Raw genomic sequence first — 72,089 nt, 5'->3', positions numbered from 1 at the left:
TCGACGGGCCTCGGGCGAAAGGGTAAATGATGACTCATGGGTAAAGATGTACAACCTCTGCAGAGTGTTAAAAACTAGTATACTAGCCGAGCCCACGGTCAGGAGCGGCCTTGGGGATTCTTGCATTAAGGGTGATGATTCTTGTTGTGTTAAAATACTCATTATTTATTGTTTAATGCTCTACATTATTTATGTCACATTGATCATGAGATTGTGGGAGCTATACAATTTAGTTGCTATACTTGTGGAGTTCGACATGGACTCACTCTTGCTATTTCCCCCAAACCTCAGGAAAAGTTTAGGCTTGTGATCAACCAGTCAGTTTGGATCCTGTAGAGTGAAGTTAATACCAAAGTTGGAGTTATCTTCCGTTGTTTGCTGCTTAAGGTTATCTCTAATTTATTATGTACGTTATATAAGTTATGCATTGTCTTTTGATATTACCCCTTATTTGTAGCTATATGTGAGATTTGGCTTTTAAAACTCACATATGGTGTATATCTGGTTTTGTCCCTAAAATCAGGTATTACAAAGTGGTATCAAATCAATGCTGACTGTAGGACGCAAGCCTAGTTAGAAATTGGACATCTTAAGGTTTTGGAAATTGTTATAACACCCTTGCTCTATAAACCTTGGTATTTTCCTCTATACTATATCTCTACCCTTGCTATTCCTCTCTACCTTGTTACTTATTTTAAAAGTTTTTGTTCTCATCTTCACTCCTTGATTTGGTATGCTTTTAGAACCTTCTCTTACCTCTTCTTATGTCTTCGAAACAGAAGTTTTAGGATCTCAACCCTTAAGATGAAGAGAACGATAATATCGCAAGTGGACTTGTTTGACGTATGAAACTTTAATGCTTAGTTGGTATGTCATTATAATTATGTTTGATTTGAATCTTTGTAATGAGTGTAATGATCTTATGAGTTTTCTTCACAATTTCATTTAGTTCATAGGCCTAAGGTATAAGGATTAATGACATAAATAGTTAGGTTTTGGTTCTTCTTTTGTTATCTTATTCTGTCTTTCCGGAGTATCCTCTGTTTATCAGTCCATGTCTCTGTTCTCGGATAACCAAAAATCATGAGAAAATTTTGAATGAAAGTGGACTTCAAGATCTTTCTCCGATCGCAAGAATCACCCTCATAGCTATTATGGTTTGGATGTTACAAAAATCACAAGATGATACAACTGTGCTGTCAAGAACCTGTACCAGTTTTGGTTGCTTACTGTTTGAGACAAATATAGCTATAGAATTTGGAAATGTGTTCTATAGAAAAGTTGTAGATAATTTTCTAAGATTTCCAACAGTATAAGCTGGAACTCATTTGGATAAGTAGAACCTGAGATATGACATTTACACTTGGATGTTTCTGTTCTGTTTCAAAATCTGGACAGATCGGGCATTTCCTATTTTCAGCCAAGTTAAAGACAGAATCTGGGAAAACGTGGTATACTAAAGTTGTAGAGGATTTCCTAAGCTTTTCAAAAATGTAAGGATCATCTCCAGATGAGTTAAGTAGCTTGAGATATAATTTCTGGAAGTTACTGCACCTTTGCTAAGACATTATCAGGAAGGATATTATGTTTGGTTGTTTTACCTAATCTTAAAGACAGAATCTAAGGAGGTCTTCTACAGGAAAGTTGTGGTGAATTTCATAAGCTTTGTAACGGTATTAGCTATAACTCTATGGGATTAACTGAGTAAGAGTTATATCTGCTTTACTACGCTAATGTTTTCATATCGCGAGGAAATTTCAGGATACGTGTTTGCTCTCTCGCACATAAGCTCTTGGGATGTCAGAAGTTCTCAATGATAGTTAACTTGTCATGGAAACATGCAAGCTACCTTTCTTGTGCCCCTAGTTGACTTTTCATAAGGGGGGTAGCCTAGTTGAAGAAGTTATATGGAGAATGATTGGTAAAAGTTAAATCACATAAAAGAACAACAAGTGCTTGGTGGATTTGGTTTGTTTAAGATATCATCCCATTTAGAGAATATTAATGGATATATATGTCATTGCTGATACTCATGGATTGAGAGTTATGTTATGAGGATCAGATGACACCAAAGTCTACAAAGCTATATGTACAATGTGAGAGTGAAGCAACTCAATGGTGATAAAGGTACCAATAAATGGGACTTAGTGATGAAACCAACCTTGGATTAAGAGACTTGGTACAATGAATTTAAAAGACTATGATGTGTAGCGTCCAAAAAGGATAGGAGAGCTAGTCCCTAGTGTCCCCAATCAATCTCATTTTAAAGGGGGTAGTACCTTAATATCACTGGATGATGCATATTTAATCTATCTTGAAGTGATAATTGTCTTCTGAGATATCTTATGGTTATGATCATCTATCCTTGCTCGTGTTACTGACGTTGGGCACTTATTGACAGGGAGTGTAGTGTCCCATGGATCAGGTTTGCTCGAATATCAATTTGGTCATAAGCAAAGAAAACTTTACCGTAAACCTCATTGTGCTAGAGTCACTCAACATTCCTTTGGTTCTTGGTAATGGATGGTTATGTGCACACAAAGGAGTGATCTATGCTACCCAGTGGAAAATTTTCTTAACCGCACCGTCAGGGAAAAGAATTGAGTATCAAGGTGGTTTACTCCAACCTGAGGAGGCATATCCATGCTAAGTTATCATGTCTTTGAGTTGTATAAGTCAAAAAGTTGGTAGTCAAAATGGACCTTGATCAATTACGAATAATAGACATTTTATGGAAGTTTTGTTCGCAAGTTGTGATCCTCAGACATAAGTGTTAAAATTGGGTATGCAAGTTGAAAGAGTTGTTGAGATCTTTTTCCTGTTTCTCTTTTGGAATCCGTGCCTCTTTTGAATGTCGAGGACGAGATTCATTTTAAGCGGGGTAGATTTGTAACACCCTAAAAATTGTTCTTTGGAAATAGAGCTAAAATGATTTAATTATGAATTTTTGCGCTCATGAAATATAGGAAAATAATATTTTTCTTAAATTAAAATTTATCATAAGGTTTAGTAACATTGTTGTGCACACATGCTGGTGCATTCGATTTGATATAATGTTTGCTTGTTGCTCCTTTGTGTGTTGAGAGTGAGCAAAATTTTTAAATTGCGTTTAGTAGAACGGTCTTCCTTGATTGGTACGTCTTTATCTTTATCTACAACAAAAATTTTCTTGTTTCTCAGCCCAAGTTTTTATTTGAAGCTTCCTAAAATCTTTTCTTTGTCACCCAAAATTACTTCTTTCAATTTTTTTCATCCTTCAATCAATCTTTACGATGTTCTCGGAAATTTTTCTGGCCTTTTCTAGAACTTGTTCCCACTTGACTGTGAGCATAATCTAATTTTTGATGCTCTAAACAATCTTATCACGAGCTCCAAAAACTTTATTCGGGTTCCCCATGTTGTATAATATCTTTGAGAATTTTTTCCGAATTTTCAGAGCTTTCGGAGTATTTTTCGTAACTTAACTACTAATTCTAAACTTTTATAGAATTATTTTATCCATGAAATTAAATAATTTCGAAAATAGTAAATCTATTATTATTTTTCCAACGTCAAAGGCTATAATAAATCCCAAACTATGTATTTATTTACTAATGGGCTTTAATAATTAATTAGGCCTATTAGTAAAGATGAAGGTTGCAAATTAATTAGTACCATATCGCTAGTTGACGTGGAGGTGGGGAGTTTTTCTCCCTATATATATACCAACCCCTTAGGCAAAGCACATCAAACACTATCATATGGGAAGCCTCTAATTTGAGAATTCCTAAGGTAGTAAAATAAAATTATATTTTCTTCTCTACAACATGATCGCCATCGTCTCGCCTATACACGACATCTACGAGCGGTCGGCTGCTCCGGCGTTGCTGTAGCTCCAAGAAAGCGTCGCTGCCGGTGAACCTGTTCCCTGTCCACCAACGTAAGCCCCATTCACTTTATCTTTTAGTTTGAAAAACGCAAACAGCTTGGTTTTAGATTAAAAATACTTTTTCACTATTTACAGAATTGCTACTGACTTTCTTTTGGCCATAAAATATTCATCTTAACTCCGTTTTGACCCATTCAAATTGCGTTGGATTCGTATTAACGAGCTCTATATGTTAGTAACACTGTTTTCTTAGATTGAAGCTTTTTAGTTTTGTGACACTAATTAATTAATTATTTTTCTAAAAGAAATCTTAGAAAATTTATAACTTCTCCGTTTCAACTCTGATTTTCGTGATCTTTACGTCTGTGAGATCGTAGCGATGCGTAGAATTATTTTATAAACTTTTCATACTATTTTTATATGATTGGTATACTGTTATAATTGTAGCCTTGTTTGCTTCATGTATGTTGTCTTTGATTGTTTGTGTGATTGATGATCGGATTTTAGATGGTGAGCAATTCGTGGTGATCAAGAGTGCTTCAGTGATCAAGATCGGAGCCTTGGACAACTTGCAATATTATCAAGAGCATTTAGATCAAGGCAAGTATAGCATTTGGGTTTTATTTCTGTGACCATGATCTTGTGACTTTATTAATGTTTAAGCAATAAATAATAAAAATGACTTTTTAGCAACTTGATGATTTATCTGTAAGTGATAACCGGGACAACAGTGCAACCATGAGGGCTATAATGGCTCTGGCTTTAGCTCAGTATGAAGACCTTTTCTAGCTTGTTAGAGGTTACTCGAAAGGGCGCTAGAGGGGCCTAACCGTTTTGGGTATAGTGTGACATCTGTCTTAATGTGTATAGGCTACGAGTCATTGTGCCATTGGAAGGAGGGCTCTATATCTGCGCGCCCAGGAAACCTTGCGGCCCTAACATGTTAGACGAACTTTTGAAAGGCTTCATAGTGATCCCTGCCGACCTTCCTTGGTAGTGGGTTAAGAGGTCGACGGGCCTCGGGCGAAAGGGTAAATGATGACTTATGGGTAAAGATGTACAACCTCTGCAGAGTGTTAAAAACTAGTATACTAGCCGAGCTCACGGTCAGGAGCGGCCTTGGGGATTCTTGCATTAAGGGTGATGATTCTTGTTGTGTTAAAATACTCATTATTTATTGTTTAATGCTCTACATTATTTATGTCACATTGATCATGAGATTGTGGGAGCTATACAATCTAGTTGCTATACTTGTGGAGTTCGACATGGACTCACTCTTGTTGTTTCCCCCAAACCTCAGGAGAAGTTTAGGCTTGTGATCAACCAGTCAGTTTGGATCCGGTAGAGTGAAGTTAATACCGAAGTTGGAGTTATCTTCCGTTGTTTGCTGCTTAAGGTTATCTCTAATTTATTATTTACGTTATATAAGTTATGCATTGTCTTTTGATATTACCCCTTATTTGTAGCTATATGTGAGATTTGACTTTTAAAACTCACATATGGTGTATATCTGGTTTTGTCCTTAAAATCGGGTATTACATCCCCACCTGCAAATGTATACAAGGGCGTGGAACCATTACCAAAAAAGCTAATTGATCTAGTTGGGGCCCATCCACCTGTGCTAAAGCTTTCTGTAGGTCACTAGTGTAAGTGAGTTGGTGTATGAGAAAACCAAAGAGTTATGCATATCTGCGGTTGCTTGATTGCTTGATGTAAAGTCATAATACAACATGTCTATTGCAGAATATGACGACAGCTTAGATATAATACATGAACTCCTTCGTCTAGATTCTAAACTGCATAATGACTTCCTCCAATCAAGGAAACTATTAGAGGGTCTTTGTATGCCATATGTGAAAATTGACATTTGCTACAATGATTGCATGCTTTTCTACAAAGATAATCTATACCTAATAATAAAGAGGTAAAATTTCCGTTGTTTTTTTGGTCTGGAGTTTTTCTGGTCTGGCTATTTATAAACATGGCGAGGTCTTTTTGTCCAGCCTAATCCTCAATTGGCTCAGTCTTACCATCATTATTTATTTATCACTAGGTTAATGTCCGTACGTTGTTATGGGTTTTAAAATCTATGTACTCTATGTTTCTTCATTGTTATTTTATTTTTTTCTGTCTATATTCTTCCTTTTTCATTTCTTTTCAGTTTTTATTTTTCAATTTTATTTTATTTTCTATCCTTTCCTTATTCTTTTCTTGTTTTAATTTTACCTTTTATTTTATTTTTCTTTTGGTTTTAGTTTTATTGTTCTTCCTTGCTTCTATTTGTTTTTTTTCAGGTTTTCTATGTTTCTTTATTCTTATTTTATATTTTAATTCCTTTTAATCTTCTTTTTATCCTTATTTAAATTATCTATTTATTTTATTTGCTCTATGCACTTTTTATCATTTGTTAATCATGTTTGTTTTTATATTTTTCTTTTTAGTAATTTTATTTTTTATTTTTATTTTCTATATATATATGCTATGTTTATGTAGTATATATTTAGTGTTCTATGTTGTGTTATGTCATGTTTGCGTAGTATACATGTGATGTTCTATGATGTTTCTTATGGTGTTCACTTAGTATACATGTAATCTATAATAGATGTGATGTTCTATAATATATTTAATGATGTTCTATGATGTATTTAGTGATGTTAATGTTCTATAAATATATTTACGATATTTGAAAAGTAACCCTTTGACATTATTTGAAATTTTTCTCCATTTTGTGTTTTTATTTTTTTTCTTATGCTTTTTACTCTAGATTTTATTATTATTTTTATCTATGACATGTATTTATGTATTTTTATATATATTGTAGTATCAGTTTCATAAACCTAAAACCAAAATACTATTCTTCTAAATCGATAATATTTTTTTACAAAGACAAAATATTGTCTGTTGAACCTAGAATATTGTCTCTACTTAATAAAAGAAAATATTTTATCTTTGTAAGATAAATATTCATTAATAAAATTATATCTAAATATATCCATATGTGATGTTTTGAAGGATTTGTTATAAGAAATTTAATGGTGCAATCAGAATTTAATCTATATCTTTGGTTTATGAGTTATGACTTTTTTATTTTGCTAAAACAATTTTGCATGCATAGGTGATTGGGGCCTAGGGTGATGGGATAGCGTGTCATCGCGCAGTAAAAAAGACCACCAAAGGGATGGAAGTTGTGGACAGGTTCTCTCCATAATTCTTAGTTGTAGAGTGTAGCACCCGGTTTTAAGAACAAAACAAGATACACACCATATGTGAGCCTAGGAAGTCAAATCTCACATATAGCCACAAATAAGGGTAATATCAATAGTCAATGCTTATATATAACCAACTTAGTATAAAAGATATAACCTTAGATAGCAAACAGCGGAAAGACACTCCGTTCTTCAGGCGAAAGCTCCAAATCCACAGGGACAACTGACTGGTTGAGCACAAGCCTAAACTCTTTTTCAAGCTTGCAATCTGGTACCCATCCAGGATTTTTGTCCAAATAAAATGTAAAGGCAAGCGTAAGTACATCTCGTACTCAGCAAGAATAACATAGGGTTCATGAGGCTCAAAGGCTAGACACTGGTTTAACTGCATGTAGCTTTTAGTTGTCACAATTTTAGCAAATGAGTAGCATCAAGTTGTCGAGACCCAAAATAAACTCATGATCAGATAAAGTGAATAAAGAATAGCATAAACAACATATTAACAATAATATCATTAATGAATTGCCATTAGTGTTCATTTATTCTGTATTGGTCCAAGGCCGCTCGTGACCGTGAGCACGGCTGATATATCAGTTTTACACTCTGCAGAGGTTGTACACTTTAACTGTGAGTCGTGATTTACCCTTTCGCCCGAGGTGATCAGCCCCTTAGCCCACTCCCAAGGAAGACCGGCAGGGTTCACTATGAAACCTTTCAAAGGTTCGTCTAACAAGTTAGGGCCGCTAGGTTTTGTTAGTCAGTCCGTGTGACTCACCCGCAGAAATCCACGGTCTGCTATCCCCCACTTGCGCCACAAGGGTAACCACTAACAAGCTAGAAAAGGTCCTCATACTGAGCTAAAGCCAGAGCCATGTAGCCCTCACAGTTGTACTGTATGTCCCGGATTGTCAGATACAGATAAGTCCTTATGGAGAGAAACTAGAGCACCATAAGATAGACCAATGCTCCAGCCCTCTTTACCAGAGTTGCTAAAAAGTCATCTTTTAATGTTTATTGCATAATCCTTTAATCAAATTACAAGATCATGGTTTAGTGGAGCACTAGCATAAGCTACCTAATGCAAAACCATAGGTGACAGGGTATAAGATCAAAACTAGGAAATCCTTAGCAAGGAGACACATGCAATATGAATGGTGTGATTAAAGTTATTAGAAAACAAGGATGATCCCATGCTATACTTGCCTTGAAACTCAGATCCTTCTTTTAGTTCCAAACCTTCCACAAACTGCTTCCTGATCACCACGTAAAAGCTCACCGACTAAACTCAGTCATCACATCAACATCAATCATCCAGAGGCAATCATACAAAGCAAACAAACCTATAATTAGAACAATACACCAACAGTAGCAAATAAAGATGACAAGTTTATAAAATAAATCTACATCGCTCTACGATCACACAGACGTAAAGATCACGAAAATCGGAGCTATAACGAAGAAGTTATGATTTAAATAAGATTTCTTTTAATAAAATAATAGATTTAATCTAAGTTCAGATTTAAAAAGTTGGAAGTATGTATAACAGAGCTACTAATCTATAGATTACGCAAAACGAATCTAACAAAATTTGAACGGATCAAAACGGAGTTGAAACGAAGAATATATGAATTTTCTAAGATTTTCTTTAGAAAAACAATTAATTAATTTGGGTCACAGAATTAAAAATTTTCAAAATTACTAACATGTAGATCTTTTGAATACAAAACCAACGCAATTTGAATGGGTCAAATTGGAGTTAAAACGAATATTTTATGAGCAAAAGAAAGTCAGTGGTAATTGTGTAAATACTGAAAACATATTTTGAATTCAACCGCTCAGAAATACGTAATCGAATTGAGAAAACGTATTTTGAGAAAGGCGCTTGGACTGCGGGTTAAGACTTTAAGGTTCTTTTGCAAAAAGTGCAGCCGAAAGGGTATCTTTTGATTTGAGCCGTTGGATTTCAAACGGACGGTTGAGATTAGATCGTGGGGAGGGAGAGGGAGCTGGCCGGCCGGAGCTGAGGCTAACCCTGGTGGCGCCATGGCCGGAGTTGGCCGGCGCTTACGGTTTGAGCGATTTAGGGCACGAGAGACTAAACCGAAAGCACCAGAACGCGGAGGAGCTCGGTGCGAACTCACCTGGGGCCAAGGTTGGAACCGACAGAGTCCGACTCGGGCTTGCGACAGCAAGGGGCGGACGGTGGCTCTGCAAGAAGTTCGGCGGGGGTTAGGAAAGAACAGAGAGCATGAGAACGGAAACGAGGGGTCTCGGCGAGTCGCTCACGGTGACAAACACGCGAAGCAGCGGCGGATTGGCTTCGACCCGGATCTCGTCGGCGGTTTTCGGCGAGCACAAGGCGACGGTCGGCTCTGGGATTTGGTAGGGGGCTAGGCGAGGGTCGGGGTGAGTATTTAAAGGGGCAAACGTGCGGAGCAAGGAGTTCGAGAGGGAGATTACACGTGGCCGGTGCAATCTCTCGGCGGAGTCCGGCTCCGTCACAAGGTAGGAGGAAGATCTGACCGGTGGGCCCCACCTGTCGGTGACGCTGGAACGCGGGCCCGCCCTGTCATCCGCTGCGGCGAAGGGGAGGGGCGTGCGACGCTGGCTGGGCCGTGCTGGCGCTGGGCCGCGGCGAGAAAGAAAGGGAAAGGGGGAGATAGGCAGGCCGCGGGGGGGGGGGGGGGAAAAAAAGGGTTGGGCCCAGCCCCAAACAGGGAGGGAGAAAGGAAATCCTTTTCCATTTTTTTTTTCCAGCTTTTACTCAAATCTTTTGAAAAAAATTTGCCAAACCCATTTAAATAGAAAGAACTCCACTCAACAAAATATATGCAGCAGCATGAATGCACATACATGTGTCTAGACCTTATAGTGGATTTTATTTCAACAAAAATTATTTTCTTACTATTTCTCAGTGCTCCCATCAAATAATTAAATCAATTCATCTATTTGGAAAAAGTGAAATTTTTAGGGTGTTACATAGAGATAAAAATTCATTAATAAAATTTTATCTAAATATATCCATGTGTGATCTTGTTTTAAAGGATTTGTTATAAGAAATTTAATGGTGTAATCAAAATTTAATTTATATCTTCGGTTAAAGAGTTATGACTTTTTAAATTCGCTAAAACAATTTCACATGCATGGGTGAGTGGGGCCTGGGTTGATGGAATAGCCTATCATGGCATAGTAAAAGGGGAATTGTGGCTTCACCATAGATATGGTAGAGGTCCTCTCCATAATTTTTAGTTGTACAGATTTTTTTGCTAGAGATGCTTGCCTATGCTTTTTAGTGTAAAGTTGAAATTGTAGTTATCTTACTCTAATTATTATAAAAATTTTATGGTAGCTTATTTAATGTGATGCTTGATTTTTGGTAAACGTTTTAGCACAATTCCTGCATATCTCACTGATTTACTAATTTACCAAAATTTATGCTTGCTAAATAGTTTACAATCAATTTAAGTATGTAAAAATAAAAAAACATGCTTCCACTACCTTTGCACGATGTGTTGTTATGTCATATGAACACTTCATAAGCTCATGTGTTCATAAGCTATATAAATTTAACTGATATATCATATTTCATAGGAATCCTAATCTAAATAAAAAAATAAAGCTAGCAACAAACTTCTCATGTTTTAATATAATACTAAGGTATATTAAGAGGTAATATTAGAGTAAGATAAGGTTTATCTAATTCTATTTTTATTATTAAATAAATGTCTCCAAGCTATATATTATTGTAAATATTAACTATCTAATACCATCGATGTCATGGTTATCAATAAAATAAATTATCGACTTTAAATTTGTTGACACCGTTTTTGGGCACGTATCTTTTGATACGCATCTGGAGTTAATGAGATGTAGATCGGCAGATGGAGCAGTTGACCAGTCTGCAGGGAAGTTGTCGACGAAGGAGGTTGCCGATGGGAAGACAACCGAATATGACCAAGTCTAGAAGTGATAGTATATTCGTGCCGATGACCAGTGCCAGTATTTGCCGATGGCCGTAACGAGTAGTCTGCCAACGACTCTGGAGGAAAGCATGAAAGTTGTCGATTGATTCGTGGTGGTGTCCCGGTCAGTTACGGGGGGCAGTTTAGTATTTTCCTTAGTTATTAGAATTCGTTTTGTACACAGTTTCCGTTTAATTTGAAATTTGAATCCTAGTCCTGTCTGGTTGTAGCTCTTTGGACAGGGTATAAATGTAGACCCTAGGGCAATGTAATGAGGGATCTATCAATCAATCAAACATAAGTTTTTACTCATATTCCAGCATCTACTTTTCGACGACTTCGTCATATTTTCCTTTTTTACTACGAGTTCCTAGGAATTCGTCGACTTAAGCTCGGCGTGCTCTCAAGTTCCGCATGAGCACCTCTTGGCCGTGACATCCGGGCGCATCGCTGTTGTCGGGACCAAAGTGTTCGAGTTACCAACTTTGTCGATTGTAAGGTCAAATCGGCTGGCACGCCTTAACGTTTGAATCGGGTATTAGCCCTTTGTGTTTGCAGATCAGCTTTTGCACCAACACATCTTTTGGCACGCCCAGTGAGACTATATTCAAGATCAAGATCAAGTCGAACACCGATTTCGACTTGGAGAACGTTATCCCGGTGACGGAGGCCAATCTCAGAGATGAGCAGAAGCAAGCTATGGCAAAAGCCATAGAGGAGTACAAGCAGCAATGCTTGAAATCCTTCAGTATCAACAGGAGTGGCGAGGTGATCCAAAAGGAAGCATTGCCAGCACCTCGGCAGATAACTTTTGAAGCCAATTCTGGTAAACTTCAAGACATGGTTGACAGTGCCATTGACCGTGCCTTGATCAATCAAGCTGGTGTGCTGTCCAACATGGTTTTCAATGCGGTGGCTAGAACTTTCAAGGAAGGACAATTGCCACCAAATTATGTGGGCCCTGCCTATCATCAGCCAGGGTCATTGTTGGTCACGGCTCCATCGGCTACTACAGCCGTTGCGGGTACAAAAGTTACTTCTCCTCCAAGCACATTAGGGATCACTAATGTGCAATCTACAGCAATGACGACCAATCCATCAACATCAGACGAGTCAATCAAGCTTGCTACAGATCTATTGGCATCGGCAATGTCAGGTTCTGTTCCTCTCAACTGGTGGGGTTATGGTTTGCCCCCAGATTTGATGGCAAAGACTCCTGGAACATCTCAAGTGGCTGACTTGACAGGCAAGGCTCCTATAGCATCGGTACCTCCAAATCCGCCGATGAATTAGAGTCCCCAGTATACTACAACTACTACTGCAAGACCTTACACTGGGAATTCCCAAGTTCCAACATTCCAGATGCCTAATGCATCGGCATATTCAATGCCGACGCAACAGAGGTTTATGACACAGCCAGGGTATGTCAATTCAATGATGATACCCAATTACCAGTCATCGGCAGGGCTTATGCCGATGAATGCTAAGAGTGGATGGACAGGACAGTTAGTCTTTCCACAGATGCCTCAGCAGAATCATCAGGCTCCAGGGTTCCAACAAAGCCAAATCCAACCTGGGTTTCAGAATCCAGGGTTGGTCAACCAGCCGATGAATCTTGGTCAGCAGATTGGTGGTCAGATGATTAACCCCATGTTCCATGCAGATCGTGCACCCCAGAGACACGTGGAAGCATATCAGCAGGTGCCAGATCAACAACCGCCTCATCGGCAAGACGCCGATGCTTATTGGGCCGTTAAAATAGCTGAAGTAATGAGAGACCAATTTGGGATAAAACCCAAAGTCAACACTTACTCTTATCGGACACCGTATCCTCCTGCATATGATTTAATTCCACTTCCAAATCGGTACAAGGTACCAGATTTTACTAAGTTTTCTGGACAGGATGATACATCAACTATGGAGCATGTCAACAGGTTCATCATCCAATGCGGGGAAGCTGCTAACATAGATGAGTTAAGGGTTCGCCTGTTCTCATCATCTTTATCTGGATCGGCTTTTACTTGGTTTATTTCATTACCTCCCAACTCAGTGATCACTTGGGCCGATCTAGAGAAGCAATTTCACAAATACTTCTTTTCTGGAGTTCATGAGAAGAAGATTACCGATTTAGTCAGGCTGAAACAACGCAATGATGAATCGGTTGAAAGCTTTGTGCAGAGGTTGCGAGAAGTTAAGAATAAGTGCTATAATCTGGTTTTGGATGATCGGCGGCTATCCGATTTGGCTTTTCAGGGATTGCTGCCACACATCAGAGACAAATATGCTTCCCAAGAGTTCGAGAGTCTGAGTCATTTGGTACAGAGGATTTCTGACCAAGACATTAAGCCTTTTGAACCCAAGAGGGCGTGGAATTAAAAGCTGTCATTTGTTGATGAAGCAGCAGGCTCAGACTCTGATGAGGAACCAGTCATCGGCTTGGCAGAATGGGTGAAAAATAAGAAGCCGATGTCTTGCCCTTTTGGGCATAAAGAGCCAGAAAAATTTGCATTTGACATCACCAAGGCTGATAGAATATTTGACTTTCTACTTCAGGAAGGGCAAATCAAATTATCACCCAATCATGTGATTCCATCGGTTGAAGAATTAAAGAAGATGAAGTACTGCAAGTGGCACAATGCAACATCCCATAGTACAAATGAATGCAAGGTTTTCAGGCAGCAGCTGCAATCGGCTATAGAGTCTGGGAGGATCAAGTTTGATAATTCTAAAGCTCAGAAGCCGATGAAGATCAATCAGCATCCTTTCCCAACAAATATGTTGGATGCTAAGGGAAAGACCAAGGTGTTGACGTCAGAAGCAGCTGAAAGAAGTGCATCGGTGGATCCTCAGCATCAGATTACTGCTGCCGATGCTAAAGGAAATGGTTTAATCCAGGAAGGAACTAGCTCAGAAAGGCCTCCCCGATCTGGCATTGTGATAACTCATAGAAGGCATCGGGAGACTTGGCAGCAACATGAAGATCGGTATCGGCGCCAACAGGAGGATCACCGTCGGGAAGAAGAAAGACGCCGACAGGAGTGGAATCGGCATAAGGATCACTGGAATTGCCCGTTCTTTATCCACTGTTGGGAACAGAACATCAAGTTGCACACTGTTAGGGACTGCCCTGAATGCAATGGTTATGATTGATATGATAGACCTAATCGGCAGTATCAAAATGATGATCGACGATTTGATGAACCGATTAGGGGAAGAGCCTCAGTTCATGATCGGCTGGGGGGTAGGCTCAATGTGCATGATATACTTGGTGACCGTGTTGGCAAGAGGAGCTTGAAGAGATGGCAAATGCTCGAGTTTCGAATGAGCTTGAAGAGATGGCAAATGCTCGAGTTCCCGATGAGTTCATATTTTGCATGGATGCTAATACCTATCGAATGGAGTCAAGAGAAAGTCGTCGCCCATCAGCAAGGCAGCCACAACTTCCTCCGTTGTGTCCAGAGGGCTTAACTAGGACACAGAAAAGAAGGCTGCAGTGCGAAAGACGAGAAGACTTGAGCAAAGGAGAGAATCTTGGCAAGTCTAGAGATCAGCAGCAGCCCGATCCCAAGGGAAAAGGGCCATCGGCAGATGTAACATGGTGTTTATGTTGCCGATGGAGTTTCTTGCACCATCTAGTGATGATGAGGAGCTAGATTTTTCTGACCAGATAGCTCAGTTGGCTCTGGATCCAATGACGGCTATCTTTGAAAAGCCTGCTGATAATGAAAGGCAGCATCTTAAGGCTCTATTCGTCAAAGGAAGAGTTGATTGGTAGCCGATGACCAAGATATTAGTTGATGGTGGGGATGCTATTAACATCATGCCATATGCAGTCTATCAGAAACTTGGGAGAGGAGATCAAGATTTGACCAAGACTGATATGATGCTGAAAGACTATGAAGGAAATGTGTCTCCGGTTAAGGGGGCCATATGCGTTGAGTTGACCATTGGCAGAGAAACCTTGCCGATAACGTTCGTGATCAGTGGAAAAGGTGCTTACAATCTGCTACTAGGGAGAGACTATATCCATGCCAATTGTTGCATCCCATCAACAATGCACCAATGCTTGGTTCAGTGGGTAGGTGACAAGATCGAGATTGTCTCGGAAGATTCTTCTTATGTCATTGCGTCGGTAGAGGCAGACACTTATGAGAGAACCAGGTGCATCTCAGGGGAGATTTGGGAGAAAGATTTCCTCAAAGTTGCCGATTATGAAATTCCACCGATCCAAGCAGTCGGTTCTGATGAGGAGTTTTAATGGATAGGTTCGCCGATGATGGAAAATTAGGCTAGGGGTTTACATCGGCTGATGATTTAGTAGAAGTAAACATAGGTAATGGTGATAAGCATAGACCTACTTTTATTAGTGCTAAGTTAGATTCTGAGTGTAAGCAACAATTAACCGATTTGCTAAAGGAATATAAAGATTCCTTTGCTTGGGATTATACTGAGATGCCTGGTTTAGACCGATCTATTGTTGAACATCGGTTGCCTATCAAGTCTGGATTTCAGCCACATCAGCAGCCAGCTCGCCGATGTAATCCTAATATTCTTCCTCATATTAAGGCCGAAATAACCAAACTTATCGAAGCTAAATTTATTCGGCAGTGTCGGTATGCCGAGTGGATTTCCAATGTTGTTCCAGTTTACAAGAAAAATGGGAAGCTTCGTGTCTGCATTGATTTTAGAAATCTTAACAAGGCTACGCTGATGGATGGCTACCCAATGCCAGTTGCCAATTTGTTAGTTGATGCTGTAGCTGGACATCAAATTATTAGCTTCATGGATGGCAATGCAGGATATAACTAGATATTCATGGCTGAGGAAGATATTCCAAAGACTGCATTTAGATGTCCTGGTCATGTTGGATTGTTTGAATGGGTAGTCATGACCTTTGGCTTGAAAAATGCTGGTGCTACCTATCAAAGAGCTATGAATTTTATCTTTCATGAGTTCATTGGCAAGCTTGTAGAAATTTATATTGATGATGTGGTGGTTAAGTCTGGGGATTTCACAAAGCATCTTGCCGATCTACGAAAGGTGTTGGAATGCACAAGGAGACATGGTTTAAAGATGAATCTAACAAATGTGCATTTGGTGTGTTAGCAGGGCAGTTTCTTGGTTTCATGGTGCATCGGAGGGGAATTGAAATTAGCAGAAGATCTATCGATGCTATTAACAAAATAGTTGCTCCTACCAATAAAACTGAGCTTCAATCTCTGATCGGCAAAATAAATTTTATCAGGCGATTTATTTCTAATATGTCTGGTAAAATTCGTGCTTTTAGTCCTTTACTTAAGGTAAAAGCCGATCAAGAATTTATATGGGGAGAAGAGCAATAGTTGGCCTTAGATGAAATCAAGAATTATTTGACAAATCCCACGATCTTGATTCCACCTCAGCAAGGAAAGCCTTTCAGATTATATTTATCTACCGATGGGATGGTCATCGGTTTGGCCTTGATTCAAGAATTTGAAGGGAAGGAGCGTGTGATTTACTATTTAAGTAGAAGGTTGATTGATGCTGAAACCAGGTATTCGGCCATTGAAAAATTATGTTTATGCCTATATTTTTCTTGCACTAATTGAGACACTATTTGCTACCGACCGAATGCACTGTTATATACAAAGATGATGTGGTCCGATATATGCTATCTATGCCGATTATGAGTGGAAGAATCGGTAAGTGGATTTTGGCGCTGTTGGAATTCGATCTACGTTACGAATCGACTAAAGCGGTTAAAGGGCAGATTATGGCCGATTTTGTAATTCAACATTGCGGTGTAGTGAAAACTTTGGAAATTGTGCCTTGGACGCTCTTCTTTGATGGATCCACGTGTGACCGGGGGGCAGGAATCGGCATAGTGTTAATTTCCCCTCAGGGAAGAAAGTATGAATTTTCTTTGCCGATTGCTACATCAACGAATAACCAAGCCGAGTATCAAGCTTTGATCAAGGGGTTGGAATTGTTAAGAGAAGTTCGTGCTGATGCTGTTGAAATCTTCGGGGATTCTATGCTGGTTATAAATCAGTTGGCTGGAAGTTATGAATGCCGAAGCGAAGTCCTGATAGCTTATTACGAAAAGAGTATACAGCTATTAAGGGAATTCAAAGATTTCTGATTAGAGTATGTTCCTCGGTTGCATAATGAGGAGGCTAATCGGTTGGCTCAGCATGCCTTGGGATATCAACACATATCGAATGCGTTATCGGCAATCGGTGTCGATGATTGGAGAAAGGAAATCATTGACTATTTAAAGAATCCATGTAAGAAGGTTGAAAGGCGTGTCCGGTTTCAAGCTATCAAGTATGTGTTCCTCGAGGATGAATTGTATTATCGGACAATCGATGGAGTTCTTCTCAAATGCTTAGGTGACGATGAAGCTAAAAGTTTGATGGGAGAAATCCATGAAGGAGTGTGTGGAGCACATCAATCGGCGTTTAAGATGAAATGGATGATCAGAAGAAATGGGTATTATTGGCCGACCATACTTGAGGATTGTTTCAAATATTTCAAAGGGTGTCAAGGATGTCAGAAATTTGGCAGGATTCAAAGGGCACCCGCATCGGCCATGAATCCCATTATTAAACCTTGGCCGTTCCGGGGATGGGCTATTGATCTGATCGGCCAGATTTACCCACCATCGAGCAAAGGGCATAAATTCATCTTAGTTGTCACTGATTATTTCACTAAGTGGGTTGAAGCTATTCCTTTGAAGAAAGTTACATCGGCCAATATGATTGATTTCGTGAAAGAGCATATTATTTACCGATTTGGTATTCCTCAGACAATTAGTACCGATCAGGGTACTATGTTCACATCGGGGGAGTTTGATGAATTTGCAATCGGTATGGGAATTAAAGTGTTAAATTCTTCTCCTTATTATGCTCAAGCTAATGGACAGGCCGAAGCGTCTAACAAAGGGATTATTAAACTTATCAAACAAAAGATTGAAGAAAATCCTAAGAAGTGGCATACATTGTTGAATGAGGCTTTATGGTCATATCAGATGGCCTGTCATGGGTCGACCAAAGTTTCACCTTATCAGCTGGTATATGGACACGACGCCGTGCTACCATGAGAGGTTAAGACAGGATACAGGCGACTATCTTTTCAAGATCAGTTGGCTGCCGATGACTATGCTACTTTGATGAAAGACGAGTTAGATGATTTAGCAGGGCATCGACTGAAGGCTTTGATAAGTATAGAAGAAAATAAAAAGAGAGTTGCCAAATGGTATGATAAAAAGGTAAAGGCTAAAGAGTTCGCCGAGGGAGATTTGGTATGGAAATTAATATTACCGATTGGGACTAAAAGTTCGAAGTTTGGCAAGTGGCCTCCCAATTGGGAAGGTCCTTATCGGATAAATCGATCTGCTCCTAGTAATGCCTATATTTTGGAAACTCTCGAAGGAGTTGAATTTCCCAGAGCATTGAATGTAAAATATTTAAAAAGGTATTACCCAAGCATATGGGTCGATGCAAAAAAAGTTTAGGTGCCGATAACACTCCTATCGGCTGGATTAAAATGTATCTAGAACTGAGTACAACGTTTTAACAAATGCCGATAACAGTCCTATCGGCTAGACCAAAATGTTCAGGAGTTTTAGAGAAAGAGCAAAGCATGCCGCTGATGAGAAGCTTATGCACTCAGAAGAGCTTGAATTGCCGATATAGCACGCAGTCGAATTTGATCAGCTTCTTCTATCTCCCTGAGGTCTTCATCGGCAGAACCTTCCACTAGTTTCAGCTTCTTCATTTGCAGTGCTTTGCGAGCTTGGACGTTTCTCTCTTGTTCAAGAGTCTTGATCGTTTCGGGCAGCTGGCTTTCTTCCTGTTGAGCTTGGGACAGAGCTTCTTCTACTTGTTTAAGTTCTGCCAACAGGGCTTCTCTTTTCGCCGATAGGTCAGAAATCTTTTGCTTCAGTGAATCCCCAGAGGCTTTCAGAATGCCGATGCTTTTGTGTTTCTCATCGGCAAGATGCTTTACTTTCATTACCTCCTCTGAAAGTTGAGCATGAGCGGCTCTATCGGCAAGGCGCTGAGTGGCTTTTTGGTACTGGAGCTGTTGACTCTCCAAGTGTGCGGCCTTGAAGAGAATCTCCTCGGCATCGGCGAGAATTTGGCCTCTGAGAACTTTGAACAGAGCCTTAGCTGGATCGGAGTCATCAACCAGTTGGGCTGTATCCTGGTGGAGCAGGGCCAGTAAATCTTCCAGCTTCGCTCTAATTTCTGCCGATGAGATCCCAATTGCTTGAGAAGAGCTTGCTTCCTCGCCTTCATCATCAGAGATTTCGATGGTAAAGGAGAACAGGCTGTCGAGAGAATCTTGTTCCTAAAAAAAGAGAAGAAGATAGGTTATTTGATAATAAAATGATTGGTGAAGTAAAGGATGATAATCAAATAACTTACTTGTTTCAAAGCTATCTCTCGCCTCTGGCTAGTTGAGGCCGATGGTACAACAGGTTGATCAGCCGGAGTTGCCGATGGGGCAATGTCAACTGAAAAATTGACAGGGACAATTATAAGGTGGAAAAATAGGTCCATCGGCAATAATTTCACAGACAGTACTTTACCTTGAGGGGGTGCAATGCTTGTCTGAATTGATGAGACTACCGATGCTATGATTGAATCTACTGGATCGGTGGTCTGCTCATGTACATCGGTAGATGTTTCTTCTGGCTGAGGTTCTTCTTGTGGCTGAGGTGGAGATGGTACTTGTTGTGTCTGAGCTTCTGGCGAAGAAGGGGACGATTCCACATGAATCGGTGACCCTAGAGAGGGGGAGGAGGTGATGCTGTCCTTTGACGCTTGGCTTGTGACTTGGTACTCTTGGGACCCTTTCTCTTGGCTTGACTAGCTTGGGGGGCATCGGCGCTTGCCTTGGCACTTCTGGTCTTTGCCGATTTGCCAGTTTGCTGATACAACAATAAAGGTTTCATGAGTATGAGTGTAATAGAGTATTAATGGAATGCTGGTTGAGAAAGTTACCGATGAGGTGCCCATGGCTGCCGATGTATCCTGAAAAAGCCGTGTAAGTATGGAGTGGGATCAGTATAAAGTGAAGAGATGAAAACTTTCTACCTTGAAAACTTGTGCCAGAGCAGCAGCAGCAACCGATGGAGATGTCTTGGTCCGCTTGGTGGTGATTTTCTTGAAACGCGTGCCCCGATGCATTAGGGCCGCCAGACTTGGAGCATTATTGCCTATCAAAGAAATCGGGCCCGATGGAAGGAGTTCGATCGGCCTACCACTTCTGTTGACTGACGGTGGTGTATCATCCACCTGTGTAAAATAGAGGAAGTAAGTTGCCAATAAAAGCAAAAACAATAAGATTGAAGCATCGGTTGAAAACTTACAGTGTTATCAGGGATCTTGTACACGGAGTCGATCATACCGCAGTATGTGAGAGCCGATCTGCAGAACAAATGCTCCTTCCATTCTGCCCACCATTGTTTGTATGCCTGGGTGATGAAGAAGGCTGGAATCCAGGCCGATAGATCGATATCTGACGTGTCGGCATTTGGTGGGAGTTGGGCGATTCTGATCCACTCAAGACCACTAGTGATGATCTCCCTTGGTTTCACCACATCGGCATAATAGAGTGCAATCAGCAGCTGTCCAAAAGCCAATTGACGGGCCAATGCCGATGGATTGTAGAACTCATAGGTAAGGTTGGAAGCTTTCCCACTGCCAAAGAAATTCACCGGTATAGCTCTAGGAGTGATGATTGCCATCATCAGATCATGGTCTTTGTTGAGAGCGTTATCAAAAGGATGAAAAGTCAAGGGAAATCTGGTATCTGGATCTTCATAAGGCATCCATGCCCGTTGTTCTTTGGTCAGACCCTCATAAAGAGTCTGAAAGAATCGACTAACCTGGTTTTGATTGCCACCAGTACCAGGCAGAACTATGGCAGCTTCACCGTAGTTCAGAGGGGGACGGGTTGCCGATTCTTCTTCATCCAACTCGTGATCTTCGGCTATCTCTAGGGAAGTGCTGTGCAAAGAGGTTGAATTCAAGGCGCTTGTGCATATGGACACTAAGCCACATGTTGATAAACCACCAGGGTCCCCCTAGATTACCGATGGACTGGCCTAGCAGGAGTTTCTTAGCTACCTGATGAAGTAGGTGATAAACAGCACCGAGCAAATATCGGCCAAGAGGAAATCGGCCACCTTTGGCTAGTTTCTCTGCTGCCGATAAATAGACAGAGGTTGGTCCTACCGATTGGCCACAAAACACAAACTTATCCAACCACATGTTCAGGAAAATTGTCTGCTCCCTCTCCCCGACAGGTCCTGTCTTTCGGTACTTCTGAATATATCTAGACCAACCGCCGATAGCGCGAGTTTCTACTTTAGCACTGGGCTTGGTATCAAACAGGTGATTGCTATCGGCAGTGGATATGTCTAAGCCGGTGAGCATGAGTACATCGGCAAGAGTGGGTGAAGCAGGGCCATGGCCGAATACAAAAGCATTGAGCGTGTCTGACCAAAAATACGAGGCAGCTATCAGCAGTGACTCGTTTCTCTCCATATCGGCAAGAGATAATCTGATGCATTGGTCTAATTTCCGCTCATCCCACTGGACCTCATTTGAATGGCTGACTCTCAAGAACCAGTCTTTCCATCCCTTGGTGGGACTGGGCCAGGAACGAAAGGCATCTTTCCACAGATCTAAGGAAAAGTTTTTGGCTCTAAAGGGGATTCTATTTGTCTCTGCGTTTATTAGATCGGTGGGATCTAGATTTCCTAGCGGGCCGAGACATTGGAAGTGGGGTTGATCGGTAGGAATTACAATCTTATCGGCCAAATCCTAAAAAGTTTTGAGAATGAAAGAACAAAAAGAAGAAAAAAGGGTACTCAGTAAAAGGAATCGCAGATGAACAGAAGTACAACAAAAGTGCGAAAAGGAAAAGGATGATAGACTGACCTCAAGAACGACGAAGTTGATGGCCATTTCTTCGTGAGGAAGAGGATCGAGGACTTGGAGGATTGGTGAAGGAGGTTCTTGCTAAAGTTCTTGGAGATCTTGGGCAATGCCGCCGCTAGGAAGGTGGATTTTGGGCTGTAGAATGACAAGATGGAGAAGGAGTACTAGAGAAGGAAGTATTTATAGGACAAAACGAGAAGAGGCAAATCTGACTTATCTCTTTGCCGCATCCGTGAAATTCGAGGGTGTTCAGGTGGATATGGTAACTGTTCGCACGGTAATCAAGGGATTGCGCAGGTGATTTGACAGCAAACGGTCATGATGAGATATTTTACTGTGCAAGATCGCCTGGTCGGCCCATCGGTAGTTCTCTCTAACGGTAATATTACCGATGAGCGCATATAGTGGAGAGATTTGATTAAGGTTGAGAGATTCGAGGAATCTGCGGAAGAATCAGGCCGAAGTTGTTTAGATTTGGTGACTGGTTGCCAAATTGGGAGAAATAATTGCGGAAAGGCGTCATTACTGCAGAGAATTTCGGAGCATTAATGATTTTATACTCCGAAATTGGGGGGCATGTGTTGACACCGTTTTTGGGCACGTATCTTTTGATAGGAATCTGGAGTTAATGAGATGTAGATCGGCAGATGGAGCAGTTGTCCAGTCTGCAGGGAAGTTGCCAATGGGAAGACAACCGAATATGACCAAGTCCAAAAGTGATAGTATATTCGTGCCGATGACCAGTGCCAGTATTTGCCGATGGCCGTAACGAGTAGTCTGCCGATGACTCTGGAGGAAAGCGTGGAAGTTGCCGATTGATTCGTGGTGGTGTCCCGATCAGTTATGGGGGGGGGCAGTTTAGTGTTTTCCTTAGTTATTAGAATTCGTTTTGTACACGGTTTCCGTTTAATTTAGAATTTGAATCCTAGTCGTGTCTGGTTGTAGCTCTTTGGACAGGGTATAAATGTAGACCCTAGGGCAATGTAATGAGGGATCTATCAATCAATCAAACACAAGTTTTTACTCATATTCCAGCATCTACTTTTCGATGACTTCCTCATATTTTCCTTTTTTACTACGAGTTCTTAGAAATTCGTCGACTTAAGCTCGGCGTGCTCTCAAGTTCCGCGTGAGCACCTCTTGGCCGTGACATCCGGGCGCATCGCTGTTGTCGGGACCAAAGTGTTCGAGTTACCACCTTTGTCGATTGTAAGGTCAAATCGGCTGGCACGCCTTAACGTTGGAATCGGGTATTAGCCCTTTGTGTTTGCATATCAGCTTTTGCACCAACAAAATTTTATAAAAAGGATAAATATAAATAGATATGTAATATTATGTCATCATTTTCTATGACCAATGTTTTTCTCCCGTTGCAACGCACGGGCATAAAATGATTTCTTAACAAGAAACCATGTTTCTTAAAAAGATAACCTACTCTAAGAGGGTGTTTAGTTCCCCATAGAATCCAAAATGCAAAATGCCAACTACTTTGGAGTGATGAAATGTAAAATACCAAAATTTTTAGGGTCGTGTTTAGTTCCATCTAAAATGCAGAATTTATTACCCTCATGAGAGTCTATTAAGGCTCTTTTTGGGTAAAATACCAAAAAATTTAGGGTAATGTTTAGTTTCATCTAAAATATAGAATTTATTGCCCTCACGAGCCTCTTGAGGCTCTTTTTAGGGTTTTTTTGTCTATTGAGAGCAAAATCTAAAATAGAGAATAATCACTCTTTTACTAAAAAATTTTACATAGTGTTTAGTTTTGTTTTGCAAAATGATGAACCAAAACCTAAAGTCTTTTTTTTAAAAAAAGGAGAACTAAACACCCCCTGAAAAATGATATGACACTGATGGAGTGGGATGGAGAACGCGGGGTGGGCGGGGCGGTGGCACAGACCGTGACCGAGCAGATCAAGGATGCGTGTTCCAACTAGAGTTTGTGTTTGCCTTGGTTCAGTGGCGCAGACCGTGACCGAGTAGATCCAGGATGCGTGATTTCCTCGGAGCAGTTCGATTAGAAAAGAGGCAGAGCGAAGCAGGGCGACGTGCGATGGTTGTTGAGTAGAGTCTCCGCTGATGGAGGGGCAGAAGAATCAGGGCAGACTGAAATTTTGGCAATTTATTATTAGGTATAGATATAGATATAGATATAGATATAGATATAGATATAGATATAGATATAGATATATAGATATAAAAAGCCATGTCAGTTTTTCTGCTTGAACGTCCTTAGCTGACAGAAGAGGAAAAAGATCCATCCAACGGGTACTTGGGCTGGGCCTCTTGTGGGCTTAAGTCACTAGACGTATGGGCCATTTATGTTTTGCCTTTTCACCTTTTGCTTTTGGACAATTCTAAAAAAAAAGTTTTTGGACTGTCATACCACCTTCCACAGTGGAGATCAGATATTGAAACGTTTCAAGTTCAGAGTTACGCTGCCTCGTTGCGGACCGATGCATCGGCAACCAGCCATCGCTTGCCCACGATCGTCCACGTCTGCGTTGTCACACTGGTGCATTGCACGCCAAGCATCGGTATCCACTTGCCAGGCACCAGTAACGGTGACCGACGTGTCTTAGTCCAAGACTCCACGATCTCGCTGTCGCCCTGTCGGTTCCATCGGCCGCAACAATCATCAATAAAAGGATCTGGTAAGGACGACTTATTTATTAATTTGGATAATTATTTTATTGCTTAGTTTGGTTGTTAATTTTATTTTATTACTTAGTTTGGTTGTTAGAATGCACAATGAATATAATCATATTCTCAATATTAATTTTTTTATATAATTTGTTGGATAATTATTTAATTATTTATTTTGGATGAAGCACAATGAATATAATCACGTCCTAAATGATAGTCTTTTACACTGCGTCAATATATCCATGCTCTATGGCATCGATGCATGGCTTGTTTGGATGTTTTTGAATTCATCTCAATTCATATACGTTGTGATGAAATTTAGTTCAAGTTCCACTAATCCACCCCAACACATGTGGATTGATACAAAACCGACTACATGCAAACAAAGGCCCTAGGGATTATTTGGTTATAGGATTAGAGCTAGGATTGTTTAGTTGGATGCTCTACAAAAATCCAATGCTAGGAAATGTTTTTAAACTCTCTAAACTAAACAACCACTCACTGTACATCCTAGCATCTTGTTGAGCTATCAATTTTTTAAATAATTGGCAATAGTCATGAGTAAAGTTATCACCTAATTACTCAGCTAAATCATTTTTTTTTCTGTTGCAACGCACGGACACCAACGCCTCTACCGCTATCAACATAGACATAATGTGTCATTGCTTTGGGGAGAGCAATGCTGGCACTACAGCGCCAAGAGATGACCATGTCAAATAAACAAGAGTTCAATGCAAAACAAGCAAAAAATCTCATAGTGCCTGACCAATGTTAAGGATTTTGATTGAGTATTTGGTTGCAGGTGGAGGGTTTATCCAAATTCAACTTTCCAAAAGCTGATGCTTAGTTGTTGACAAATAAATTAACAGTCCATTATTTTTTTCTTTTCCTTTTGTTTTGTACAAATTCCACATAGTTGGTGTGTTCATCTTCAGCTGCTTTTGTGTAATTACGGAGGTTTCTTGACTACAGACCTAAATGATAGCACACAATACTTTCTTAGCTCTAAGACGCCTAGGCTGCCATGTGAATATGTTCTCTGAGCGTGCCGTTGATAAATCTATGTTTATAAGTAGTTGAGTACACCAAGGATGGTGAGTGAGAAAACTATAAGTGAGCATATATTGATTTAGAAGTTAAAGCGGATAACTACCCGTTGCAACGCACGGGCACTTTTGCTAGTAAGAATAAAGAGAAATCTAACTTTTATGGTGCCAATCGATATAAGAATGACCGGAAGAAGGTTCCGCGTGGAGTTTTGTGTTTATCTTTCCATTAAAGATAGGCTGCAAAGGCTGTATCTACATATTGAGACATCCAAATTAATGTGTGCACCTAGTCCCTCACTAAGTGGTAAAATGGTGCACCCTAAGCTTGGCCGCAATTTGAAGAAGACTCCCTGACTTTGCATTGGACAGAGGAAATGTGCGACTACCTTATAGCGACTAATGGTTTCACACAATTTAATCAAAATGTTGCTCCTTATTCATGTTGGCTGTGTTTGTGACCCCACTAAACTTGTTTCCTAGCACACACTTAAGGCATGAGTATATTTTCCTCTCCCTTATTGTTCCTGGTCTTGAGCACACTGTTAAAAAGTTGAACATTCTAATGTAGCCCTTACGTGTTGAACATCAAGACCTACAGGTAGGGGTTAATTCTTGGGATTCTTTAGTAAAGGAATAATTTACATTAAGGGAGTCTATCTTTGGTCTATACATGACTTCATGGCATATGGTAACTTTGTTTGATGGAGCACACATAGTAGACTAGCACGCCCCTGTGGATATGGGTGCCAAGGTTTGGCACTATGTAATGGTCATAAGGCTTGTCAATTTGATTAGAAAAAGATGTTCGTTCCTGTTGATCATTTCTTTAGACAACAAGCAAATGCATTTTGTAAGAATACTATGGTTTTTTATGAGCCTCTAAGTCGCTTAATAGGAGAGGAAGTGCAATGCCATTTGGATAAGATTCAGCAACCTATGGAACCAGGTGAATTCCCCTCGCGTTGCTGCGGGATTTTCTTAAAATTAAATCATTATATACGTAGCATTACTATATATGGTATTCAGTCTGTTATGTATGTATACATATGAATTTTACTTGCATGGAATCAAAACCAGGGTCATGAGGTCCGTGATTAGCGGAGACCGTTCCCTGGCGACCACGAAGGCGATCTCAACCCCGACCCCGATCTAGAACGCCGCCACGGGTGATCTGGGTCTGCAACGCCGCCGACCACTCCGGTCACGGTGTCCACGCCCCGCCACCAACGTGCAGTTGGTGCTAGACTCTGCAAATCGCCGGTTAGCCGTCTTTGGCGCTGCCGACCACAAATTCCCCTAGGGATCAGCGCCGCTTAGGACCCCTGGGTCGGGACTGGTTTTTGTGTCTGCGCACTGTATACTCGCAGATCACGTTTTGTCTTGCCCTCTGATCCGAACGCATGGCGGCGGCAGGAGGTAGCAGCAAGGGGGTAGAAGGGGCTTCCCTGAACCCTAATGTCACGGAGCTACTGTGACGTCTTAATCTGACTGAGGATGAGGAGGTCGTTGCAGATTTTACCGAAGACGAGGAGGAGGCGGAGCCCCCTCCTGTGGAATGGGCAATCGTGGGCAAGGTGCTTACGCCGGCACCGGTCCACGTGAACACGGTTCGCTCGGCAATGAAGCCGGCGTGGGGCAACCCAGTTGGCCTAAAATTTCGTGCGATCGGGGAGAAAGGAGATAACCTGTTTGTGGCAGAATTCAGATGCAGCGCCGACATGGAAAGGGCGCTGGCTGGTACGCCATGGATGGTGGGGAAATATGCTGTCATCTTGCAGAGTTATGATGAAAGACTTAGTGCGTCTGAAATTGTTTTTGATCGAATGGAAATATGGGTGCGCATACTCAATCTGCCGCTGGGATGGATGAATCAGACAAGGGGCTCTCGGGTCATGAGCCTGCTTGGCCCAGTGGTGAAGATGGATGTGGATGTGGATGGGAAAGCTAGCGGGGCGTTCCTGCGAGCTCGTGTGGCTATGGAGATTAGCAAACCAGTACGCAGGGGGGTGCTTCTCCGGATGAACAGAACAGAGGAACCGCGTTGGTTCCAGGCTCGGTATGAAAAGCTTCCATACTACTGTTTTGCATGTGGAATCATTGGACACTCGGAACTCGAATGCAGTAACCCAGCTATCTGTGATGAGTCCGGGAAACTACCCTACGACGTCCAGCTCCGGGCACCGGAGGATAGGAAAAAACGTGTCCAATCCTTTGGTGGCGCAGCTGCTGAATCCTTTGGCAGTGGTGCCTCCTCAGCTTCTAAACCGCCAAGGACACATTATAGCAGATCAGGTGATTCCAGGTCTTCTTTGGGCGATGACGTTTCTCGACACTCGTCTGCTGCTGGGGAAACTGAGAACCAAGAGGTCCTATCACCACTTAAGAAACCTGATGAGGCAGCGTAGAAGGCGAATAAAAAGGAGGGGTTAGGGGCGAGCCGTCACCTGGATATGCAAGTTGATGAAACTAGGCAACCCAGGAAAAGGAAATCTAAGGTAACCAGTCCGGCTTTACAGACCCCTGACCTCAATGCGCCTCCTGAGAACTCCAATGCTATTGTGCCAGCTGGTTTGGTGAACTCCCGAGTAAACCAGCTGGACACTAGTTCAGACAATAGTGGAGGGAGTTTTTTTTTTTGAACTTAATGGCAGGAGCTCTGCCTTTCAATTAAGGAGGGGAAAAAGGTTTATGTACAGATCAAAAGGGCCAAAACTCCCAAAAAGGATTACACGATGCCCCCTGTGACATTGGTCCCTCCCCAAGCTAAAGCCCTTTTCCTTTGCTCGATCTCCTCCTTTACCCTTAGTGCCACTTGCATTGCTGACTCCTGGATGTTGTTAAAAATTCTCCTATTCCTTTCCTTCCATATGTTCCATAGTGTGTAGATGACCAACCCGTTGAAGCCTCTTTTTTCTTCTTTCGCTATTTTGCTTGCGGCCTCTTGCCACCAAGACTTCAGGTTAGGTGGGTCTTGAGTGGGACAGATCAACTGTGCATCGAAATGCTCCCATGAAAGAACTTGGTTCCATACTGTCTTGGCGAATGGGCAGAGGAGTGATAGGTGAAGGCATGATTCTAAAGGTCCGTTGCATAAGGCGCATTGGTCCTGGTGAGGCCATCCTCTCTTCTGAAGATTATCCGCTGTTAAGACTTTTTCTCGCACCATTATCCAAGCAAACACCTTTCCTTTATTCTCAGCATGTGCTTTCCAAATGAGTTCGCTACGGAACCCGTCATAGGAACCTTGGAATTGGATCCTGTATGCTGAACGGGTGGAGTAAGAAGCATCGGCTGTCCACCTCCAGATTATGGAGTCACGAACGCCCGGTGTCAACTGGATGCTTTGTAACCTTATCCAAAGGGAGACAAACTCCTCGACTTGGACAGCGGAGGTGATCCTGCCCCGTAGCGAACGTATCCAACTATAGTTGTGAAGCTCCTGCTGGACCGATTTGTTTTTACATCTCACCAAGTCAAATAAGTGTGGTGCCAAATATTTGTGTGCTTCACCGTCCAGCCAGCTCCTGTGCCAGAAACGAGCCTTTGCGCCATCGCCAATCGTGACCTTAGTTGATGAGTTGAATAGCAGTCGGTCGGCTTCGCTGCACGGCAGCTCTGCGCCTGCCCAAGGTTTGGATTCGTCCACCCAATCTTGCCAAAGCCAACGTAGGCGAAGCGCCCTACCAAATTTTTCCAGATCCAGTATCCCCAAACCACCAAGGTCTTTGGGTCTGGCTACTGTTGGCCAATTCACTAGACAGTGACCGCCGTTTGCATTATCTTCTCCTTTCTAGAGGAATGATCTCCTGATTCTATCGATTTTCTTCCTGGCCCAAGCTGCTAGGGGGAACACAGTGAGATGGTAGGTCGGCATGGAGAGGACCGAGGAGACTAGAGTGAGGCGACCAGCTCTATTTAGCCATCTCCCTTTCCACCCAGGCAGTCTTTGGCCAATGCGCTCTATAAGTGGTTGCACATGTATTTTCTGAAGCTTACGGACATGCAGCTGCAGTCCTAGGTATCGGCAAGGGAAAGCACCTCTGGTTCTCGCAAAAGAGGATAGGATGTGGTCCAAGTCCACCTCTTCACATCTGATTGGGTGGATTGAGCTTTTCTGTAAATTTATGTGTAGGCCTGAGAAATTTCCAAAAGCTTGTAGGACCATTTTGGTAGCTTCTAGATCTTCTTTTATGGGGTTTAAGAAGATGGCTGCATCATCTGCATACATGGAGATCCTCCATCTTGCTGCAGCCGGTGGTAGAGGAGAGAGGATTCCATGTTGTGTGGCCAGCTCAAGCAGCCGTTGTAGGGGATCTATGGTCAGGATGAAGAGCATGGGTGATAGAGGGTCACCTTGTCGGACCCCCCTACTGTGGCTGAAGTTAGGCCCTCGCTGGCCGTTCAACAATACCGTCGAGGTGGCTGTGCGGAAGAGGATGGATATCCATTCACGCCAACGTGGTCCAAAGCCCAATGCCTGGAGCACCTCAAGCAGGTAACTCCAGTTAATCGTGTCGAAAGCTTTTTGGATATCTAGTTTCATGAAGAGGGCCGGAGTTTTTTGTTTGTGCAACTTTTGTACTGTGGTATGCACATATAAGAAGTTATCGTGGATGCTTCTCTTCTTAATGAAGGCACTTTGACAATTGGAAACCAGCGAGTTGAGAAGGGGGGCGAGCCGGTTGGCCAAGAGCTTTGAGAAGATCTTTGCAAAACTGTGTATAAGACTGATGGGTCTGTAGTCTGTGATCTGCAGTGCGTCCTCCTTTTTTGGGAGTAGGACTATGTTCGCCGAGTTCATGAGCTCAAAACCCTGGGAGTTCAGATGGAACAAATTATTTATGGCCACCGTGACATCATCTTTGATGATCTCCCAACAGGATTTGAAGAAGGCACCAGTGAATCCGTCGGGGCCCGGGGCCTTATCCGACGGCATTGAAGTTATTGTTTCCTTGATCTCCTCTTGTGAGAAAGGCACTTCTAGCTCTGAGAGATCTCGTGGGTTGTATCCCAGTGCCTGCCAATCAAAGGTCCTGGTCCTTTGGGTGGAAGTGCCTAGGTGGTTCCTAAAAAATTCTCCTGCTACGTTTTCCTTTTCCTCATGGCTGAAGGCCATCCCCTCATTTGTTTGCAAGCAGTGGATGTAATTTTTTCTCCGTTTGGCACTTGCTCTTATGTGGAAGAATTTTGTGTTAGCATCTCCACAGCGGATATATGTGAGCCTCGATCTTTGCCTTATCCTTGATTTCTCGATGGCCGCAAGACCCGTGCTGCGGATTTTGAGACGTCGTCGTAGGTCCAACTCTTGGTCTGTGAGCGTCCTGGATTCCTGCGCTAATTCCAGTTGCAACAGGATTTCTTTGATTATAGCTAGCTGCAGCTTGGTGTCCCCTATCTTGTCTCTATGCCATTTTTTGATGCTTCTTGCTACTCTTGCCATTTTGATGTGGAGGCGTTTAAGGGGTAGCTGGGAGTTAACTGGTCGGACCCAAGTGTCTTGGACCATGTCTTGAAACCCCGGCATAGCTGTCCAGAAATTTTCAAATCGGAAGGAAGAGTTGGGGCGATGGTCAAGGTCTCCTTGGAGTAGAAGCGGTGTGTGGTCAGACATAAGAGACGGCAAGGAGTGAAGGAAGCAAGCCGGAAACAATAGATCCCATTCAGCAGTGCAGAAGAGCCTATCGATTCTGGTTAACGTTGGGTTCGTCTGTTCATTGCTCCAGGTGAAACGACGACCATTTAATTTGATTTCTTTGAGCTGCATAACATCTAAGGCTGCTTTGAAGGAATTCATCAGTCGCCGATTGAGGTTTGAATTATTTTTGTCTTCCGCTTGGTATATAAGGTTGAAATCCCCCAAAACGAGCCATCTGTCATGGTCGGGAATGGGGATGCTTTTTAGTTCTTGGAGGAACTGAATCTTTTCAGCATCTCCTTGTGGTCCATAGACCACAGTAATCTGCCATTTTATCATGTCCGCCCTCATGGTAATTGTCGCGGTGATAGAATTTGTGGACAGATGGATATCTGATAAATCGAAGAAGTCCTCATTTACAGCTAGCAGGATACCACCTCTGGTTTGTGCTGCAGGCAGCACAGCGAAGGAGTTAGCGAATTTTGGACCTGCTGTCTGACTGACGGCGCTCTGGTCCATGATTTGTAGCTTGGTCTCTTGGAGACAAACAATTGTGGCACTTGTATCTCTCACAAGCTCATTTACAGCATCTTGTCTGACGCCATCATTTAGCCCTCTCACATTCCAGTTTAGCAATCGACAATTATGTTGGGCCATTAGAAAACAAACTGACAACCCTTTGAAACAGCAGGACAAGCAGCCTGGGGGAGTAAGCAACTTGAATAAAGAGAGCAGTAGCATTCGAAGCACACAGCAGCACAACAGCCACACATTCAGAAGGTTGTAACGTTGGTTCAGGTGCCCCCTGCCGGCTAGACTGAAGGCCAAAGGCTGCCGGTATGGTGACCAGATGCAGGAGAGCAAGGATCCTAGGGTGACGACGAAGACAAACACATAGGCGTTCTGGTTCACTAGATGGCTGGTGCGATGACTCGAGGCCCCTGGCTGTCATCCCACCCATCCAGGAAACCAAAGGGAAGCGCCTGTACATGAAGAACACAACGCAGCAGAAATAAAGATGCTTGAAGACTAACATTTGGTCAGGAGCTGAATCCCTGAAGGATGGCTGGTGGCCATCAGTTCTCGGCAGCGGCCGTTGGCATAACAGTGTCGAGGCCAGACAAGGCCGTTAAGGCCATGACCGCCTGACCATCGAGTGGGCCCCTGAAGAGGTCGATGTAACGCAGGAAGTGATCATCAGGGGTGAGGCCCTCTTCCTCCATGATGCCGAGCTTCTTCATGAGGACTTGGCGGGCTCGAGTGTGGGTGTCGCCTTTGTGCCAGTTCCTGGCTGCAATGCGGACGCTCTGCCGTGTTGGGTGGGTTGGCCACCTCTTGCTTCGCTGTGACTGCCCATTCTTGCGTCGGGGTGGCTGGAGCAGGGGTGGGGGCAGCGTGCGTGAAATGTTGTCGATGAATGCAGACGCCGTATGCTCCGCGTCACGCACCCCCTCGTGCTCGTCGATGTTTGCTGCTGCAGCGGCCATGTGAGTTGGAGATGTGGCCGCCGACCTGGAGGGTGCGTGGCCTCGTCGTGCCCTGGCGTTGCCTGGTCCGCGTGCCTTGCGCCTAGAATACACAAGGCCGGGCTTGAAGCGAAGCGCAGCCTTGTCCTCAGGTGGCTGCATTGCATCTGCAGCAGGGGGCTTGCTGTCGCAGCGGAGGCGCCTGGAGTAAACCCGCCCCGGGATGAAGCGATGATGCACGCTTCCAGCATCAACCTGCAGTGGCTCTAGCACTCCTGTGTTTTCCTGCAAGTTGGAGGGGTGAGAAGCATCCCAGTCTAGCATTGGGGGTGGAGGCAGTGTTGAAGTGCAGGAATAGTTCAGATGTGTTGCCGGGGATGTAGACTGTTGTTCGGGGTGGAGTGAAGACGTAGGCTGTAGTTCTGAAGATGCTGGGTGCCCCCTGCTGCGTACCTTTGGAGGGTTTGGTGACTGGTGACGATTGTTGTTGTTGCCATGCTTGGGGCTGGTCGAACTGCAGCGTGCACGCAGGTTGGTCGACGTTGGGTGCGGCGCCCGTTGCCTTGGCTCCGAGCGCATCCTCCTGGACCCGCGACGGTGCGAGGCGCGTTCTCTGCTTCGGCCGCGTACAGGGGCTGGTCTCTTGCTTCGCGAGCGTCCCCGAGGCCTGCCCATGTCCACCGGGGTATTCAGCGCTGGTAGAAGATCGTGGCCAGTGGTGGAGTCGCTGGAGCGTGGAGGCGGTGCAGCTTGTTGGCGTGACGTATCCTCCATGGCAATCACACTGCCATTGTGCCGAGACCCGTGGGTGAAGGTGTCATCGCGGCGACGTTCGTGCCGCGACTCAGACCGCTCGCGCTCCCTCTCCCTAGGAGCACGCGAGAGGCTGCGGACGAGTCGCGAGCTCCAGCTGTCCCCCTTGCGCTCACGGTGGCCACGTCGGTTGCCGTCCTCATCATGACGGTCGTAGCGGTCGTCGTCGCCGTCGTCGCGGCGAGAGTTGGGGCGGCTCACAGGCAGCCGGTCGTGGCGGTCCCGTGGCACCCTTTGGCCGTCGACGATGCCATAGTACCACGTGTAGCGTCGGGGTGTGACGCGGCCATCACTCCCCGGTGGGTCCTCCACCCGGTCCAGATGCACAAGCACCCTGAAAGTGAGGGCGTGGCGTCCTCGAGCAGGTGGCGGCGCAACCCCGCCAAAGAACTCTGCTTTCCGACAATGTGAGCCACGTTACCTTAGGGATTGCCGAAGGGTTGCACGTCCAAGCCCAGAGACTGAGGGCCCTGGTGTCCTTTTTGTCCAGTGATGTCTCCTTGACGTAGTCCAGGTCGCAGGCACGGGCGATGGCTCTCTTGGCGATGTTCTCGTTCCAGGCGTGCAGGGGGATGCCCTCCAAGCAGAGCTTGACGTGGTACTGGAGGCTGCAGAAGTCGCCGTGCGTGAGCAGTCGCCATGGCCGGATGTGGATTTCCAGGTTGCCATGGGGGAGCATCTCCCGGTTCACCGCCTCATCGCGGTGGTGGCGATGGGTGAAGTCGATGTAGAAGTCTTCTGGATGGTGCTTGACGACGGTGACGTCCTCCGGCAGCACCCCGAGCTTGGAGCAGATAGCCTTCTTGACTACCCCAGGCTCGACCCTTGGGCGGTTCCGGCCAATCCAGGCGACCGCCGCGTGGGACGATAGGCGCACTAACTCATCTTCCATGTCGCTGTTGGTGAAGGCCGTCGTTGAAGTATCCTCTGGGCGCTCAGCAGGGTCCCCTAGTTGCGCCATCTTGGGCGAAACGAGGTGGGGGAAGTTGTGGATGTCGGGTGTAGGAAGCAGGGGCGCAGGATGGGGGACGCTGGGCTTCTGGGGCTGCTTGCAGTGACGAGCCTTATGGCCCCAAGATTTGCAGAGAAGACATCTCACCGGGTCCCTACAGGTGGAGGCAAAATGGCCCCGAGCGAGGCAGCGGAAGCACTTACCTCGCAGGCGCTCGCGGAGGCATTCAATGGTGATGGAGCGGGAGGAAAGGACCTTGGTGGTTGGGCGGCATGAAGGCGCAGGAGGCTTGAATTCGGCGCTGCGCCACCAGTACTTCCGTCGCACTGGCGTCCACTCCCCTTCCTCAGCTTCCCGCGGCACGGCAGACATGGTTGAATGCGCATCCAGCTTGCACTTCTCTTGGGCAGGGGGGCGGAATGAATGCTCAGGTCGCCCCGTAGCCGAGCAGGTACCCAGGATGCCAGCAGTTGAAGCAGCAGAGGCGGATTTCAAGCAGGATTTGGCCGGGAGGCCGGTGTTGGCGGAGTAAATTCGGGTGTTGGGCAGCGGTTGCGTGCCAAAGCGGACGCGGCGGCGGCTGCGTGCGACAGCCCCCACCGAGCACAATGAAAATCTTGAGTTTGAACTGCCGGGGTCTGGGGCAGCCCGAGGCAGTTCAAGAAGTTCGTAGCTTCATACAGCTACATCGCCTCTCTTTGGTGTTTCTTTCGGAAACACGCTGTTTTAATGATTCAGTGGAACGTTTGAGGAGGGAACTTGGCCTACCTTTTGGGCTGGGTGTGGGATGCTATGGAAGGGGGGGAGGACTAGCCCTTCTCTGGACGAATGAAGTCTGTGTGAAGCTTCAAAGCTATGATAAACTTCACATAGATGTGATGATTGTGGACCGTCTCTCGGGTGCTGAGATGTGGCGTTTCACCGGCTTCTATGGTGAACCAAGGCGGGAGCGTAGACACCGGAGTTGGGAGTTGCTGCATTTTCTGAGTAACCAGAGCTCAGCTCCATGGTTGTGTGCCGGGGATTTTAATGAGATTTTGGATGCTACAGAGCAGTTCGATCGGTGGTGTGCCTAGACCTGAAAGCCAGATGGATGGTTTCCGTACTGCGGTAAATGCCTGTGGTTTCTCAGATCTTGGTTTTATTGGGTTACCATATACTTGGGATAACCGTCAGCAGGATGGTCATAATATCAAAGTTCGGCTTGACCGGGCCTTCGCGAATGCAGACTTTTCCGATATGTTCAGGGACATAAAAGTCTGGCATGTGCAAACCACAGAGTCCGACCACTGCTGTCTTATTATTGAGTGTTGTCGTAGTAGACGATCCAACCGGAGGAAAAAAAGGAGTTTTAGGTATGAGAACATGTGGCGCAGGGACCCATCATACACAAAACTTGTCGAAGAGTTCTGGGGAGAAGGAGTGGATGTCCAGGATATGTGCCAGCTTCAGTCTACACTGGGAAGGATGCAGGTCTCTCTCCAGGAATGGGAGAGATCAGTTTTCGGGTCAGTCTGGGGCGACCTGGCACGACTGCGCAGAGAGTTAGAAGATGTGCGACGTCGATCCATCCATGCAGGTCCTTCCAGACATGAACGACAGCTCATGTCGAAGATTGCTGAGCTGTTGGCGAGAGAGGAAATTATGGAAAAGCAAAGGTCAAGAATTTCCTGGCTCAAGGATGGTGACAGAAACACTAAACTCTTCCAGGCCCGAGCAAAAGAGAGATCAAAGTGCAACCACATTAGTGCTTTAAGGTCTGCAGATGGGGTTTTGGTCACAGACCAAAAGGATATTGAAGACAGACTTAGCTAATGACTTCTACAGAGCTTTGTTTTCAGCCCAACCAGACCTGGACCTGGAAGGTGTGCTAGCCCATGTTCCAGCTCGGGTTACAGAGCTGATGAATGAAATGTTAGAGGCACCTTTCATGGTACAGGAGGTTGAGAAGGCCCTCTCTATGATGGGCGCCAATAAGGCCCCAGGTCCCGATGGCTTTATGGCGGGTTTTTTTCAGACTCATTGGAACGTTGTTGGACCGAGCATCACGAATGCAGTTCTGAATTTTCTGAATGGTGGGCAATTACCAGAAGGGGTCAATCAGACTACGATTGTGCTCATTCCGAAGATCAAGAACCCGCAAGAACTCAAGAGTTTCAGACCTATCTCCCTTTGTAATGTTATTTACAAACTCTGCTCAAAGGTTCTTGCAAACAGATTGCGGTCAATTTTAGATGAGATCATTTCACCAGAGCAAAGTGCTTTTGTTCCAGGGCGCTTGATAACAGACAATGTCCTCATTGCTTATGAGTGCACCCATTACTTAAAAAGGAAGAAAGGGAAGAATGGAGCATGTGCCATCAAGCTGGATATGGCAAAGACATATGATCGAGTTGAATGGCCATACCTGCAAGGAATCATGCTTCGGTTGGGCTTCTCAGAAGCCTTTGTGGCGACGGTCATGAGGTGTGTCACAACAGTTTCATTCTCAGTACGGGTGAATGGGCAACTCTCTAATACCTTTACTCCGTCTCGAGGGATTCGGCAAGGAGACCCAATCTCCCCGTATTTGTTTCTGTTGTGCTCTGAAGGCCTATCGTGCCTGCTGAAGTCGACTGGTCCAGTGCATCTCTCAAGGGGAGTACGTGTTGGTATTCATGCCCCCTGGATTTCGCACTTGCTGTTCGCGGATGATTGCATAATTTTCTCTGAAGCGTCGCGAAGAGGGGCTGATCGTCTTCAGCAAGGTCTGGATACTTACAGTAAAGGATCTGGACAAATGGTGAACAAAGAAAAATCGTCCATATTTTTCAGCTCCAATTGTCAGCAGGAAGACAAGGTGGAGGTAAGAACAATTATGCAAATTGATACGGAAGCCTTAGCGGAGAAGTACTTGGGACTGCCCCTCTTCGAATTATTGGTGGGGAAGCTCTGCAGATAATAAGCATATGCATTGGCAAAGGTGGGAGCTACTCACTCGGCCCAAATTTGCTGGAGGTATGGGGTTTCGAGATTTGAGGATGTTTAATTTGGCAATGTTAGGGAAACAAGGGTGGCGGCTGATCAACACCCCAGACTCTCTCTGTGCAAGAGTATTGAAAGGCCGTTACTATCATGACTCAAATTTTCTGGCAGCTACAAGGAGAAAGCATGCTAGTCAGACATGGAGGGCGATCCTAGCAGGGCGTGATGTACTGCAGAAAGGAATTGTGAGGAGAATTGGTGATGGACAGACAACAAACATTTGGCATGATCGATGGATTCCAAACCATTTTGATGGTACACCGCTGGTTGTGCCAGACGATCCACAGCTGACGACTGTGTCTGAGCTTATTACACCAAGTGGGGCATGGAATGAAGAGATGATTAAGCATACTTTTGCTGATATTGATGCACATGCCATCCTTAGTACGCCAATCCGAGGAACTGGTCAAGACATTTGGGGGTGGGAGCCAGAGAAACATGGATGCTACTCTGTCCGATCAGCTTATAGGATTGTTTACAACGAACATTGGCAGCAGGCAGAGCAGGGAAGGGCCTCGGCTTCAGGGGATATTTCTTGGAGACGCATATGGCGTCTTTGCGTCCCACTGAAGGTCCGAGTGTTCTGGTGGCGGGTGATCAATGGTTTCCTTCCGGCAAAAGGAGTCCTCAATAAAAGACACATAGAACCGGTTCCAAACTGCGATGTATGTGGCGCGGACGAGGAGTCAATCAAACATGTACTCATGGACTGCACGGTGGCCAGGTGCTTCTGGGAGCATACTCAGGGACTTACAGGTGCAAAGCTACCACGGCTACACCCCCATACATGGGCGCGTGACTTGATTGACCCAAAGTGCTGCTCCGAAAAGACCGCTGCGATCTTCCTCTGTGGCATGTGGTCTTTGTGGATGGCTCGCAACAAAAGGAGACATGGAGAGCTGGAAGTCCCTATGAGAAGGGCGGTGGAATGGGCCAAGGATACAGCTTTTGACCTATGGCAAATTTCACACCCAATCAAAGGAAAAGGCGATTCGAAGGGGCCGATGCTTTGGCAATGACCTCAGCGGGGCTGGATAAAATGCAATGTGGATGCATCCTTCTTTGCGAAGGAAGGGCGGGGGGCTTCAGGCGCAGTTCTCAGGGACCATGAAGGGCGACCGTGCGGAGGGAAGGCGCGTTGGTATGACCACTGTCTTACCGCCTTGGCTACAGAGGCGGTGGCATGCCGTGATGGCGTTCAGTTCGCCATTGACAGGGGGGTACATCGACTTATTTTGGAGACCGACTGTCAGGTACTCGTGAATCTATGGAAGCATCCCTCACGTCATAACTCTGAGGTTGGGCCACTGCTTCAACAAATCAATGATCTAAGCCGGAGTTTTGCCGAATTTGTTTTTGTGTTTTCTAGTAGAACTTGTAATTTGCTAGCTCATGAATGTGCTAAATTGGTGTCTCGTGATAGACCGGTGGAGGAGTGGCTTGTACCACCACCGGCTCTACAGGATATTGCAAACAATGATTGTAACCATGTTCATGATGAATGAATGAAGCTCCGGCTGTTGCTCAAAAAAAAGAATTTGACTTGCATGTATTTTATTACATTAGATCTAGTAAAAAATTGCTAAGCTAATAGAACAAAAACTAATATTTAGTTACATTATAGAGGAATTAATTGGTGATGAAACAAATAGTGTATGTACATGACTTGTATGTTAATAGATTAAAGATTTAAAGTATTTCACGTGATATAGATGACATGTTCATTTTTTGTAATTAATATGGGATGATATGGACTTAGTGGGAAATGATGTGGACACCTTGCATGAAGAGATAGAATATTTAGTGGGTCACTTAGGAGGAATGATGTGGACACCTTGTATGAAGAGAGAATTCATCTAGTGGGGTTTAGCTTTATAAGAGTTATAAATATTGCATAATTGAACACATGTACATTGCTTTAGGACACTTCCATATTTGTAGAAGCTTCTTGTACACCACAATATTGATGTGATGTACAATGAAAAGGATAGGGCTGAAGCTATATGGAACACATGCTTCAATATACTAGATAAGACAAAAGATAATGTGAAGACTACGCTAATTTAGCTCTGATTTGTAATCAACCTTCATTCAGTAGAAAAGGGTCAAGGGTCCAACTCCTATTGATGCCCCCAATGAAGACTGAGTCCATCACGTTCAATAAAACAATCAGTGATCCTCCACTAACCGTCATAAATCCTATAGCTATAGACACCTCCGTGGGGATTTACATCTCATGACAATTTTCATGGTACCTCTCTGTGATGCATCACATGATATCGTCGTATATAGTTATGATGTTTCTAATGTCGCAATGCTCTGCATCATATTAAGATATAATATTTTTCATTTAAGAAGCCTGCAGCAAATGAATTACTAGTGCCTCTAGACGATATCTCTCAAAGCATGCACTAGATCACTCCAATCCCTATCAAGCAAAAGTGAGTGGAGTTTCTTGAGCTATAATGTTTGTGTATATCAATAAGGGTGTCTTAGAGTTCTAATATGCCCACCATCTATTAGAAGCCTTCATGGAAGCACTAGAGAGCTCTGGTGGGGTTATTGGAGCTTAGCATGAATCACCCTCAATGGTGACTGACACATGTCAAAACTAGCCATTGAGAGCTCTAACGTTAGTGGCAGCACTCTGGTGATTGTCGGATAGTTCTAGCGAGCACAAACTCCAATGCACATGAAAGGCACCCTTTTTGGAAGGGGCCTTTGGTGCTACGTTATGATGCTACAACCAGAGGGCTCTGGTGCCCTCATTTAAACTTTCCTAGTGTGCCACCTATGCTCTATGCTATTATAGCCTAAGTTCTGGTGCCATGCTCTCTTGTCACACCAAAAGGGATTTGTGCTATGATTTCCAACAATGTCCAAGGCCTTGCTCTAAGTTCCATTGGACAACCAAAGGGATCTAATTGATAATTCTAAGCTCTAGTAGACCACCAGAGGGATATTATGGATGATCAGACCAACCATATCGGAGCCAGCAGTGAGGAAGTGAAAATAGTCCCCAAAGTTCCTCTCTTAAACCTTTTTCAAATGACTAACTCTAATATGTCTCCCACAGGATCACCATCACCTTTACCATTGAGTTGGCTTTTTCAAAACATTTTTTCAAAGGTTTTCTCTTGTTTGTCACCGTTCCATTGCTTCTTAAAGAAACTGCAAAGTTTGATCTCACCTCGTGGTACTAGATAACTATATTAGCAACAAATTTTCCCATCTTTATAGTAAGGCTACCTATCATATCAACTTGACAACTTCTCATTAAGCACTTCATGGCTAGTGAAAACAAAGCCATACCCATTTATCTTTGCATTTGCACTTTGTATCTTTTGCTCTTCTCCTCAAAGAGTTTTTATGCCTCAACTAGCACTTTGTTCCTCTAGTTTTCACTTGTTGAGCATTTGCATCACATGGTGTTTTCCATCTCCTATGCATGCCCTCACGTTGCTCAACTCTAGCTTTGGACTAAGCCTAATGCTAATGTTGTTATTTTGTTACCAAAATCCAAAGAGGTCTTCAACCTTTCCTTTTCCATTCCTTTCTCTCCTATTGCTTTTTAGTGAACATAATTCTAGATGAAAGGCAACATATAAGAACCAAAAGAATCACCTCAGCTACTATATTACATACAATGCATATAATTAAGTTAGATTTAATTATGGCTTTAGACTCTAATGGTGCCTAACTAAAGCACACGTTGAGTATTCCTAGGGTATCAAATCCATGAGGAACGAGAAGTGATGGAAGTCTACAACTAAATGTTTTCTATGGGTTATGGAGATGAAAAGATATGAATTCATATGGGGATATTCTAGAACTATACTAGAACAAGATATGCTATATGAAAGTTGTTTGCTTTGGAGCCCAGCCCACTTAGCAACCAAGAGGGTTAACTAAACAAGATCTACCACAGGCCCTATGATTTAAGAACTAAGCCCTATGTGGCAGAATATGGAGGATGGACAAGGCTGCCACCACCTACCACAATCTATCCAGAGGCCTAGCTGTAAACATAGGTAAGTTATAGCATAAGCACCACGCTTATTCTATGCACTTACTACTCTAATTTGGATCCCAATGAAATAAGATCAGAGCACTCTAGCTAAGTGGTGAAACTAGTAAACAATTGAAATTTAACAAAACTTAATTCAAGAATGAGAACAAACATACCAAAGAAGGTTTGCCAAGGTACAAGAAGAATAGGTTGTTGACAAGTCTAGATCCTCCTCAAGCTTCTCCTCGCTTTCTCAATACCTTTCTACTCTAGAGAATGGCTATTCTAAGCTAAACTACACTCTCTATTGCTTCTTCTTCACTTGCTTGTCTTACAACTGAGCTTATGACCCCTATTTATAGTAGTTGAAGGCAGCAGGAGGTATTTATAGGTAGTAGGGCGGTCGGTGGAGGTTCCTTGGGCATTAAGCGATATGGGATTCCACTGCCTTAGCCTCCTATGGCTTGGATTCACTCCCAATGTCAGTTGTTTAGACAATGGTGGTTTGAATTAGTTGATTTGGTGCCTTAGAGTGGATGACAAGTGGGCCATTCAATCCTTATGAAGCAAATCTTGTCCACTAGATGAACCAACATTGGATCAATATGCCACATTGCTCTAGGACTCCATCCCATAGATCATTAACATGGTAGGGGCCAAGGGATGTCAGGCAATGCCACTTGGCATCAGGTGACTGTTGATGGTGAACATAATTTTACACACTCAAAATCACTATCAATAGCCTCAAAATAAAGGGAGATAAGTATATCATGAGTGTATTTTACATAGTAACTAGTTCCACATGCCCATGGAGTATTTCTATGCAAGAGTAAGCTAGACAAGCAAAAAGTGGGGCCAAGTGGGCCACCTTAAGGTCGAGCGACCCTTGGTAGGGTCAGCCGACCCCATTTTAGGTCCACCAAGCTTTGCCAAGATGGCATGATCCATGTGACACTCCTCAAAGTCATTCTCCACCCTTGTATCAACTTGTGTTTCTTCTCAATGGCTCATATTCACTTCACATGGATCCATGGGCCCACATGCAAGGTGAATCAACATCAAATGGACATACCTCTCTAGCACATACCTAATCTAGGATACCCTAAGTGAACCCACACCAAAGGGGAGCGCCCATAGGTCATAGAGCAATGTTAGCCAACCACCCCCCATGGATGGCCAACAACCTTGGATGCTCCTCCTTTGATCCATTGCCTCATGCATGGTGGCATGCATGGAAACACACTTTGGGAGCATCACAACCATCCATTTAATGGTGGTTTGGATCAATGACTCACAAGCTCCATCACACGGATCGCTGATGTGGTGCTTTTGGTGTCTCATACTGCTCCACCCCTAGATTTGAGTGTGCAACCTTATACTTGTTATATTGTTTTGTTTGGTTTAGCTTAGCATATAGTTGTTACATATGAGATTGTGATCGAAGCCCACATCACTTGTATATGATCATCACCTGTCATAGGGTGCTCTAGTTGATCTGTGTACACAATTAGAGTAGTGAGAGAAGGTGTAAGCGCAGTGCTTATACACCATGTTGCCTTTGGTATCCCTTGTTGCATGGATAGTTGTGGTAGCTAGTAGGTTGTAACATGGCCTATCTAGTCTTTGTATTCCACCATATGTTCTTAGGCAAGTTCTTAAAAAGTAAGGCTCCTGTAACATGGTTGAGGCTTCAGGTAGGAGCTGAGTCTCCTATTGATATGTCTTCCGCCTAGTATACTTGTTATGTTGACTGAATCTCTATGTTGCAATCATGTGACTAAGGTATAACCATATAAGTAGAGCTTGAATCATAGGAAACCCTATGTTCACTCTTTGTCCTCCCTACTAGCTAGATTGCTCATCTCTATGTTTGGACTTCCCTTGTGTGTGTCATTGCCCCTATCATACATATATTTTACCCCCCCCCCACTGTAGTCTAGTTGGTATGGTAGTTAGTAAATACATTATGGTTAGCTATCATATTCTTTAACCATTGATTCCTAGATGAAATGCTACAATGGCAATAATGTGCACTTGTGAAATATTCTACATCTCTACCAATATAAAAAACACCAGTTATTAACTTCGCTAGAGACACCCTAGATGAAATGCTACAATGGCAATTATGTGCACTTGTGAAATATTCTACATCTCTACCAATATAAAAAACACCAGTTATTAACTTTGCTAGAGACACGTCGCCTAATGACCCCCCACAGTCATTAGTTCTACTAAATACACCTAGATTACTGCACCCATAAAAGCCAAACCTTTGATATGGACGCACCAAATTCACTTGTGCATCTTCTTTCTCTTACTCACTCAAATCTAAGGGTTCAAGTTATTTGGATTAGACATCATCACTCATCCCTCCCAAGCTCGACACACGCTGCGCACCGCCTTCCGCATGCCGCACGACTCCTCGTATCCATCCGCATCGCATCAGAAAAAAACTCCTCAAGCTCCCTACCATTTACTCCTTCCACACACGACGCTGCCTTCCATGAATGCCGGCTAAGGGCTCCAGTCGATGGTGCATGTGGAGACCTCTAGGCAACGACGGCTCTGGGCGACCTCTAGGTGATGGCAGCTCCAAGCGAAGGCACGCTAGACTAGGTCTCTAGGCGACGGTGCCTGCCAAAGGGCTCTAGGCACTGGTGATAGTGCCAGCCAAGGGCGGAAGTAGAGGGCGACAACCAAGGTCTCCAGCCACCGTGCACCAGGCTTAGCATCCAGCGACAGTGTAGCTCGGGTGTGTGGCCCATCGGCAGCAACAAGGACGGTGAGCGGTTGAGCAGACATGTGGTGAGATGTGCGGGCGTCTAGCGGCCACAGGCATTTGCCCGTGTGGTTTTCTTGGAGACCATTGTTGACACTTCTTAATGCAACCACTAAATATAGACTCTTAAACCTATGCCTAGCAACGACGTCAAAATTACTTAACATCACTTAAGCCAGGTTGTCATCCCTAACATGATGTAAAAGTGCTGGTATTAAATCTATATGCTTTTCTAGGAATAAATAAATATGTAAAACACCCACAAGCACATAAATAATACCAATGTAGCATTTTAATCAGGAGCATTCTAGGTATCGTTATTTAAATTTTTACCACTAGGAAGGGACTTGCAATGGATAATGAGCAATGAGCACTGCATGTAATCATAGGGACCTTAACCATGTCTTTATCTATCTCTCATACAGGGTAAGTGTCACATAAGATAAATATGAATATGAATAATAAGTGACAGAGGATAAGAGTTCAAAGCCATATGATAAACATGATAATCATCTCAATTAGATTACTCTAAGTCTATAGCACTAGCATGGTATTAGGATAGTCTACAAGAATAAATCCTAAGTATCCTAACTATACTGTCAAAGTATACTTTAATTAGTGCAAGTACACCTAGCATCATCTCTAGAAAAGGTATATCTATGCATAGTGATATTAGCAAGAAAGGTCATGATCTATCTCAAGCTCCGAACTATAAGGGGTAATCGCAGATAAATACAGTCTAGGCACCACGCCTACACAATATTTACCACTTACCCATCGGTCTATTAAGTAAGTGCTATACGATCCTATGCATAAACATAATTCTAATCTAACTTCACTAAGCATATAATCAAAGTAGACTAAGAATAATATAATTAAGAACATAAGCAAATATAATAAAGTGAATTCCGATATAATCAAATAAATCAAAGTCATAATCATAGTAGCAAGAACTAATATAAATATAACAAAGAGAATAAGAGTTTACTAAGAACTAAAGATAGATTCGGACTCCAAGATTAACTTGACTCCTTCTAGATCTATTCCTATGTAGCTATACTAAAGAACTATTGAGATCTAATTGAGATGTTGGCTAAGAATCCTATAAAGACAGATCCATTCGAGGGACCCCTTTCTATCTAATTCTTCTCAGAGAATAATGAGCTCTTCTCTTCTCTCCTCTTCCAAGGGGGCAGCGTCTTTATTTATAGCCCCCTAGGAAGCACCACAGCCCTTGGATCAAACCAACTTAAATGTGCGCTTAACATTAATCCTCAAAGTCGGTGGAGGCAGGATCCACGAGGTTCAACCTCATTGGTCCAGCTAGCCGGGCGGCCGCCCCTGACAAGGTGGGGCGCCTGCCCCTGTCCTACGGCAGGTGGGCCCCACCTTTCAGGTGGTGCCTTACGGAGTCTTCTAGAGTATTCCTGAGTTGACGTTTCACGTGATCTCTCTATGTAAATCTGACATGTGAACCTCCTTTTATTTTTATTTTGATAACCCCCTACAGAAATAGACAATCACTAGTGGAATTCTGTTAGTGATAACCCCTATAGCTAGATAGTATTCTCATTTTAATCCTTTCTCATGCTATGTTGACGGTTAAAAAGAGTACTTATCTACCATCAACAAACTCCCCCAAGCTTACCTTTTGCTCATCCCTGAGCAAAGATAGACTTAGTAATGGATCAGGAGTTGCTACAATACTTTCACGCCTCACAAGTACACAAGCGTTCAAACAAGGACTCTCCTCCAGATTTGAGTGAACTATTGTGACTCAAGACTCACCCATATTACCTTTAACCATGGAGCTTATAGCTATCACTTAGGTCTTCGGCAGTTGAAAGACAGAACAGTTAAGTCGAGCACTATGCTACTCACCCTTTGATCAACTTTTATTTTAGAGTTTTTGTAAGATTTTCAAATAAAACTCAGAGTTTCCTTATATGACACTTTCTAGTCTCTCATATGTGGTATTTTTGGATCCTCTCCAAGGCAAGTGAGTATACCTTCTCTCTGCTCTCAGAATATATGATATTTGTAGGACTAAGGCATAATTGCCTTCTCTCTCTCACCCTATTTCTAATTGGCTAATGTCGAGCTCATAGGTGGGAAAGATTATTCAAACCTACTTACATATATTGCATAGTTAAACCATAGATCTAGAGAAACTAATTATACAATCATGTCATATGTGCATGTGAGTGAGGTGAAGTGATAAGAATGAAAGTGATTATGAGGGGTGATAACTAATGGTGAATATCTACTTCTACATTTGCTCCTTGGGGAAACATACCTCCCTAGTCTAAGAATAAGGACTTGGCTGTCTTTCTTTTCTTTTCTTTTGCATTGGGACTTTTGTCCTCTTTCTTTCTTTTCTCATTTTTTTAGAGATCAGCCATCCCTTCTAATGCACTGATAATAACATGGAGTATCAACTAAAATAACTGGAGCTTTATTGGATAAGTAGAATAAGACATAATGGCCATGGATATTTTTGAGTAGAATATTTCCTAAGTGGATGTGGAATGTATGTGGGTGGATGAAGAAATGCATACTCCCAGGGTAGGAGCAGCATGGGTGCGTGTCTCTAGGATAGAAATGGCACAGAGTGTAGTGTGTATATGTGGGTGGTACTTCCAGGAATAGAAGTAGCACATAGTGAGTGTGGTCGATATAAGTGGTTGCATACTTCTGAGGACAGAAGTAGCTAAGATCAATGGATGGAGAGCACATAATATTGACTTTAACTGCATGACTAGTTCCTTAGGGTCTACACAGGTTAACTATCCTCAATGCTTATAGGTTGAAATATAAGTGGAGGTTTTCCTAATCTAGCAAGCATGAGTATTTGGCTATGGTAGGACATTAAACTCTCGTCATAAAGGAACTCATCATGTAGCAATTTAGGATTTTCAAAAGAAACTTCTCTAGAACTCTAGTGTCTCTAGGAGCAAGATGGATAGCAGCTCAAGACCTTCCCATATCATATCCCTCAACTACCTAGACTTAGATCAAGCATTTACTACCCACAAGTTTTAGGCTCAGACCAGAATCTTAAGTCTAAACAGTTGTGTCTAAAACTCAGGAGAGTACAAGGTTAAAAACTAGATACTTGCAAGGAATTAGGGTAGAGCAACTATTCATCATCTTCATATAAGAGTTTATTCTAGAGGTTCATTTTAACGGATTCATTAAGATCTCTCCATAGCTAGCAAAATTAATTATGAAAGATAAAATATTTATTGGGTTTCTATGGTTATTCATATTTTAATCTTGTTATAGCACACTAGGAATAGATAGATAAATGAGTAAGTAAGAGATACTTAGCTCGGTATACAGGGGTTGCTCTCCCCCAAGCTGGATGTTGACATAGTCTGCTGAGATTGCTGACACGCAGTGAAGGCGTACTGGTCCTCCATGAGTGTTGTGGGTACTTGCTGTCAAAAATAGCACTTGCCTGATGTGGACAGTACTCCGACAGGGGACAAGACGTCCTTCTGCCTGTTGATTCTTCTTTATCCTTTAAAGTTTGTGAAGCTCAAATAGACAACAAAGCTTGTGGAACTTATTAAGCATTACTAATAAACCTCTAAGCCTTGGGAGTCTAGAACTTTCTTATACCCATTTACCTTTTAACAGGATCAAAATATTTTTATGCTTTTATGTTTATGGTATGCAGACAGGAAAATAAATATGCTAAAAATTATTTTTGTGCCTCCATAGTAGATAAGTATGTGAGCTATCACATTACATATTAAATATATGGGGCTTAGCAATTTTATGCAATGCAAAACATATTTATTTCTTTTTTAATGCAGCAATGAAAATAAAGATGCAATTACTGATGCAATTAAGAGAAGTAAATATAAAGGAAAATGCTAATAAATACCAAGTTACCTCTTGGCGCAGTGTTCCATGATTTTAAGTCCTCCGAACATGACCTTCTTGTTCGCTCACTGATCGAGAGGCGCATCGGACGGCGCCACAGGTGTTGTGTCCTGTGCAGGATCTAATTCTGAATTTACCTTGGGTTTGCATTCTTGCCTTGTAGGTGATGGCAACTTGGAGGAGAGAGTGTCTGGAACCACTATCTCTTCTTCTGCTGGTTCTTCTTCCTTGACGATGTCTTCTTCATTAGGGTATCGATCTTCGTATCTTGAAACCTCTCCTTTATAGTCGGCCCATCCATCTACAACATTCTTCTTCTTCTGGTGGCGGGTACATCGCCTCCTTCTTGTCCTGTTCTTCTTGGGATCCTCCTCAATTATATAATTGCTATTGAAATGCAAGCGTACCTTCTCTGAGGGGAATTAGAAATAGACCTCTGCTGTTCCAATGTATGTGATGGTTTTAGTAGTGTTGAGGAACGGTCTTCCTAAGATGATGGGTGGATCATATTCCTCTCCCATGTCGACGACCAAGAAGTCGGTGGGAACTTAGTGGTCTTCAATCTGGACAAGGACGTTTTTGGCTATCCCATCCACAAAGCGAAAGGACTGGTCTGCCAACTGTTGCTGCGCATAGGTAGGGTCCAAAGGCATAGTACCGTATAGGAATTCATATGTTACCTTGGCCATGATGTTGACGCCTAATCTGGTGTCACGGACAGTATTGTAGAAGTAGCATCTGTTAATGGAGTATAGAATGGTCGGGACACCTGGATCGTCCTTCTTGATCACATGTGGAGACTTGAGCAGGTGGTCATACTCCATGCAGATTGTAGTGACCATCTATGTTGTCTTAGTCTTTTGGGCCTTTTGTTTGCCCTTGTTCTTGGTCTTGGCCTTGTTTTGGGTGTTGCTCTTGTTTCTACCGCCGACTGTCTCCTTCTGGGTAGGGATCGACAATGTCTTGTTCTTGAAAGAAAAGGCTTCCCTGTTGCCCTTGATGTTGAAAGTAATCTTGGCATTGCTGGCGTAGATGATAGCTCTGGTAGTGTTCAAGAATGGTTGTCTCAGAATCATAGGCGACCTCTCCTCAATGCCCGTGTTCACTACTGTGAAGTCTGCAGGAACATATGAGTTGCCTACTCGTACGCAGATCTCTTCCATGATTTCCACGGGGTAGCAGAGTGACTAAACGGCAAGCTGCAAACACATGGTTGTACGTGATAAAGGATAATTGAAGATTTTATGGTAGATCACCTTAGGCATGATGTTGATGCTTGCACAGAAGTCGCAGATTGCCTCGTCGAAGTTTGTACTTCCAATGGAGATTGGAATAACCGGTCTCCCTAGATCACCCTTCTTGGTTTGTAGAGACGAGTCTAACCATGTTCCTTTTGGAGGGTCACTCCAGTAGCTTCTTGCATTAAAGATGTCTACAAGATTTGCAGTTTCTAATTCTCCTGGTTGTCTAGGAATCTTACCTTGATCATTGGTGGTAGCAAAAGGAGCAAGCTGTTGTAACTGAGATTCTAGCATCTTATTAAAGCTAAGTTGATTCTTGATAGTGTTTGAAAAACTTTCCATTCTAGTATTAATTGATTCCAATGTTTTATCATTAGATGCTAGCTCCTTAGATAGGCTATCCATTATCTTACCCTGATTAAGCACTAAGTCTCTTCAAGGTGGTTGATTAGTGTTATTGTAACAATTGTTACCTTGGTAATTACCTGAGTAGTTACATGAGTAGTTAGGCTGTTGTTGCTGGTTCCAGCCTTGATTTTGCTAGGGACGGTAGTAGTAGTTGATGATGATGATGTAGTTCACGTCCTCCCTTAGCTCTGGACAGTTGGTACCTGTATGCCCAGTTTATCCACACTCTTCACAAGTCATGCCAGAATAATGAATGTGCATGACTTCCTTCTTTTCAATGGGTCTTTCATCAAGTCTTTTCATCAGCAGATCCATCTTGGTAGCTAGCAAGTCTACCTCCTTGAGCTGGTGCATTCCTCCACCTCTCTTGTGGGTCTGAGTTCTTTCTTTGCTCCAACCTTAATTGGAGGCCTTCTTTTCCACAAGAGCAGTGGCTTGAGAGATAGTAAGTGATAAGAATGCTCCTCCAGCAGCAGCATCCATGGTTTCACGAGTGTTGTTGCTAAGCCCATGATAGAATATCTGCATGAGCAGCCAATTCTCCATCACATGATAAGGACACTCAAGTATGTAGTCTTGAAAGCATTGCCAAGCTTCTAGGACTGTCTCATCATGTTGTTGTTCAAAGCTTGATATCTTCCCACGTAGAGTATTGGTCTTGCATGTGGGAAAGAACTTTGCTAGGAAATTGGTGGAATATAGTGCCCACATAGTATTCTTCTCCTTGTTGGCGTAGAACCATTGCTTCGCTTTCCCTAAAAGTGAGAATTGGGAAAAGGCAAAGTAATATAGCATCTCTAGGGACGTCCTTGATAGTGAAAGTGTTGCAAATCTCTAGGAAGTGTTGGAGATGAGCACTAGCATCTTCATTTGCCTTCCCGCAGAACTGGCTTGCTTACACCATGTTGATTAGCGCTAGCTTGAGCTCAAATGACCCATTATTGTCCATAGCTTGTCCAGTATGGATGTTGGCCGTAATAGGAGCTGAGAACTCACGAAGTGACGTGTCAGCCATGGCGTCAACCTCTAGTGTCAAACTTTGAGTAGGTTGATCTTCTGTCTCAGGAGGATTGGTAAGCTGAGATGTTGATGATGTTGATTGGTTCCTTCTCAACCTAGCCTTTGTCTTTCTGATCAATGTCTATGGATTATCAACAAAGTTTCCTAGGAGATCAATCATGTTCATACATTACCTGCATATGATAAAAATATACAAAAAGACAAGGGTAAAGTTGTATGAGTGAGAAGGGTGGATGGTGCTCAATCCATGAGTTGATGCAGTGATGCTCATTATCCTTTAATTCTTTCACCTTCCTCGGCAACGGCGCCAAAAAAATGCTTGTTGACACTTCTTAACGCAACCACTAAATATAGACTCTTAAACCTATCCATAGCAATGGTGTCAAAATTACATAACATCACTTAAGCTAGGTTGTCATCCCTAACATGATGTAGAAGTGCTGGTATTAAATCTATATGCTTTTCAAGGAATAAATAAATATGTAAAAGATCTGTAAGCGCACAGATAATATGGATGTAGCATTTTAACCAGAAGTATTTCATGTATCGTTATTTATATTTTTACCACTAGGAAGGGACTTGCAATGGATAATGAGCAATGAGCACTTCATGTAATCATGGAGACCTTAACCATGTCTTTATCTATCTCTCATATAGGGTAAGTGTCACATAAGATAAATATGAATATGAATCATAAGTGACAGAGGATAAGAGTTCATAGCCATAAGACAAGCATGGTAATCATCTCAATTAAATTACTCTAATTCTATAGAACTAGCATGGTATTAGGACAGTCTACAAGAATAAATCATAAGTATCCTAACAATACTGTCAAAGCATACTTTAATTAGTGCAAGTACACCTAGCATCATCACTAGAAAAAGTTATATCTATGCATAGTGATATTAGCAAGAAAGATCATGAACAGAGCAAGAACTTTTCTATAATAATGGTGCTCTATAATCCTTATAATTGGGAGAAGGAATACAAAGGACTCAATAAGACTATCACTCTCATGATCTATCTCAAGCTCCGAACTATAAGGGGTAATCCGCAGATAAATACAGTCTAGGCACCACGCCTACACAATATTTACCACTTACCCATCGGTCTATTAAGTAAGTGCTATACGATCCTATGCATAAACATAATTCTAATCTAACTTCACTAAGCATATAATCAAAGTAGACTAAGAATAATATAATTAAGAGCATAAGCAAATATAATAAAGTCAATTCCGATATAATCAAATAAATCAAAGTCATATTCATAGTAGCAAGAACTAATATAAATATAACAAAGAGAATAAGAGTTTACTAAGAACTAAAGATAGATTCGGACTCCAAGATTAACTTGACTCCTTCTAGATCTATTCCTATGTAGCTATACTAAAGAACTATAGAGACCTAATTGAGATGGTGGCTAAGAATCCTATAGAGACAGATCCATTCGAGGGACCCCTTTCTATCTAATTCTTCTCAGAGAATAATGAACTCTTCTCTTCTCTCCTCTTCCAAGGGGGCAGGGTCTTTATTTATAGCCCCCTAGGAAGCACCACAGCCCTTGGATCAAACCAACTTAAACGTGCGCTTAAGATTAATCCTCAAAGTCGGTGGAGGCAGGATCCACGAGGTTCAACCTCATTGGTCCAGCTAGCCGGGCGGCCGCCCCTGCCCTATGGCAGGTGGGCCCCACCTTTTAGGTGGTGTCTTCCCAAGTCTTCTGGAGTATTCCTGAGTTGACATTTCACATAATCTCTCTATGTAAATCTAACATGTGGACCTCCTTTATTTATTTTGATAACCCCATGTAGAAATAGACAATCACCAATAAGTGTGGAATTCTGTTAGTGATAACCCCTATAGCTAGATAGTATTCTCATTTTAATCCTTTCTCATGCTATGTTGACGGTTAAAAAGAGTACTTATCTACCGTCAACAATCATCATATGTTAGGTGAGTAACAGGGCCATGCTCACTGATCAAACTCATAAAACCGATCTCCACCGCTCCACAGTTCTGTGTTCTGTCATCTCCCAATCTCTGCTAGGCCTCTAATTCTCAAGTCTGCGTCCTACGCTTGTGCTAATTTACAAACTGGCGAACTATCATAGAGGCTCTGAGCTGCCTCGTCCATAGAGCCTAATACTTGGTAATTGTCTTATAGAGTTTTCTATTATTACAATTATTTATTTTGATTACTAAATGTTAAACTTTGTCTAGTTTGTGTAGAGCTTTATAGAGGTTTGCTATATAAAACATTTTTTTAGAAAAATTATTTTAGTATATATATTATAAGTTGGCAGATTACATGATCTACTATGAAGGAGAGACAAGAAACCCACACTGCATTTAGCGACATATCAAACATCATTTGTTCAGGTATGTTCCTTGCCATCATCCGTAGTCAGTTTGTGGATTCCATTTTTCCATTGTAAGTGCTCGGTTTGTGAAATTGTTTTGTAGAATTGTGACACCTAATCTATATATATCACAGAAATAGGAACATCAACCGCAGACGATGAGTTTATAAAGAGGGAAGAGAGGAATAAGAAACAACGGGAATACCATGCAAGGATTGAGCTATGCAGGATCGAGTGGAATAGAAAGCAACTTGAGTACTGAGTAACCCCTACATACCTTATATTAGTTTATTTTTGTGAATTTAAGTTAACTTGCTATTGGGGGTATTTAACTGGCGGTTATTGTACTGTGCAGGATTGAGCTATTAGATCTATTTCACACAAATAATCTGTCATTTCTTAAATTAAATGGGTACAACAGGCTATGGTGGCGTCAATATTAGCTCTATAGAGTTGAGTAAGTCTTAGCTTCACATTGATGCAACCTACATGTTACTAGATTGAATTATGATATGTTGAATCTCAACCAATTTAGGGCCATTGGAGAAGGCATGAAGTTTTTCTCTGTACAAGCCATTAATTATGAAATATATATTGAAATGACCTAACATGTATACAACCACGATAACTATATATGTTTTGCTTTTTTTCTTGAACCAATACTCTTAGCTTCTCAGTTCGGGCTATAAGCGAACAAAAATCATGCAGATTGAAAATTGGATAAATGGTGGCAACAAAGTTGAAGATGAGGTCTAGGGCTATCTAGAGGTATCTCTAGCTTCCTGTTTTCACTCTAGCCAAATAATTCCCCTCTTTATAGTATGGTTATCTATCCTAAATGTGATTACACCCTCTATGATGTCTCGATCACCAAAACCAAAACCCTAAGTAATACCTTTATCTTGATCTCCATAAGGGTTTGTTTTTCTCTTCCTTCTTTCCAAGTTGAGCACGTGATCACCTTGTGATCAGCACTATTGTCACCATGATCATCTCTAGCTCCACCACTTGGCATGTACCAACTTCATCTAATCTACACATATTTAGCATAGAGGTTAGTACTTTGGGTTTCATTAATTATCTAAAACCACCAAACTTGGGCTTTCAAGTGTGTCCAAGCAAGCTTTGGCTAGCTACAACACACTATGGCATGTTGTGGCCTATTGTAGCTTGGTCGTGGTTTGCTCTAGCTTGGTTGTGGCTTGGTTGTGGCTGGCTAGTGGCTTGCTGTAGGTAGCTGTGGTCGGTTGCACGTGGCCAGGGCGTTGTTGTTGCATTCAGGAGGTGCCACAATGGCGCTAGGGTTAGGGACAGGTTCTGTAGTAGTGGTTCACCAGCATTAGTAGTGTCTCAGATCCAATGGCTGAATGACATCCATGATAAGCATCAAGATAGTGACCTAGACTAGGGGTGTGCTAGTGATGGATGATGGGGGCATTGCTTCCCTACAGCAGTGAAGCCCATGGCATGAAGGCTGAGCTCATACAATAATAACCGAAGAAAGGAGGAGGCTTGAGTGCTAAGGGTACACCAATGACAAAGAAGGCAAAGCATGACATCATGGAGGGGGCTTGACCACTACTCGAGGATGATGGTGCTTGCACCAGGCAAGGAGGTATTGTGCTAGCTCATTGAGGATGAAGAGATGGACATGGGGATGATGTCATGGCTCGCTAATAAAGAGGCACTCAGTGAGGGTGAAAGCTCTAGTTTGGTTTTGGCTAATTGATAAACCATTGGGAGTAATCCTAGTGCTAAGTATATAGACATTAAAGGATAGTCCCATGCCAAGTGGTGGAGCCTAGAGGATCATGGTGGTAGTGGTGATGACCACAAGTGATCAAGTGCTCAACATGGAAAAGGAAGAGAAAAAACAAAATCCTATGGAGATCAAGGCAAAGGTATAAATAGGATTTTGGTTTTGGTGATCAAAACACCATAGAGGGTGTGATCACATTTAGGATCGATAGCCATACTATAAAGAGGGGAATTCTTTGGCTAAGTGGACTATCGAGTGCCACTAGGAGTCGTTGTTCATGTACATGCATTTAGAACCTAGTGTGCTAACATAACCCTTGAAAATATTTGTGAAAATATGCTAAGACACGTGCACAAGGAGATACACTTGGTGGTGTTAGCACTTTTGCAAAGGAGATGAATCTTGAGAGGAAAAGAAGAGTGGAGACTTCCTAGACATCGAGGAACACTCATCGGACACTGGTGTCGAGAGCACCAGACGCTGGGCAAGCATCCGGTTAGTGTTGGCAGATGTTGCTCAGAGATAGTGGATTAGGGTTTAGTATCGAACACAGAGACCTACATGTTTAGTCACTTGTTGAGAGCAGGGGACACAGGCGACCGGATGTTAGGTGAACATTGTTCACCATTTGGTTAGTGTGACATGGCATGAATGTGTGAGCTGAGGAAGCATCGGATGTAGGGCTATGTCGGGTCACCAGGCACGGAGGCACCAAACATGTTCGATCATGGAAAACATGTTTTGGAACCTCCTTTAGTAGTGATCAGATGCTGGGGTCTAGCATCCGGTTATCTTGCGAAGAGCATCCACTGTGAACTTAACCATTGGGATCTATTGTGTGATGTTAAAAGATAGTTGACATGTGGCAGCAATCTAAGCACCAGATGCAAGGGCGGGTCTATGTCTGATTGGTTCAACCAGCATGTCCGGTCACCTTGTTTTTTGTGAGATCACAGAGCCAATGGCTCTATTCTTTTGTGGGGCTTATAAATAGTGTTTGGTCGGCTCTTGGGTGTCTCTCTTGGCACTTTGACATACTTAACATCCTTGTGAGCCTAAGCAAACACCTCTCACTCATCTCCATCATTGATTCTTCATCTTTGTGAGTTTGGGAGTGGTTCCAAGTGCATTTGCATGAGTGATTGCATCTAGACAGCTTGGAGCGGTGGAGGAGCATTGGCACGAGTTGGTGATTGTTCGTGGCCATCTCTAGGTGATTGTGAGGGGTTCTTGTACCTTCCCCGGTAGAGCACCAAAGGCAACTCTAGTGGATTACTCATGTCATTGAGCTACCTCACTTGTGGGTAGGTTCTTCCGGTGTCCTAGCGAGAGGACGAGGTTTGCTACACCTCTTAGCCACTGAACCACCAAGCGCTGGTCAACACAACAAGGACTAGCGTGCCAGCCAGCACGTGAACCTCGAAAAAAATCTCTTGTCTCAATTGTGTTTGATTGACATTCTCCTGGTGATTGGTCTTCATATTGTGATTGGTTCATCCCCTCTATGTGGTGGTATAAAGTTTACATTCTCTCTCATTTACATTCTTGCAAAGTAGTTGAGTTTCTAATCCTTAGTGCTTTAGCTTATGTAGCTTGTCTTGCTAGTGTAGCTCAACTAGTTTAGTGGTAGTGACATAGCAATTGTGTGCTTAGTGATCATAGCAACTAGAATTGCTTGGATAGGTAGCTTGCAAACCCTCAAGTAGAGCTAAAGAAAAATGCTTTGCTTTGTTATTTACTAACACTTTACTCTAGTGTGGTTTGTAGAATTTTTACTATGCTATTCACCGCCCCCCTCTAGCCATATCAGGACCTTTAAGAGGGAAACAACTCGAGGTTATGGGCTAAATGTGATCGCAAGGCGGAGTGCGGGCCCGATGGCGACTTAGTGTGGGAAAGACATGACCTTGGGGCTCAGGAAAGATGGGGTCAACGATGTCAAGCGTAGTTGTAGTGATGTCATGGCAGAGCAGGACGTGTCCATGGTGGGTTCACAGTTGAGGAGGGCGCGATGTTTGTAGCTCTCGTCAAACAAAGGAGGCATGGTCGGAGTGGAGGCTGAGGCGATCATGGCGAGACATGATGAGGAGGAGCTCTGATGGCTTGGGGAAACATCAAGGCAGTGGGGCTCCTGATATCAAAGGAGCAGCTTGTCGAGGACATGATGTCGAGGAGGACGCTGTAGTGGGGCGATGGCTTCGATGTCACAAGCAGCGTGGAGGTGAGCGGTGGGTCACGTCAATGAATGGCTCAAGCATCGCAAGAAGGGAGGAGGGGCATGGTGAGGTGACAGAGGTGGCATGGCCAGCGTCCGGTGCCTCCGCACTCAGCGTCCGGTGAGTGTTTCTCAGTGAGAAAACACTCCCGCGACTTCTCTAAATTTCCCACCGGCGCAATAGAAAATATACACTTAATTTTCTCGGCGGGAGGGAGAGAGGAACCCACACCCTCTCTCAACCCTAGGAACACCACCTCCTTTGTAAAGTGTGCCAACACCAACAAGTGTACACCACCATGTGCATGTGTGTTAGCATTTTCACAAACATTTTCACCAAAGGAGTTAGCCTCTCAACTTGCCACGCCACTCGATCCTAACACGTATGCAAAGTTAGATTGCTCAAGTGGCACTAAATGACCGATATGCAAACAAGTTTGCCCCTCTTGATAGTACGGCCATCTATCCTAAATCCGGTCATAAACTTCTCTACACACCTATGACCGGTGAAATGGAAATGCCCTAGGTTATACCTTTGCCTTGTGCTTTCCATTCCATCTCCTCCAATGTTGATGCAACACATGCACCAACCAATCACCAAATGATATGATCCACTTCATATCATCACGTGACCGTATTGGTTCATCAATCTTGACCTCACTTGCTCTTCACCGTTGCCTCGGTCCATCGGCGCCAAGTCTTGCTCAAGCTTCACCGTCACACGCGGTCCCTCGCTTCAAAGCCTCCGACTTTCCCTTCACTCTTGCAACCGGTCCATCAAGCCAAGCCTCATCTTGATCTTCTCCACCTTGGTCACATGACTCCATGTCATGTCTCATGTGCAATGAGCTCCTCCATCATCACATCATCACCTGTGGACTAATCTCCTGTGTATCTCACATAAACACTATTAGTCCACCTAAGTTGTCACTCAATTACCAAAACCAAACAAGGACCTTTCAATCTTCCCCTTTTTGGTAATTGATGACAACTCTACAAAGATATGGAAATTAAGCTTTTTCAAGCTAGCACTTCACACAAGTGTAAATTGCTAACTTGGTTTGGATTTTATGCTACTTATCCAACATTAAAGCTCTATGTCAAGATTTGGATAAGCACCATAAAACCCTACTAAGTGCTAAGGTGTATAGAATAAACCTTTGTAGCTTGATACCAAATTCGATATCATTTGAATTATTCGATGTACACCATCCTTAGAACCATGAGTAGCTAGACAACAAAAACACTAGAAACCCCGTGAGATCAACATTATAAGCAAGGGTCTAGTCTTTACTTGAAGAACACAAGTCTAGCTACCAACCTATGCATGCTAGTTATCATATCATCAATCAAGTTTTATAACTAGCATACACCACACAAGCATGCATATTGAATTTTAAAACTTATGCAATGCAAGCAAGCACATGAATATGCACAAATCAAATGCAATCAATCAATGTTCATGAGCTTGCTCCCCCTACTTGTGTGCTTCTCATGTTCAAGAATTTTGATCCATCTTTTACTTCAATGTTGCTCCCTTGTCCATGTCCATCTTTGATCTTCCCCCTTGAAACATATCTTTTGTTGTCCAACTTATCCCATGATCATATCTTTGTTCCAACTTCTCCCCCTTTGTCATCAATTTCCATAAAGGTATGTGATAACAATTAAATCACTTGATACCAATTGTAAAAATGTGAATCTCATTGTGACAAAGGATTGCATTGGGATAGATGGTTGAGGCTTGAATCTTGCATTTTTGATGGACATCACCATGTGTTGGAATGTGTTGATGCAAAAATGATCTGCAAACACAAAGGGCTAATACCCGATATAAACGTTAAGGCGTGCCAGTCGATTTGACCTTAAAAATCTTCGTCAGAACCGACTGCTTGGATCGGTGGAATTTCGTAATCGGCAACTTTGAGAAAATCTTTTTTAAAAACTTCTCCCGAAATGCACCTAGTCCTCTCATAGGTGTCTGCCTCTGCCGATGCAATAACATAAGAAGAATCCCCCGGGACAATCTCAATTTTGTCACCTACCCACTGAACCAAGCATTGGTGCATTGTAGATGGGACGCAACAATTGGCATGAATCCAATCTCTTCCCAACAATAGGTTGTAAGCACCCTTTCCACTGATCACAAAGAAAGTTGTCGGCAAGGTTTTACTGCCGATGGTCAACTCTACACATATTGTCCCTTTGACTGGAGATACGTTTCCTTCAAAGTCTTTGAGCATCATATCGGTCTTGGTCAAATCCTGATCCCCTTTCCCAAGCTTCCGATATACTGCATACGGCATAATATTAATAGCAGCTCCACCATCAACTAGGATCTTGGTTATTGGCTGCCCATCAACCCTTCCTTTGACGAACAGAGCTTTGAGATGCTGTCTTTCATCATCGGCAGGTTTCTCAAAGATAGCTGTCATAGGATCCAGAGCCAGCTGAGCTATCTGATCGGAAAACTCTAACTCATCATCGCTAGATGGTGCAAGAAACTCCATCGGCAACATAAAGACCATGTTGACTCCTGCCGATGGACCTTCCCTCTTAGTGTCTGATGGCTGCTGACTTCCAGAGTTCTCGCCTTTGCTTAGCCCCTCTTGCCTTTCACGTTGCAATCTCCTTTTCTGTGTCTTGGTTAACCCTTCAGGACACCATGGAGGGAGTGGCTTTTGCCTTGCTGCCGGACGTCGGTTCTCTCTTGACTCCATCCGATGCGTGTTAGCATCCCTGCAGAATATGAATTCATCGGGAACTCGTGCATTAGCCATCTCCTCGAGCTCTTCCTGATTCCTGGGAAAATATGGGACACGATCACCAAGCCTATCGTGTATGTTGAGCCTGCCCCCCAGCCGATCATGAACTGATGCTCTTCCTCTGATCGGCCCATTAAACCACCGATTGTCATCATGATAACGCCGATCGGTTCTATCGTACCGATCATAACCGTTGCACTCAGGGCAGTCTCTGGCAGTGGGAAGCTTAATATTCTCCTCCCAACAATGGATGAAGAACGGACAGTTCCAATGATCTCTATGCCGATTCCACTCCTGTCGGCGTCTCTCTTCCTCCCGACGATAATCTTCTTGCTGGCGCCGGTACCGATCTTCCTGTTGCTGCCAGTTCTCTCGAGGCCTTCTATGAGTTATAACGATGCCAGACCGAGGAGGCCTCGCCGAACTAGTCCCTTCCTGGACCAAGCCCTTACCTCTTGCATCGGCAGTAGTAACTTGATGTTGGGGATCTACCGATGCACTTTTCTCGGCTGCTTCCGATGTTAAGACCTTAGCCTTTCCCTTGGCCTCCAACATGTTTGTCGGAAAAGGATGTTGGTCTATCTTCATCGGCTTCTGGATTTTGGGACTGTCAAACTTGATTCTCCCAGACTCTATGGCCGATTGCAGCTGCTGTCTGAAAACTTTGCATTCATTGGTGTCATGAGAAGTTGCATTATGCCACTTGCAATACTTCATCCTCTTCAACTCTTCTGCCGATGGAATCACGTGATTAGGAGACAGCTTGATCTGACCTTCCTGGAGTAGAAAATCAAATATCTTATCGGCCTTAGCGGTGTCAAAAGCGAACTTTTCTGGTTCCTTCTGCCCAAAAGGGCAAGACATCGGCTTCTTGTTCTTTACCCACTCTGCCAAGCCGATGACTGGTTCCTCATCAGAATCTGAGCTTGTTGCCTCATCCACAAATGATACCTTCTTGTTCCATGCTCTTTTGGGATCAAAAGACTTGATATCTTGATCAGAAATCCTCTGCACCAAATGACTTAAACTTTCGAACTCCTGAGAAGCATACTTATCCCTGATATGTGGCAACAAACCCTGGAAAGCCAAATCGGCTAGCTGCCGATCATCCAGAACCACACTATAACATTTATTTTTGACTTCCCATATCCTCTGCACAAAGCTTTCAACCGATTCATCATTGCGCTGTCTCAATTTGACCAAATCGGTGATCTTCTTCTCATGAACTCCAGAGAAGAAGTACTTGTGGAATTGTTTCTCCAGATCGGCCCAAGTAATCACTGAATTAGGAGGTAATGATATGAACCAGGTAAAGGCCGAACCAGACAATGATGATGAAAACAGACGAACCCTCAATTCGTCCCTGTTACCAGCTTCTCCGCATTGAATGATGAACCTGTTGACATGCTCCATGGTTGACGTGTCGTCCTGCCCGGAAAATTTGGTAAAGTCTGGTACCTTGTACCGATGTGGAAGCGGGATCAAATCATATGCAGGAGGATACGGTGTCCGATAAGAGTAAGTGTTGACTTTGGGTTTTATCCCAAATTGTTCCCTCATTACTTCAGCGATCTTATCGGCCCAATATGCATCGGCATCCTGCCGATGAGGCGGCTGCGGATCCGGCACCTGGTGGTGAGCTTCCACGTGTCTGTTTGGGGCACGATCTACGCGGAACATTGGGTCTATCATCTGGCCTCCAATCTGTGGACCACCAAACTGCTGTCCACCGATTTGCTGTCCGAGATTTATTGGCTGGTTGGGAATCCCCTGATTCTGGAATCCGGGATAGATCTGTCCTTGCTGGAATCCTGTAGCCTGGTAACTCTGTTGGGGTGTTTGTGGAAAGACTTGCTGTCCAAGCCATCCATTATTAGCGTTCATCGGCATAGGCGCTGCCGATGATTGGTAATTGGGTAGCATCATTGAATTGACATACCCCGACTGGGCTATAGACCTCTGTTGCATCAGCATTGAATCTGCCGATGCATTAGGCATCTGGAACATTGAATCTTGAGGATTCCCAGTGTGAGGCCTTGCAGTAGTAGTTGTAGTATACCGAGGACTCTGGTTCAACGGCGCATAGGGAAGCGCCGATGTCATAGGAATCTTGCCCCTCATGTCGGTTATCTGTGATGTACCCGGCGTCAACTCTGGGGGCATACCATAACCCCACCAGTTGGGAGGAAGAGTCAGCCCTGACATTGCCGATGCCAACATATCTGTAGTCAGTTTATTCTGCCCACATGAAGTTTGCGGGTTAGTTGTCATCGGCACAGATCGTGCATTAGTAGTTCCCAACATATTTGGAGGGACGGCAGACTGTGCACTCGCAGCGGCCGTAGCAGCCGATGGAGCCGTGACCTCTGGTGACGTTGGCTGATGATGAGAAGGGCCCACATAATCTGGTGGGATTTGTCCTTCCTTGAAAGTTCTTGCCACGGCATTGAAAACCGTATTAGACAGTACGCCAGCTTGGTTGATCAAAGCTCGGTTGATAGCACTGTCAACCATATCTTGAAGCTTGCCAGGATTGGCTTCGAAAGTAACCTGCCGTGGTGCCGGCAGTGCATCCTTCTGGATCACCTCGCCACTCCTGTTTATGCTGAAGGACTTCAGGCATTGCAGCTTGTAATCCTCCATGGCTTTAGCAATAGCCTGCTTTTGCTCATCCTTGAGATTGGCTTCCGTCACGGGGATGACGTTCTCTTGATCAAACTCAGAAGTCGACATGTTGATCTTGATCTTGAATCTGTCCCACTGGGCGTGCCAAAAGATGTGTTGATGCAAAAATGATCTGCAAACACAAAGGGCTAATACCCGATATAAACGTTAAGGCGTGCCAGCCGATTTGACCTTACTATCGGCAAAGGTGATAACTCGAATACTTTAGTCCCGACAACAGCGATGCGCCCGGATGTCACGGCTAAGAGGTACTCACGCGGAACTTGAGAACACGCCGAGCTTAAGTCGACGAATTCCTAAGAACTCGTAATAAAAGGGAAAAAATATGATGGAGTCGTCGGAAAGTAGATGCTGGAATATGAGTAAAAACGTGTGTTTGATTGATTGATAGATAGATCATTACAAGGCCCTAGGGTTCATATTTATACCCTGCTCAAAGAGCTACAACTAAACATGACCAGAATTCGAATTCCAAATTACACGGAGTCCGTATACAAAACAACTTAAATAAATAAGGAAATAACAAAGCTATCTCCCATGACAAACTAAAATTCTTCCATAAACCGATCAGCAGTTTCCGGACCCTTCCTCCGTATCATCGGCAGACTCCTTGCCATAGTCATCGGCAGACTCCTCCATTATAGCCATCGGCATAAACACATCACTGCCTGCAGACTTAATCACATCCGACCCCTCCTTCATCGGCAATTCATCTTGTAAACAGCATACTGCCACTTTATCCTACCATCCTGAACACGTGCCCAAAAAACGGTGTCAACAGAATGACATTACTTGAATTGCTCTGGAGATACCACATAGGATCTTTGACCTTGATACCATTTGGTGGGGCACTCCCCCTATGTCATAGCATGGGTCATTCACTTGTCAATCTTGTTGGTGAGGGAACATTCTTTGCTTGATGATCACTTAAAGTTGAGGATCACTTGTGGAACCACCTTCTTGTATGATAGACACCATATGTATAAATGTCATATCATTTGAAAGATCTTGTCCGATACCATATAGAAATCTTCTTCCAATTGAAGGTCTTCTAGTATGGAACCACTTGTTTCCTTTCTTGAACATTTGCTATCATGAGTACCAATTGTAGGATACCAATTGAAGAAACATTTGAGTTTAGATATCCATTTGCATTGTTGTCTTGTTCTTGTACTTTAATCATCATGAGCTTCTAATTGTAGACTTGAACTAAGTTGATTTGCCTAAGCTTCCAAGTCCGGTTTGAACCAATGACAAGCTTTTTCACACCTCACATTAAGGGTTATCTTGTCAATGTTGTACTTGTCACTTGTTAACAATCAAAATAGATCAAGTACTTAGGTTCACTAGCTCATGAACAAACTCATATACATACCACTAGATCAACTAATCATTCAAGCAATAGTGGTAGGCTATGAATTGAAAACTTTTCATTTGTCATGCATGATCCTATTAAGCATGTACTATATGCACTAACCGCATACTAGTAAGGGATGAAATGATCATGCATATTACAATGATACCTTTGCTATCTTGGAGTAGAGGATAGTCAATAAGATTCCATTTTAGCTCCAAATAGCAATGTGAAGTCCAACTATAAGCTTGGTGAAGACCAATTATAAATGCCAATTGATAGATCAAATCTTCACCCATATGAATGGAGAACCACTTCTTGATCAAGTGCACTATCTTGTTGTGGTTGGCTTGCTTGTTCTTTTGACCATTGCTTGCATGAGAGAACTAATAAGAATATCACTTGAACATCATGACTAGCTCTCTTTTGGGTGTTGCTTGCTCTCTTGATCAATCCTTTTGATTGCTTCAACTAAGCATCTCAAATGTCCTTTAGATCACCACTTCCATGTTAGCCTTCCAAGCACCACACTTGGTTTACCCACTCCTCGGGCGGCACGCCCCTCACATAGGGAGAAGTGACCTCTCTCCAAAGAACTATTCTTGATACTCACTTGAATTACTTTGATTGATTGATTCAAGTGATGGACTTAATGTGATGAGTAACCATTAATCCTTCTTTAAGTCCTTTTCTTTCTACCAAAAGATTTCCAATAGTTACTAGAACTTAAACTTCATTATCATCTTGAGTTTGATCTTGGTGTTCAATTTGAGTACTAAAATGTGTACACCAAGTACATTCCACAATCAAATGACCTTGTACTCACTACTTGTCATGCTTCTAGATCAATTCAAAACCAAACTTAGGTGCCTCAAACACTTATAATCATGTTTCCAACTTGAGAACCTTTCAATTTAAGTGACTCTAGATCAATCCAATATTTGTCACTTTTCTGGCAGATTCTGTACCTTTCAAAGAACAACTCATATCTCACATTGTACAGATCCAAATACCACGAAATTTGGTGGAGATGTGCTTTACTGAGTCATCTAGCAGCTGTAAAAATTTGATCTTCTTTTGAGTTCTAGATTGCTACCAGATTTCAATTCTTCCACCATTGATACATGCTGAAAACTGCTGCACTATAGCTGATAAGATCCACTCCAAAACTAGAGTATCCCTTATCCAATCTTCATGAAATTTCTACAGCATCTTCTATGATGAGTGTACAGCATGCATACCAAATATCAAGCCATTCCAAACATATTTGATCACTCAAACTCAGACTTGATCACTGCTAGCTCAGATTTTCAATATTTAGACAGATTTCAAGCAATTGAGCTATACTTGTTCAATTTGAATCAAACTTGAAAAAGACTTGTTTGAATACTTTCACAAGACATATATCAATTCAATCCACTCACTAAAAGTCATCTTATGAATTTATCCAACTCAAATCAATCCAAACTTGATTACTAATCATTTTATCCATTCAATCATCTTATAGCAAGCAACATTGCATATATATCCAATTCAATCAACTTATATGCACCCAAACGAATGTGATCAATAAAGATATACCTTGGTTAGCTCATGATCATCCAATTTTCAAGCTTCAACTCATATATTTGCAAGCCATCAAATAATCCAATAGATTACCACAACTTGAATATTTGCACTTGTATGTTATAGCACACTTGGACTTCACATCTTGTCATGGCATTGGGTTTGGATGTGCACTAAGCTTCAATACTTGACTCAATCATATGATGAATAATACAATATCAATTGAATCAAGTCTCCAATGCCAATGGTACCTACACACAATCATCCACTTTTTGATGGTACCCAAACTAGTTTGGGTCCTCTCAAGTTAGGTGCAACATACTTAGGCATAGCCTTAGTATGAGTAGCGGGATGTTTTGCAATAGCAACCATAAAGGTACCATTTCCATCCTTTCTAAGCATAGTATTATCATCAATTGAAATGGGCTTAGAATTAGTACCTAGGGGACATGAATAAGCCATGTGTCCCCTTTCCCGGCATAAGTAGCAACTTCTCTTTGATTGAGCCTTTTCTTCCTTGCTCATGTGTTGCTCCTTATTGCCTTGCCTCTTGAGGGTTGCTTGAGCCTTCTTCTCAAGCTTGGTAGGACACCTCGAGGCAAAGTGTCCCTCATTCTTGCACTCAAAATACATGATGTGAGCATAAGATTTCTTCTTGTCTTGATTCTTGCTCATCATCTTGGCATCTTGGTTTTGCATTGGATGCCTTGCTCTTCCACCCCTTCTTGTTTTCTTCTTGTTCATTATCAAGTCATCATCATGATGGTTGATCTTGACTTGAGCTTGGGGCTTCTTTTCTTGCTCAACTTGTGGCTTAGGTTGAGGCTCTTCTTGTTGCTTCACCAATTGCTTGGTTGGGCACATTGAGGTGAGATGACCCCAAGTGCGGCACTTGAAGCACTTGATATGCTTTAGCCTCTCTTCTTTCATCTTCTTGAGCTTCTCTTTGTTTGGGCAACCATTAGCAAGATGACCCACTTCATGGCACCGATAGCACATGAAATGAGAAAGCTTCCTCTTTTCTTGCTTTCTTTTGCCCTTTGTCATCTTCTTCTTGAAGCCAAGGCCACATTTGTCACCATAGATTCTTTGAGTCTTCAATATATGCTCAAAGGTGACTTTTGAATTATAGCACCTCTCTAGCTTGTTGCTCAATTTCTTCACTTGTTCATTGAGCTCATTGTTCTTCTTCAAAAGGTTAGTCTCACAAGACAAAGAAGTAGAACAAGCATCTATATGTGAAGAACATGGCATAGATAATAAATCATCACAAGAGGTGGATACATGCTTCTTGCCTACATCACAAGGGTTAGTAATAATATGTGATTGATCATTTGACCCAAATGATGAGCTCTCACTAGTTTTAATTTCTTCATTAGAAATCTTCTTAGTGAGAAAAGCATGATCTTTTACCAAGTTATCATGAGTAACACAAAGTTCCTCATGAACCAATTTTAGCTCCTCATGTGAACAAGTAGTAACATAAAGTAGATGCTTTTGTTGTTCACATGTGGTCTTTAGAAATGAGTTTTCATTTTTCAGTTTACTTGTTTTAGCCATCTCATTTCTTAAAGCTTTGGTGAGTCTACATACAAGCTCAAAATTTGGATCATCACAATCAACAATCACACCTCCAATAGATACCTTGCCGTCGCCGTGAGACATGGAGGAATGTGATGAAGTGGATGAGCTTGTAGAAGCATCACTCTCATAGCCATCATCTTCATCTTCACTTGACCATGAGGTGGAGCAATCCTCCACAACCACCTTGTTGTGGTCATGCTCAACACCCTCATGTATCTCCACCTTTGGTTCCTCCTTTTTGAACTTGCCATCATCCCATGTGGAGGAATCACCGAAGGTGTGTTTGATAGACTCCCACATTTCATATGCGGTTCCTTTGGAGTTTATCCTATCAAATAACTCAAAGCTCAAAGATTTCATTAGATAACAATAAGCTTCACAATCAAGTTCAAAGAGAACCTTTTGAGCTTTGGTGAGATTCTTATGGTCCAAGTTGTGTGTGAGACCATTAGTGACAATCCACCAAAATTTAGGTCCCTTTGCACGAAAATGATCAAGCATGTGATTTTTCCAAAGTGCAAAGTTTGTACCATCAAAAATGTGTGTCTCACAATCATCTATCCCACTAGACGCCATCCTCTCAGGTCGGTGAAGACCACAAATGAGAGACCTAGCTCCGATACCACTTGAAGGGTCGAGATGACGGACTAGAGGGGGGCTGAATAGTCCTTTCTAAAACTTAACGTGCCGGCTAGTCGAAACAAATGCGGAATTAAAACTATCGGTCTAGCCAAGACTACACCCCTCTATCTAAGTTCTCTAGCACCTTGTAAAGATCCTAAACAAGCAAACGAGGTGCTACCTTAGCAAGAGCTCACCTAATCAAATCTAGGAGCAAGGTCACACAAACCTATGCAACTAGTACTTTACAAACCGAGGGAGCTCCTACACAAACTAGTGAGGCAAAGCGCACAAAGCCTAAGCTCACTAGCAAGCTCAGTAATAAGGCAACTAATGCCAAATTAGAGAGCGCAACTTACTTAGCTACACAAACTAAGCGATGTGACTAACAAGGTTACACAAACCAAATTAGTCACGCAAGGGAACTACTTCTAGCTACACAAGCAAGAAGGTAACTAGCAAGCTACACAAGCTAACTAATTATAAGAGCAACTACACAAGCACAAGTATATGAATGTAAAAACAAGCTTGTGTTAGGGACTTGCAAACCAATGGGAAGAACAAAGTTGACACGATGATTTTCTCCCGAGGTTCACTTGGTTGCCACCAAGCTACGTCCCCGTTGAGACAAGCTCCAAGGTTGCCGCCGGTCCTCTTGCTAGTGGTGACCCGCAAGTCACACTCTCCCACGTGGAGTGCTTACCACAAGCTCAAGCACTTGACCCGGCCGGACCACTTGTTGCTCTTCACGTCTCGCTCAACTAGAGTTGCTCTTCGCGATCCCCGCGGGGTGAGCACCGTACCCCTCACAATCTCTTCTCCGGAGCACCGCACAATCTCCTTGCGTGCTTCGACGGAGTCACAAGCCACCAAGCCGTCTAGGAGGTGGCAACCTCCAAGAGTAACAAGCACCACCGGCTTGCAACACGAACACCTAGTGCCACTCGATGCAATCTCTCAATGCAACGCACTAGAATCACTCACTCGCTATTGATTCACACTCTTGCAAGCACAAGTGAGTTAGAGGCTTTCCTAGCACTCCCCAAGCATGGACACTAAGTCCCAAGGGTGCTCAGCACCGGCCAAGGCCGGCCACCACTTCTATTTATAGCCCCAAGGGCTAAACTAGCCGTTGCCCCTTCACTGGGCAAAACACGTGAGCACCGGACGCTCACAGGGAGCCACCGGACGCTCAACTCCCAGCGTCCGGTGCTCAGGCGTCGGCCACGTGTCACTAGCCGTTTGAAAACGACCGTTACCGCCAACGGCTACCACGCGCTCGCGCCAGACACAGCACCACCGGACGCTCAACTAGTCCACACCGGACGCATCCGGTGCACACCGGACTCGTGCGCAGAGAGGGTTGCAAAAACCCTTCACACCGGACGCTAACCACCGGACGCTCTCAGAGTGCGTCCGGTGCTTAACCCTAGCAGGGTCAAGCTCACCGGACGCTGAGGCCAGCGTCCGGTGCCTCCGCACTCAGCGTCCGGTGAGTGTTTCTCAGTGAGAAAACACTCCCGCGACTTCTCTAAATTTCCCACCGGCGCAATAGAAAATATACACTTAATTTTCTCAAAAGCGCCGAATCCCGCCTCGCAAGCTCCTTTGTAAACGGCGCAATAGAAAATATACACTTAATTTTCTCGGCGGGAGGGAGAGAGGAACCCACACCTCTCTCAACCCTAGGAACACCACCTCCTTTGTAAAGTGTGCCAACACCAACAAGTGTACACCACCATGTGCATGTGTGTTAGCATTTTCACAAACATTTTCACCAAAGGAGTTAGCCTCTCAACTTGCCACGCCACTCGATCCTAACACGTATGCAAAGTTAGATTGCTCAAGTGGCACTAAATGACCGATATGCAAACAAGTTTGCCCCTCTTGATAGTATGGCCATCTATCCTAAATCCGGTCATAAACTTCTCTACACACCTATGACCGGTGAAATGGAAATGCCCTAGGTTATACCTTTGCCTTGCGCTTTCCATTCCATCTCCTCCAATGTTGATGCAACACATGCACCAACCAATCACCAAATGATATGATCCACTTCATATCATCACGTGACCGTATTGGTTCATCGATCTTGACCTCACTTGCTCTTCACCGTTGCCTCGGTCCATGGGCGCCAAGTCTTGCTCAAGCTTCACCGTCACACGCGGTCCCTCGCTTCAAAGCCTCCGACTTGCCCTTCACTCTTGCAACCGGTCCATCAAGCCAAGCCTCATCTTGATCTTCTCCACCTTGGTCACATGACTCCATGTCATGTCTCATGTGCAATGAGCTCCTCCATCATCACATCATCACCTGTGGACTAATCTCCTGTGTATCTCACATAAACACTATTAGTCCACCTAAGTTGTCACTCAATTACCAAAACCAAACAAGGACCTTTCAGTGACGCGATGGCTGTGGATAGGTAAATAGGAAGGCCATGGCGGCCACAACTTTTATAGCCACACAAGCTAGGGTTCTAGGGATCTCCTCGTCATCCATGTAAAGGCAAGGACACATGGCGGACATTCCATAGGGCTGGGTATGGATGCTGGGGCGTCAAGGTGCATGGGCACATCGCCTAGGAATGCAGCGATGGCTAGGTATGTTTTAGAGTTCTGCCTAGGGTTCCCAGGGGTCGCTTGGCTTTGCCCAGTTGGGCCTGTGAGGGGTGCGGCATGACTGGGCCCTAGAGGAGGAGTGGAGGAGAGGCCCAGGGTCACAGTGGGCTTGGCGGCTAAGGAGCATATCAATCCTGCTGCGGCTTGGGCCTGAGGAAGGGGCATATGGGCCAACAAGGGGAGAAAACGCGAGCAGGCCAAAGGTGGGGGCAAGAGAAACTAGGCTAGGCCAGCAAGGAAGCAGGTGGGCTATAGGAATGGGAAGAAAGGAAGGGGAGCCGGTTAGGGAAATAAAAGGAAAAGGAATTTTTCTTTTATGAATTCAAGAATTTTAAGAGGGAACTTCAAGAGGGATTTGAGAAGAACTCAAAGGGGACATTGAGAAGGGATTCTTGCTATGGATCTGTGCACTCCAAACCCTAAACAAGACTCAACTTACAACTTACACTAGAACAAGAGCACTCTCCTACAATCGATTCTATATGCATGCAATGATTTATTAGTAACTCTCCTAGGTTTGTCTTAGGTTTGACCTAAAGACTACATGCTTCACACAATTACAGAAAAATTCTAATAAGCTCATATTTTTGGTTTGCATAAAAACCCAAGATGTTGCAGCAGCAAAGATTGTGTAGCACAGTCATTGATGCACAAGAGATGGCAATATAGATGCAACAGTGAAACGAACACGGGTGGCAGTGCCATGGCCCGTCAAGGCGACACTGCATCAAGCTAGCAACCCTATTGCTTGGAGAAGATGCACGTAGAACTCGACGATGACATCACAGGAGCCGAATGGATCATGCATAATCGGTTATACGGACTGAGTATGTGCAAGGTGTAGTGACAATGGAGAAGTCGATGGAGGCATCCCGATCTGTGGTGGCGATGACAAATCAATGATGTAGACGTGTAGGCTGAATGACTATGAGGCGACGCACGAAGGCGTACCCTCTACATCACAAGCCTCGGTGAAGCCGCATAGTCAAAGATGTAGTTGTAGTACGTGCAAGAGGTTGACAGGTGATGGGTGACTCAATCTCAATCAATGATCAGACAAAAAAATAGAAAACAAATTATACTGCAACAACATCTCATGTAAGATCTCTTGGTGCGCGTAGCAAAAAACCCCCACCCTCCTCGTTCTCTTACCTCTTGCTATCTCAGCATTGTCAAACCAGAGAAAGGGAGAAGACAGACAACAGGAGACCGAGCATAGGCCAGGCCGGCTCCAGCCCCGGCCAACGTGGCGAGTGGGGGCGCGGCCTCAACCAAAGGTGCAGCCCTAGCCCCAGACGGCGAGCACGGCCACTTTGGCTCTGGCCCTGAGCTCTGGCCTAGCCCACGGACGATGACACCCAGGTGAGATCCATCATGAACTATTGCTACTTGACGACGACAGCAGCAACCGGAACAATAGGATCAGGTAAGTAAACAATCGATCTCTCCTAGTGGTAGGATCAAAACCTATGCGACTAATGCCATGAAAGAATGTGAACACTAGTATGAATAGATCGATGCTTGATTAATCAGAGTGCCGAAGTATTCTGGCCAATGGTGCCCAGTCTCCATGCCTAGAAGTAACGGGATGGATCCTATGCAAGAGACCAGGTCGATCACACACTAAATATAGTCTAACACTTTCCGGCGCTGA

General features: G+C 43.4%; 1 protein-coding gene across 1 annotated transcript; it reads right to left on the bottom strand.

The window, feature by feature from the left end:
- LOC8064789 (pre-mRNA-splicing factor CWC22) lies at positions 32,019-33,561 on the bottom strand. The gene is made up of 2 exons (XM_021461129.1): positions 33,220-33,561; positions 32,019-33,051 (listed from the first exon to the last, which is right to left on the bottom strand). Exons 1-2 carry the CDS (start codon positions 33,538-33,540, stop codon positions 32,377-32,379), a joined length of 996 nt encoding a protein of 331 aa, XP_021316804.1. The 5' UTR covers positions 33,541-33,561; the 3' UTR covers positions 32,019-32,376.

Source organism: Sorghum bicolor, chromosome 5 (genome assembly GCF_000003195.3).
Source record: "Sorghum bicolor cultivar BTx623 chromosome 5, Sorghum_bicolor_NCBIv3, whole genome shotgun sequence".
NCBI lineage: Eukaryota > Viridiplantae > Streptophyta > Magnoliopsida > Poales > Poaceae > Sorghum > Sorghum bicolor.
This window is presented reverse-complemented; position numbering and strand designations above follow the sequence as displayed.

Coding starts and splice junctions, on each gene's coding strand:
- LOC8064789 (XM_021461129.1), bottom strand. CDS start 33,540: ATGGAGGATACGTCACGCCAACAAGCTGCACCGCCTCCACGCTCCAGC. Junction 33,052..33,219: donor AGTCACCAAACCCTCCAAAG/GTACGCAGCAGG, acceptor TCCAACTTGCAG/GAAAACACAGGAGTGCTAGA.